This window comes from Pinus tabuliformis, chromosome 4_2 (genome assembly GCF_031772625.1).
Source record: "Pinus tabuliformis cultivar Carrire ecotype Pingquan chromosome 4_2, CPIR1, whole genome shotgun sequence".
NCBI lineage: Eukaryota > Viridiplantae > Streptophyta > Pinopsida > Pinales > Pinaceae > Pinus > Pinus tabuliformis.
Window position 1 is genome coordinate 1,069,405,466 of NC_142304.1, and position 72,089 is coordinate 1,069,477,554.

Below are 72,089 nucleotides of genomic sequence, written 5' to 3' on the forward strand. Positions count from 1 at the left end.
ATCATCCTGTAAATTATGTACATACAGCTTTGGAGTTGTTTGTTTTGTTTGTTGATAGTTTTAATGAGATAGATAGTCAATTAGTTCAGGCAGAGGATATACCAGAAATCACCGAGAATTTTAGAGAGGTTCTGCAGAAAGAAAGAAGTGAAAGGCAGGCTATTATGGAGCAAATAGCTGAAGATAATGGGCAGCAAGCAAGAAAAGCAGAGCTAACACAATTTCAGCACTTGGAGGAGGATGAAGATGGTCTTTGGACCATGGATTTTGATGGCGCAGTAGGTAGTGATGGTGCTGGGATTGGTGTCTGGATTCGCAGTCCATTTTCTGCTCAAGATAAGCTTCCAAGCAAGGTGAGAGTATGTTCCTACAAACTAGCATTTGATTGTTCTAATAATGAAGCGGAATATGAGGCTCTCATTGCTGGCCTTAAGATTCTTCGAAAGCTGAAGGCAAAAAGAATTGCAGTATATGGTGATTCAGAGTTGGTGATAAAGCAGGTGAAAGGTGAGTTTCAAGCCAAGCATCCTCGCATGAGAGCATATCGAAATGCAGTTTTAGATATTTTGAAACTCTTTTCTGATCATACTTTGACATGTGTGCCTCGCATACAAAATGGTGTTGCTGATGGGTTGGCTAAGGCAGCAAGTAATTTAAAAATTCCAATGAATTCCAGCAACAAATTCGAGATTCATGTGAAACACCGCCCCACCGTTCCAGATAATCAGCGATGTTGGCAAGTCTTTCAGGATGATGAAGAGATTAATGATTTTCTATAGAATAAGGGTAAGTTTAAAGATACCTCCATAGATACGAAACATGATGATGGTAATGTTGATATACAAGTAAATCAAATGGATGTGCTGCAACTTAAAGATAACATTATTCCTAAGGGATTGATTCCTTTGGAGGAGCTGTTTGACCAAGACAATGTGGCCCGCAAACCGACATTGAGACCGACTGAAAAAGGTGTTGAAGAGGTAAACATTGGGATAGCTGAAAATCCGAAGATGGTAAACTTATCAAAGTCGTTATCACCAGAGGTAAAGGAAGAGTATGTCAGATTGTTGTCTTCATTTTCTAATGCTTTTGCTTGGGATTACTCAGATCTGAAAACATATGACACTAATATCATCCAGCATGCTATCCCTATAAAACCAAATCAGAATCCTTTTCATCAAAAGTTGAGGAGAATCAATCCTAAGCTGCTGCCATCAATAGAAAAAGAAGTGAACAGGTTGTATAAGTCAGGGATCATTGTGCCTATCAGATTTTCCGATTGGATATCAAATTTGGTACCCGTAAGAAAGAAAACCGGTGAGATCCGTTTATGTATTGACTTCAGAAATTTGAATAAGGTGTCCTTAAAAGACAATTATCCACTGCCCAAAATGGACCATATATTGCAACGAGTAGTTGGAGCATCAAGGATGTCACTACTCGATGGCTATTCGGGATACAATCAGATTTTAGTGCATGAAGATGATCGTGAAAAAACTGCGTTCACCACTCCATGGGGAACATTTCATTATGCAAAGATGTCGTTTGGTTTGAAAAATGCAGGTGCCACTTTTCAGCGTGCAATGGATATGGCTTTCGCCAATGAGAACGATGTATTTTTAGTTGTTTACCTCGATGATTTAACCATGTTTTCAAATTCTAATGAGGAACATTTATATCATTTGAAAATTGTTTTCCAAAACTGCAGCAAATATGGCATTTCGCTGAATCCAAAAAAGAGCCTTTTCGCCATGGATGAAGGTAAGCTCCTTGGCCACATCATATTAAAAGGCGGCATTTGTGTGGACCCGGCATGTGTTGAGGCCATCCAGCAGATTGAACAACCCCGAAACAAGAAAGAAATACAGTCATTTAATGGAAAACTGAATTTTCTGCGTCGTTTCATTCCAAATCTAGCTGAGCATCTTAGAGAAATCACGAACATGCTGAAAAAGGATAGTCATTTAAAGTGGACAGAAGAGGCGGTGAAATCATTTAATTTGGTAAAGTTAGCTCTTTCTTCAGCCCCTACTTTAATTAGCCCGGACTACACACAGGACTTCATTTTGTTTTCATTGGCTTCTGAGCACACTTTGGCAGCTGTACTAATGCAAAAAAGGGATGGAGTTGAGAAGCCCATTTCCTTTTTCAGTCGTATTATAAGGGACGGAGCATTGAAATATAACATTATTGAAAAACAAGCACTTGCACTTGTAAAGGCCTTGAAATATTTCCGTGTGTATATATTGCATTCCCACATTATAGCATATGTTCCTAACGCAGCTGTAAAGGATGTTTTGGTACAGGCAGATCCAGAAGGAAGGCGGGGTAAGTGGATTGCGGTGTTATTAGAGTATGATGTGGAGATTAAACCAACCAAGCTGATCAAAGGTCAAGGACTCGCCAAATTAATGGCTGAAACAAATCTGCATGTTCTAGATATAAATTTGATTGCTTCCATGTCCGATGAAGATGAGGAGAGTCAGGTAAATCAGGTATCTGATATTTTTGTTTCTTCTCCTTACTATGCTGACATTATACACGTACTTAAAAATTTGTCTTCACCTCCCGGGATGCCTAAAAATAAGAGTAGAACATTGAAATTGAAAGCTGCCAAATTTTGCATCCTTAATTCTGCATTATATTGGAAAGACCCTGGTGGAATGTTGCTGAATTGTTTGGTAGAGGAGGAAGCCAAACGAGTTGTGGAGGATTTTCATAGAGGTGACTGCGGGGGCCATCTATTTTGGAAAACCACATCGAATAAGATTCTAAGGGCAGGTTTTATTGGCCTTCGTTATTTTCAGATGTGTATAAGGCTGTTAAGAATTGTCACGAATGCCAAAATTTTCAAGGAAAACAGAAACTACAGCCATTGCCTCTCAAACCAATTGAATTTAGCGCACCATTTTAGCAGTGGGGCTTGGATTTCATAGGGGAAATTCATCTGGCATCATCAGGACATCATAGATGGATATTGACAGCTACAGACTACTTCACCAAATGGATTGAAGAAATTTCCACCCGACAGGCCACAGATGCGGTAATTATTTCTTTTCTTGATAATAATATACTGTCACGTTTTGGGTGTCTGTTGTGGTCACCAAAAACCCCCCTCTTTGTTTGATATTAGTAATAAAATCAAGCAAAGGGGGACCCTTAACCAAAAATCCAAAAAATATTTTTTTAAAAAATCTTTTGTATTAACTCCCTAAGAGCTATATCCCGTCGCAAAGGTAGAAAGAAGCGTTTTCCCAAAGCGCATAAATACACTGAAAAGGAGCGACGCGAGAACCCATCGCATCGCATGCATTAAAAGCGCTCAAAAAGGGAAAACCTAAGGAATCGCCGACGGCCGATATGCGACGTCGCACGTCGCAATGTCGCATAAGCAGCACAGAGTGATAAAGCGAAAACCTTGCGATCTGCGATCTGCGATCTACGGTTTGCGACGAATGAGACTATCAATTGCTGCGATGGCACTTATTTACATCGCAATCTTTGATGCTGCGATGCAGATCGCAGAAACCATTCAACGCAAGCATTCCTCGGCATGATCTATAAGCCCAAAATTAGGCGCGCACCTTACGGGAAATTAATGATTGTACGCCTGTGTATCCAAAGATGATTATGTTGCGTTTTTCGAAGAGTCAAGTCATAATGGGTGACATGATTATGCATTAATTAAAATTAATGCTTTCATGTCAATCTTTTCTTCGTGTCTCTTTTCGTTTGCGTGAACTATAAGGCAGCAACTAATATAAATCTATATGCAGGAAACATCTAAGGAAAAGCGCCAGAGCTAGAAGAACAGAGAGGAGATGACTTCGCAAATGGATACCGCATACAGCAGGACCGCGGATTCCAGAGTATCACTCAACAAATACTGATGGAAATAGACTATCCAGGACTCAGAGTCAAAGGCGCACAAAAGCAAAGCATTTACGAAAGACCCTGAAGCCCAAATTGGGTAAAGCAAAAATAAAAACGCTTAAGGGGAAAGACGTCTCAGAAAAGCCTGGAACAAAGAACGGAAACAAGTTTCAATTCAGAAAATTGTTAAGGCAACAAAGTCCCCAACTCATTGAGTCATTCGCACGGCCAGAAACCGAAATAGCAACAACACAATCAGTTTGAAAGAAATCTGAGTTGTACTAAGTATACACGCCGTGAAGACACTCGTCCAGAAGAACACTTTCAAAAATATCTTCTAGTTTGTCAGAAAGTGGTGCCAGCTCTTGTTATTTCTAATTTTCAAGCTCAAACAAAAGGAAAGGACAACCAGCCGACTCTTTCAGGGCGAACAGCGCATCGCTTACAGCACTAAGGAGCAGATACAAAAATGGTTAGAAATTAGATTCAGTTTTTAGAAATAAATTTGTTTTAGTAAAAGGGCGATCATTTGAAGCCGTTCCCTAAATTTGTGTAAATAAAATTAGTCGGTTAGTAGTATTTAACCCTTCTCATTTCATTGATGAAGGGTCCGGAAATGTGTCAAAAAACGTTTCCTCAGAACATGCACTTTTGCACCCTCGGAGGGGGTTTTCGATGAATGGACGGATCGAGATTTATTTATGTTTGCATTTTAATACCTGCTACTGATGTTGCACTTCTGTACTCTTAGTAGGCATTAGAAGTAAGTAGAAATAGATCGTTATTGCTTAAGGTTTGTGAGTATAAAATTAGTCATAAATGGTACTTTTATCTCTTGACGAATTTCTGCTTGCATTCTTAGAGTAATATACAGTTGATGTTGTTTATATGTTAATGTATGAATGTGTGGACTACCATTTGGCACTTTTGTACGGTGGAGTCATTGATTTGTGCTTAACACATGAATAACTGATTATGCGATATGCTGTTCACAACTGTTTTGCTTAACTTTTTATGCAGGATGGTTCATCTTAATTGATTTATATTCTTATAATAGCTGAATAATATTTATTACCAGTTATTATATGAAATCTTTCTAGATCGCATAATGGAAAAAGTTCTACCCCGGGTTAGCGTAGATTAGATGTGTTGTTTTTTGTTAGATTAAAGTAGTATAAAATTAGTTCAGAGTTTAGAATTAAATTAGCTTAGAAATAATTCTAGATTTTCCATTATCAGATTCTACACACACACACATCACCAAACTCTACACACACACACCCCTTAGATTGGGAAGCTGGTCCCATTATCCCCAGTCGGACCCGCTACACCAAACGGGCATGGAGCCACCAACCAGGTTCCCGACCGGGTGGGTATCCCCCTTGTTGTTGACCCGATTTTAGGGCCCTCAACATATTTGGTGCTAGAAGGAGGGCATGAACTATGAATGGCACCTAAAGCAATATCTAAATACCATTCTGAGAGTAATACACCCTCATCAACTCCCTCAACTTCTCCAACACGGTTAAACCCGGAATTTGAAGTCACTCGAGTATCCACCACTGCTACATATTTGAATATATCAGACAAATCTATCATTGAACCCCCTGACATTGAAACTTTGATTCGTAAACTCCAGGGATTCTCTATTTTTAACCAGAAGTCTGATAAATCTAAAAGCAGCGTGACTTCGCAGTACAGCCCTGCTCATCCCCTTACCAAATTAAAGAGTGAAAAATTTGGCATACAACCAAGTGAACTCCCTCTTCCCACCAGGAAAAGAGCAAGGAAAACACCACCAGATTCTGACAGTAAGACTCTTTCATCCACTTCGTCCATATCAACCCCCTCACCGCGAAGTCAACCACCCACTTTTTCATTCCAACTCACTCACCCATCTTCCACAACCCTTCCTCTTCAAACATCAAAGATCTTAATATCTTCATCTTCTCAGCATCAGGGATCATCTTCTGCACTTCCATTGACTAGCAGCTCAACGATGGCCCAGTCTCCATGGAACAATCCTGGGGCGGTTTTAATGCCTCCACCCCTGAGCCCTATACCGGCCCATCCTGAGAAATGGCTGCCTAAATTCAATCCAGAAGTAGGCATGCTAGCCGAAGAACATATCAATAATTTCATGCTTTCTGTTAATCTCAACGGAGTTTCTAACGAAGACGTTGTTGTCCGGCTTTTCCCTTATACAATGCAAGGAACAGTCGGGTCGTGGTACTTTTCGTTACCTTCCAGATCCATCACAAGCTGGGACATTTTTCAAAGTCAGTTCCTCACCAAGTTTGGTGATGACAGATCCACGACGACATTGATCAATGACCTATCTAATCTTAAGGCTGAGGCTAGAGAACCCATTAAAGATTTTAACTTACGGTTCAATAAGATCCTCAACAAAATCCCCGCTGCTTCACAACCCAACGAGGAAGTAATATGTGAATGGTACATCACGGCTTTACCTCCAAACTTGGCTATCTTCGTAGATAGGGCAAACAAGACCACCTTAGTTGACAACTTGACAGAGGCGTTAGCAATGGAAAAACGCGTGGTAGCCCTAGAAAAGAGATATGCTATAGAATAATGCAAATCTAAGAAGATCCCTTTCAAAGAAGACACCAAGAAGAAACAAACCAAAGATCCTTTCGATTTGGAAGGATTACAAAAAGTGTTGAAAGCCATGTCTAATTAGATGATTGATATTAAGAAGCAAGTAGCAGAGACTTCTTCGAAAAAGCCCTATAGGACTTTTAAAAGAAATCCTCCCATGGAGGTAAAACCACCCAGTGTTGTCTCAAACGTTGAATCTGAAGAAGACGAAGAAGAAGAGAATACCACTGAAGGGCAGACCGACGATGAAGAAGTTGTAGAACTACAAGGAATGTGGGACTTCATCCTCCCACAAGAAGAAGATCAAGAAGCATTTCCTGTTAGCACAAGAAGCAAAAATCAACTTGATCCTCCCCAAACTACCCCAAAACAAAAGGGCGCAAGCCCTGCAACAAAAGATAAGGTCGCAACAAAAAAGACAATTGCTAAAGCGACCCAGCTTAGCCCAGTCCAATCTGATCAAGCACCTCCATCAAGAACACTAATAGTGTCGGATGAAATGGAGTATAACATCATTGATGACATGAAGAAGACTAGGGCTAACATCACTCTTTATGAATTGAGTAAATTGAAACACCAGCAGAAAATAATGATGAAAGAATTACATGTTGTGCCTACTACATCTTTACCTACAGCTGTAGCTTCCCACAATCTGGGAAGGCCTCCAACCAACGCGATCAATAAAATTGATCCAAATGACATCGCCTTGATTGGAGGAAGATCAAGATCTCATACTCCTCCTTTTCTTCTCACATATGAAATCTTCAATAAAAACGTGCACAATTGCTTGGTCGATTCTGGTGCTTCAACGAATATTTTACCCAGGTCAATATGTGCCAAATTGAATGTGCAACCTCAAAAATCCGTAGTACATATAGTTCAACTTGATCGATCCCAAGTCGAAGTGATTGGTGAACTTAATCAGGTGACCATAAGATTGTCGTCTAACCCAAAAGTGTGTCAAGTTATCGACATTCTAGTAGCTGATATCCCTGAGTTCTATGGTTTGATTCTTAGCAGGGATTGGTCGGAGAAACTCCACGGATATTTCTCAACCGACTGGTCGCACATGTGGTTACCATACAATGGTAAAGCAAATCAGATAAAGGTTGAACGAGAGTTGCACCAAAAATACATAGTGACAGAACTGGAAGGAGAAAATGAAGCCATAACATACAATAGCAGCATTGTAGGCAATTACGCAGTAGATTCTTTCCTAGGCAATTTCAATGCTCATATTTCACCATACTTAGAGAATTAAGTTTTATCCCAAGTTGAAAATTTCTCCCAAACTGATGACTCAAAATGTTTTAGTTTTTTAGATAATTCTGTAAATACATCTTTATTTTGGAAATTATATTTTGACGGGTCTAAATCCAATGAGGGAGCAGGAGCAGGATGCGTTCTGATTAGCCCAGAAGGGAACAAGATTATGCTCACATGCAGACTTGAGTTTGATTGCACCAACAACACAGCGGAGTACGAAGCCTTGGTTCAAGGCCTATACAAAGCAATCAAATTGAATGTTAAGTATCTTCAAGTCTTTGGAGATTTTGAGATCGTCATAAAACAGGTACGTAACACCATACATTGCCTGTCAAGTCATTTAAAGCACTATCAATCGTTAGTTCAAGATCTCACTGCACATTTCATAGCATTCAACATCTCGTCAATTCCAAGAATTCAAAATGCGAGCGCATACCTGTTAGCTAACGTAGCCTCTAGACTTACTCCTTCCGAAGATTTTAGTCCTGATAGGTTTTCAATAGAATTAATCTTTAGACCATCCATCCCTGACAACATCACCAATTGGAGAGTATTCAATGACGATCCTGACATCGTAAATTTCCTTACTTCTGAAGGATCCTACTCAAATCAGATAATTGACGAAGACCATCATGATCACCAAATACAACAAAACGGCACTGACAATGCCATACCGAATTCAGTGGTCAAGTTAGAAGATTTATATGATTTGAAAAGTCGGTTTAAAAGGTCCGCCAATGCTAAACTTTACAGTTCTACCCTGAACTACGAATTAGTAAACCTAGGGACCGATCAGAAGCCACAAAACGTTAACCTAGGCCACGGCCTAGCCCCTGAAGAGAAATCAGCATATATCCGTCTTCTGAGACAATACAAAAACGTTTTTGCCTGGAATTACGATGAGCTAAAGACATACAACAATTCTATCATTCAACATGTTATCCCTATGATTGATAATGAAAAACCTGTCCAGCAGAAGCTCAGAAAAATACATCCTAACTTAGAAAATCAGATAAAAACTGAGCTTAATATGTTGTTGAGAGCCAGAATAATTTTCCCCGTCAGGCATTCCAAATGGGTATCCAATATGGTGCCCGTTAGGAAGAAAAATGGAGACATTAGAATCTGTATCGATTTCCGAAATCTCAACAAAGCCTGTCAGAAAGATAACTTTCCCCTCCCACCTATGGATCAAATATTACAGGCAGTAGCAGGCTCAAAATTAATGTCTTTCCTGTATGGATTTTCAGGATACAATCAAGTACTAGTGCATCCCAATGATCAGTTAAAGACTACGTTTCGAACCAAACGGGGCACTTATGCATACCGGAAGATGCCATTTGGTCTGATCAATGCCGGAGCTACCTTTCAGAGAGCCATGGACATCGCATTTAAAGGGTTAGTCAATAAATCAGTAGTGATTTACCTAGATGATATAACAGTGTACTCCAAAAAACGAAGCGACCATCTCAAAGATTTGAAGCAAATCTTTCAAAGATGTTTGAGGTATGGGATTTCGCTCAACCCAAAGAAATCTTTCTTTGCATTAAGCGAAGGGAAATTGCTCGGATTCATAGTGTCGAAATCTGGTATTCACATAGAACCCGATAGAATCAAGGAAATTTCCGAAATATCCATACCCCATAACAAGAAAGCCATGCAATCCTTCCTTGGACAGATCAATTTTGTCAAAAGATTTGTCCTCGATTTTTCACGTATTATTTCTCCCTTACAAAATATGATAAAAAAGAATTCAAATTTCAAATGGGGTCTAGATGAGCACGACGCATTCAACTTAATCAAACAAGCTATCACCAATGCTCCATCTTTGGCCACCCCAAATTTTTCAGAATCTTTTATCTTATACACTTTTGCCTCAGAGAAATCTTATGCCGCGATTTTGACCCAAGCAAATCAAGAAAAAGCGGAAGCTCCAATCGCATTCTTTAGCTCGAACTTACAAGTTGCTGAACTTAATTACTCAGACATAGAGAAACATGCATATGCCGTTTTCAAAGAGATCAAATATTTCAGACCTTTCTTGCTTAAAGCCCACACTAAAGTCGTAGTACCGTTTCCAGCGGCAAGAAACCTTTTGGTACAGAAGGACGTGGGCAAAAAGAGAGCTAATTGGATTACCGCTTTACAAGAATATGATCTTGAGATCAAACCAGCAAACATCGTAAGAGGTCAAGGCTTCTGCAAGATGTTAGCCGGAGCATCGCAAATTCCTGAGAACTCATCTGAAGAGTTACAAATGTATGAGGTAAGCCTAAACGACGCAGAATCATCATATGCTGACACCATTTATTTTATTAAGAACGGGTATGCTCCATCACGTCTGGATCATACCAAGAAAAGAGCTCTCAGATTAAAAGCTAAACAATACCAGCTCATAAATGATGTCCTGTTTAAAAGGAATTACGATTCTGTACTTCTTAGGTGTCTTGAGAAAACTGAAGCCGAAAAGGTTTTGCAGGAACTCCACGATGGACCAGCAGGTGGACACTATGTCGGAGATGCGACTGCACATAAAATCTTGCGTGCAGGATATTATTGGCCCATGCTGTTCAAAGACTCATACAATCACGTAAGGAAATGCCAAGTCTGCCAGATTGCTGCATGAAAACAAAGGAAACCGTCCATGACGCTACAACCGGTCAACATCGAGCAAGCATTCAGCCAATGGGGTTTGGACATAATAGGTGAGATCGTTCCTCACTCTTCTAAGTAGCATAAGTATATCCTTACGGCAACCGATTATTTTACTAAATGGGTAGAAGCAGTTCCTCTCAAGACAGTTCATTCTGAAAACATTATTGAATTCATAGATCAATTTATCATTACTAGGTTTGGATTGCCAATGGCCTTAATGTTTGATAATGCTTCATATTTTTCTGGAAATGCTATGACTGAGTTTGCGCTTAAAAGAGGGTTCAAACTGAAATATTCTGCCAACTACTATCCGCAAGGTAATGGGTTGGCTGAATCAACAAACAAGAACTAATCAGGATTATCAAAAGAACAGTCGACCAAAACCAAAAGAATTGGCACAAAGCGCTGGTAAATGCTTTATGGGCTGATAGAATCACAAAGAAAGCTTCAATCGGCACTTCTCCCTTTAATTTAGTTTATGGGAGAGAAGTGGTTCTTCCGACTCACCTAGTCATTCCCTCTTTGTCTTTAGTGCAATATATCGATGAAGTATCTACTTCCTCTTTACAATTAAGACAAATGGAAATAATCAAACTAGAAGAGCAAAGAGAACAAGCTAGGAAAACCCATGCTCATCACCAAGCGCTAATAAAATCTTCTTTTGACTCAAGCATCATAACCAGAAAAAAATTTCAGATGGGTGATTTAGTTTTGAAATGGGATAAGGCTCATGAAGAAAAGGGCAAACACACGAAATTTCAAAAGATGTGGCTTGGCCCTTTTCAAATTGTAGAAGTCGTAGGCCCGTCTACATTCGTGTTGCAGGATTTGGCAGGTAGAAGAGATTCTTTACCTGTCAATGGACTGATTCTTAAATTATATTTTCCATAGAAGAGAATTCTTCTAATTTTTGTAGGATAGATTTAGTTTTTAGTTTTTATTTTGTTTTGTTTTTCTCTTTTTATGAATAAAACCCGTTGTAAATGATCATTTAAAAAGGATTCATGAAAGAGCACGCCAATTCTCTATCAGATTTTGATTTCGCTTGTACAAATAACAAATTTTTTGAAAATCTGAATTTTATTATTGACAAATAGAGTTAACTTCACCTTGATTACGATGCTAGTTTCAACCTCTAAAAACTTTGACAAAAGCAACCTTTGGTAAAGAATTGTTTTGTATCAGCACAATGAAAGGTATCATCAATAATAAAATAAATATTCTCTGCAAAACTGTTGTTTTCAAAAACTCTATTATTGTCGTCCAGAGCTTTCTTAAGGAAAAACAATGACTTCTTCCCTGCTAAAATGAAATCGCAGCATTCAGAGAAACAATCCAAGGAAAACACTATATCTCAAAGAATAAGAGGTCTCATCACGAGCCGGCTTATCATGATCACAGATATTATAACTTGCTGACTTTGCCAATACTGTCTATCAAAACAGGGCAACGACTTAAGATTGTTTCAATCAAAAGACAAGAGGTCTCATCATGAGCCAGCTTGTTCAGCAAAAGTGTAAATCAAGTGAATGACTGTGTCATAATTTGGCCACCAAACCAAGACATTGTTCTTTAGAGAATTAAAAAAGGAAAAGTGTGTCAAAAAGGATTTTTCTCTGGAATGTTGCGAGTAACCTCAAGTAGGAAAAAGGATCATTGCTGGATAACATGGTCACCCTGTCAAGGCTATGGACGCTTGCGGGTAGCAGAGGCTCTACCTACGATAAATGAGCATACTTTTAAGCCAATACGCAGAGAAGACCTTATTTTATCTTTAATCAAGGCCAAGTAATGTCTAGTGCGAATGCAAGAAAAAGCCTGAGGAAGCAAGCAATTGGAATATAAAAAGGGTTGAGACAAAATATCGTTGACAAGGTGAGGGGTAATCTACTCTATCTGTCCATAACAAAATTTAGACATATAAAAATTTTGTTGTTTTGGAAGTGAACGGTCAATAGAAAAGCAGAGATAACTGGTTCTTCACAGTGAATCGCCATTGTTGTGGTCACCAACAACCCCCCCTCTTTGTTTGATATTAGTAATAACATCAAGCAAAGGGGGACCCTTAACCAAAAATCCAAAAAATATTTTGTTTAAAAATCTTTTGTATTAACTCCCTAAGAGCTATATCGCGTCGCAAAGGTAGAAAGAAGCGTTTTCCCAAAGCGCATAAATACACTGAAAAGGAGCGACGCGAGAACCCATCGCATCGCGTGCATTAAAAGCGCTCAAAAAGGGAAAGCCTCAGGAATCGCCGACGGCCGATATGCGACGTCGCATGTCGCAATGTCGCATAAGCAGCACAGAGTGATAAAGCGAAAACCTTGCGATCTTGCGATCTGCGATCATACAAAACTGCGATCTGTGATCTACGGTTTGCGATGAATGAGACTATCAATTGCTGCGATGGCACTTATTTACATCACAATCTTCGACGCTGCGATGTAGATCGCAGAAACCATTCAACGCAAGCATTCCTCGGCATGATCTGTAAGCCCAAAATTAGGCGCGCACCTTACGGGAAATTAATGATTGTACGCCTGTGTATCCAAAGATGATTGTGTTGCGTTTTTCGAAGAGTCAAGTCATAATGGGTGACATGATTATGCATTCATTAAAACTTAATGCTTTCATGTCAATATTTTCTTCGTGTCTCTTTTCATTTGCGTGAACTATAAGGCAGCAACTAATATAAATCTATATGCAGGAAACATCTAAGGAAAAGCGCCAGAGCTAGAAGAACAGAGAGGAGATGACTTCGGAAATGGATACCGCATACAACAGGACTGCGGATTCCAGAGTATCACTCAACAAATACTGATGGAAATAGACTATCCAGGACTCAGAGTCAAAGGCGCACAAAAGAAAAGCGTTTACGAAAGATCCTGAAGCCCAAATTGGGTAAAGCAAAAAGAAAAACGCTTAAGGGGAAAGACGTCTCAGAAAAGCCTGGAACAAAGAACAGAAACAAGTTTCAATTCAGAAAATCGTTCAGGCAACAAAGTCCCCAACTCATTGATTCATTCGCACGGCCGGAAACCGAAATAGCAACAACACAATCAGTTTGAAAGAAATATGAGTTGTATTAAGTATACACGCCGTGAAGACACTCCTCCAGAAGAACACTTTCAAAAATATCTTCTAGTTTGTCAGAAAGAGGTGCCAGCTCTTGTTATTTCTAATTTTCAAGCTCGAACAAAAGGAAAGGACAACCAGCCGACTCTTTCAGGGTGAACAGCGCATCGCTTACAACACTAAGGAGCAGATACAGAAATGGTTAGAAATTAGATTCAGTTTTTAGAAATAAATTTGTTTTAGTAAAAGGGCGGTCATTTGAAGCCGTTCCCTAAATTTGTGTAATTAAAATTAGTCGGTTAGTAGTATTTAACCCTTCTCATTGCATTGGAGAAGGGTCCGGAAATTTGACAAAAAACTTGTCCTCAGAACATGCACTTTTGCACCCTCGGAGGGGGTTTTTGATGAATGGACGGATCAAGATTTATTTATGTTTGCATTTTAATACCTGCTACTGATGTTGCACTTATGTACTCTTAGTAGGCATTAGAAGTAAGTAGAAATAGATCGTTATTGCTTAAGGTTTGTGAGTATAAAATCAGTCATAAATTGTACTTTTTATCTCTTGATGAGTTTCTGCTTGCATTCTTAGAGTAATATGCAGCTGATGTTGTTTATATGTTAATGTATGAATGTGTGGACTACCATTTGGAACTTTTGTACGGTGGAGTCATTGATTTGTGCTTAACACATGAATAACTGATTATGTGATATGTTGCTCACAACTGTTTTGCTTAACTTTTTATGCAGGATGGTTCATCTTAATTGATTTATATTCTTATAATAGTTGAATAATCTCTATTACTAGTTATTATATGAAATCTTTCTAGATCGCATAATGGAAAAAGTTCTACCCCGGGTTAGCGTAGATTAGATGTGTTGTTTTTTGTTAGATTAAAGTAGTATAAAATTAGTTCAGAGTTTAGAATTAAATTAGCTTAGAAATAATTCCAGATTTTCCATTATCAGATTCTACACACACACACATCACCAAACTCTACACACACACACCCCTTAGATTGGGAAGCTGGTCCCATTATCCCCAGTCGAACCCGCTACACCAAACGGGCACGGAGCCGCCAACCAGGTTCCCGACCGGGTGGGTATCCCCCTTGTTGTTGACCCGATTTTAGGGCCCTCAACAGTGTCCTAGTAAGCTAATCACAGATAATGCAGCGGCATTCAAGTCAAAGAGAATGGTTGAATTTAGTTATAAGTACAATATCAGCTTGGGGCATTCGACCGCCTACCATCCGCAAGGCAATGGGTTGGCGGAATCTTCAAATAAGTCCTTGGTAAATATCGTTAAAAAGTTGCTAGAAATCAATAAAAAGGGCTGGCACAAGAAATTAGTGAATGCACTGTGAGCTGATAGGGTAAGTCAGAAAAATTCTATTGGCATGTCTCCTTTCAAGTTGGTGTATGGGACGGACATGGTTTTTCCTACTTCGCTTGCTATTCAGGTAGTCAAATTGCTTCAAGAAGCTGGTAGTGAGGAAGATCCCTTGCAGAGACGGATTAATCAGATGATTCATTTACAGCAGACATGGGAGGAAGTATTTCAAAATACTTTCAAGTTGCAGGAGTGCATAAAGAAGATTTATGATAGGAAGGCAAAAACAGATAAGTTTCAGCTGGATGAAGTGGTTTTCAAATAGGATGCCCGAAATGAAGATAAAGGAAAGCACGACAAATTTGAAAATTTATGGAAGGGTCCTTATAAGATTGCAGCATATCGTGGTCAAAACGCTTTTCTTCTCAAGGAAATGAATGGAGATGATTGTCCTGGAGGGCCGATCAATGGTCAGTTGCTAAAGCGATACCATTTCTGAGTGTTTTCTGCTCATTTCATCATCATTGTATATATTGTTTTACTTCTATTCTATTGCATGTGTGTACTGACCTCTCATCTTCAGTCTGGGGCCCTCAGCGAAGGCTATAATTCTAGAGATGAAGGTTAGCTGGTTTGAGGTTTGTCGAGTCATTTTTATCAGTCCTTTCAGTTTTAAAAATCGAGTCAGTTTAGGTTAGAGTTGTATTCATTTTTTAGTCAAATCTGCAGTCAATAAATGTGTCAAAGTTTTGAGTTAAATGTTGAAATAATGACTCCATCGCCCAATGGATGAAAAACACTGGTCTTCTCTCCCATAGATCTGCCATTCTTGGCGTCTCCAAGGAGCCACCATCCCCATTGGAGCCAATGTGATTCTTCATCATAGTTAATTCATGAGCAGTCCCTGATTTGAAACTATGTTAAACATCAGTTGCAAGCTTTAATTCCATAAAAGGAATGTGTATTCCTGTATGAGTGATTGGATTGCAATTTAGCATTGATGCAACCTTATTCTTACGTGAACCAGTAATTAATTCATTTAGACTTGGGATTCATATATGATGTTTAACCTCTATTTCGTCATGCTCCTGCAAGATAGATTAGGATAGCTAGAACTAGATTAGAGTAGTTAGAAGTAATGTAGATAGGATTTAATACATAGAGGTTAGCTATTTTATTTTGTTGATTTAATTGAAGTCTTCCTCCCCGAAGAAATCTATCAACGCATTTAACAGTTAATAAGGAATTTAGACTTCTGTGATTCCATAACATTGTTTAGATAATCTTCGGCAAAATCACATAACCAATCTTTTGTCGATGCGTTTTGAACCAACCAGTGTGGTTCATCGTCAGGACAAGTTGAAGAACAGATCCAGCTTAGCCTGTTTAAATAGCTAGAGCAGAGACACCAACGGTTACCTGGCCAAAGGTTGACTTAAGGAGCAAGGTCAAATTTAGTTATAATAGGTAAGAAATAAATAAATATATCAATGATAAAATTATAATATAATAATAAATAAATCAAAAATAAATAAATATATATAAATTTAGTTAAATTAGGTGTGAGATAATTAAACAAATATATAAATATATAAATAAAGAAATAATCAATTATTTATTTATTAAATAAATATATAAATATATAAAAAAAATATAATAATTTATATTTATTTATTTAAATAAATAAAAATATAAATAATAATAATTTATATTTATTTATTTATTAAATAAAAATAAATCTAAAAATATAAATTAATAAGTATAATAGCAAAGGTAAATTATTTACTTAATTTATAAATATAAAATCATATATAAATATATAAGTTTAGTTATATTAGGTGTGAGATAACTAAATATATAGATATATAAATAAAATAATAAATTATTTATTTATTAAATAAATATATAAATAATAAATCAAAAATGAATAAATATATATAAATTTAGTTAAATTAGGTGTGAGATAACTAAATATAGATATATAAATAAAATAATAAATTATTTATTTATTAATATATAAATAATAAAGATATATTTGTTTATTTATTAAATAAATAAATAAATATAAAATTATAGCAAAAGTAAATTATTTACTTAATTTATATAAATGGTATTATTAGTGAGGTAAATAAATATAAATTCAAATATAACTATATAAATTTAGTTATATTAGGTGTAAGATAATTAAGCAAAAGATAGTTATATTAGATAAATAATCAGTGTTTATTCAATATTCCAATAAAATTATTAAAGTTAATTCTGTCATTAGGTAATAAACACTTGCGCTAATTTTATGTATGACAATAATAACTTGGAGGAAGTGTATTCTTACAAGTACCTAGGAATTGATATCCATCACAAGCTCAACTGGAACCATAGCATTGAGAAAAGGATCAATGGGGGATGGAAAGCTTATTTTGGTCTTGAAAATAATTGTAAAACTGCAAACCTCGTAATGTGGAATAAAAAGAAGTTCCTCTTTGAAACTTTAGTCATTCCTGTTATCTTATATGGCTGTGAAGTTTGGGGCTGCAACATCTCCAGAGAATCATGGAGAAAGATTGAGCAAATCCAGAAGCGCTTTATAATTTATAACCTGAAAATTAAAAGTAATACACCCTATCCTATTCTCCTTATAGAAGCAGGTCTTTCTCCTATTGAGAGCCTGGCTATGCTCAGGTTTCTGGTGTACAAGCACAAGCTGAATAACATAGACAATCATAGACTTCCTAAGCTAGCTTTAAATTCCAGCCAAAACCACCTAAGACTTAACCGAGGATGGCATAAGGACACAAGAGCCTGGTTAAACTATTGGGAGATCAATGACAATGATGCTCTGCAAAACATAAATAACATTAAAGATATTGTTACTTCTAAGTTCAAAGAAAAATTGTGGTGTGAGAAAGATTTAGCGTCTAAAAGAAAATTAAGTTATTATAAGAGGGTCATCAACCCCACCCTTGAAGATCAAAAGTATCTCTCTATTTTAACTAGCTCAAAGAAGAAAATTAATATAGCAAAGATTAGAACGAATTCTCATGAGCTCCATAGTGAAACTGGCCGTTGGGTAGTCCCTAAAACGCCATGGATAGAAAGGATCTGCCATATTTGTGAGAATAGGAGCATCGAGGATGAAAACCACTTCCTCTTAGAGTGCCCTGCATACAACCACATTAGATCTCAATTTCACAACCTTTGTCACAATACTGACCTTCCTAGCCTTTTACAATGCCAAAACTATAGTGAACTCGGGAGGCTTCTTTCCAAGCTTTTTGAGCATAGGAATAAAATCTTAAATCAAAATAAATAATTTGTCTTTTTAGGTCCGATAGATCATTATTTGGTCTGAGTGGACATTAACCATCATCATCATCATCATTAATAAATAAATAATTTATTATTTTATTTATATATCTATATATTTAGTTATCTCACACCTAATATAACTAAACTTATATATTTATATATGATTTTATATTTATAAATTAAGTAAATAATTTACCTTTGCTATTATACTTATTAATTTATATTTTTAGATTTATTTTTATTTAATAAATAAATAAATATAAATATAAATTATTTTTATTTTTATTTATTTAAATAAATAAATATAAATTATTATATTTTTTTTATATATTTATATATTTATTTAATAAATAAATAATTTATTATTTATTTATTTATATATTTATATATTTATTTAATTATCTCACACCTAATTTAACTAAATTTATATATATTTATTTATTTTTGATTTATTTATTATTATATTATAATTTTATCATTGATATATTTATTTATTTCTTACCTATTATAACTAAATTTGACCTTGCTCCTTAAGTCAACCTTTGGCCAGGTAACCGTTGGTGTTTCTGCTCTAGCTATTTAAACAGGCTAAGCTGGATCTGTTCTTCAACTTGTCTTGACGATGAACCACACTGGTTGGTTCGAAACGCGTCGACAAAAGATTGGTTATGTGATTTTGCCGAAGATTATCTAAACAGCATTTAACAGTTTACGGGGTCACTTAAAACCTGTCGTAACTAGCCATTCCAAATGAAAGCAGGTCTAATTGGGGCTTGCAATCAGGTTAGTTCCCCATGTTGGCATAGCAGAAATTCACCATGTCAACAGGCTGTCGTCCAGGCTGTTCAACGCTTTCGGCACTACATTCTCTTACGCATGACTACTATGATTTCTGAATGTAACCCCATGACCTACATCCTTACTCATCAATTGTTGGGGGGCAAGTATTCTAAATGGGTTGTCATCCTGCAAGAATTCGATTTCGTATTCATTACTGCCAAATCTAAGAAGTCACTAGTTTTCGCCGAGTTGATTTGTACCCTTCCTTCTAAATCTCTCCCTACTTGTGCAGATGAACAACTTCCAAATGAGACACTTTTCCTAATCAGTACCCTCGATCCATGGTATGGCGATATCATCGTGTATCTCCAGAGATCCACATTCCGGTCTACATTGACTAAGGATGATTGCCGACAGATTCGTCATCATTCCCAACCCTATTGTATTATTGGCGATACTTTATACCGTGTCGGTGTCAATTTAGTTCTTCATCAATGCCTTACTCTCGAGGAGGCTGAAAGAGTTCTCAATGACTGCCACTCTGGGGCATGTGGTGTTCATATGTTTGGCTATGGTACTGCTCAAAAAATACTTTGCACTGGTTATTTCTGGCTATCCTTTTTTAAGGAGTGCATCCTTACTGTTCGCAAGTGCCACAAGTGCCAAATTTACCAATGCAAGATGCACACTCCACCCACTCACCTACACCTTTTCATTACCATTGGTCCTTTTTCAAAATGGGGCATCGATTCTATGAAATATAACCCTCGTTCGGCTGGGGGGCATGGCTATATTATTGTTGTTGTGGATTATTTCACCAAATGGACCGAAGCGATGCCTACATACTCTACAAAAAGTAAAAAGACAACTCAATTCCTTTTCAATCATGTTATTTCTAGGTTCAGCGTAGCTCAAGCCATTATCAGAGATAATGGCTCCCATTTCAGAGATTACATGATGGCTAAGCTGACATCCGCATTGGGTTTGCAGCACAATGGCTCAACCCCGTATTACCCTCAAGCCAATGGTCAATTTGAAGCTGTGAACAAGGTTTTGGTTACAATGCTTCAACATACTATTGGGATGCACAATTCAAATTGGCATCTCATGCTCTTTTCAGCTTTGTGGGCTTACCAAACTTTGACCAAAGACGCAATTGTTTTCACACCATTCCAGCTAGTCTATGGTCTGGAAGCAACATTTTCAATTGAATGCAAGATTCCTTCACTCAAGCTAGTTTTCGAACTTCTCCCGGAAACATCACCTTAGGAAAAACACCTCTTATATTTAGAATGACTGGATGAGACTCATCGTCTTGCTGCTTTGGTTATCGAAGCACAAAAGAAACAATTCAAGTCCCATTTCAATCAGTCAGTCTCCCCTTGTGCATTCTATGAGGGTGATTTGGTTTTACTATATGACCAAGCTAATGATAAGCTGGGGACAGGCAAGTTCAAGCCCATGTGGCATGGGCCCTACATTGCGAAACTTGTTTTGCAAAAGGGGGCCTATGAACTTATTGATTACGAAGGAAATTCTCTGGATAAGCCTCGGAACGGGCTTTACCTCAAGAATTACTATGCTTAGGTCATCTTGCATGGTTACTTATGTACATTAGTGTGTCATTCATTTTTGTGCAGTGTGGTTTGGTGTGTTAGTTTTCAAATAGCTTTCCTGTTTACTATGATTTCCTTGCTTTGCATATTTTTGTGACTCCCCACATCGGTTTTACTGATGGTGCTTGTTGTGGTACCCGGACCCTATCATCCATGGCATGGGCTATTAATAACCCTAACGGTGAGCTGATTGACCTTCAAGGTATCTGTTTAGGTCGCACAACTAACAACATTGTTGAATTCAATGCGGTCATTGAACTGTTGTCAGAAGCCATTGCTCTTGACATTCGAGAGTTGGTTTTCAACCTAGATTCACAGCTTGTCGTCCTTCAACTCAACGGGCAATATTCCATCAGAAACCCTAAAATATTGAGAATGTATCTCCATATTCGTCTACTGTAAAGGCATTTTGATTACATTACATTTCATCATATTCCTAGATGCATGAATACATTGACAAATGCATTAGCTAATTATGTGTTGGAAAGACATTTACGAAACATGTGAAAAGATAAAACAAATCATTTGTACCATAGTCAACAAGAAATACAACATATATATATATATGGTGATAATGTTTGATATATCAAAACCCAAAATAACATCAACGGCTCGCAGGCCTCATATATCTGTGGCACATAGGCCTCAAAAAATGTAACTGCTGAACCTAGGAACTAATCAACATGGTGATCGTGGTAGCATGACATGGCTCGTGCAACACGAGTCAGCAATCGGTGTATCGATACGATACTCCCACCGTGTGCCTCTAGTACTAGCAAGGAATGTCTCCCACCCGATCATACTCTAGGATACCACGAGTCAACCCCTCAAGGTTCCTCACTATCTCTCCTCATTGTCACTCCCCTCCTGATAAGGAGCGACAACATCAATCGGGTGGGTGATGCACTTAGCTATTGGAGACATCCTAGCAGGACGCTCTGGTCCAACGACTGCATTCACAAAGCGAAATGTTATAAACACATATATATCAAAAACAATTAAAAATTTGAAAAATTGAAAAATTGATTTTTTACCTTCATCATCAAAATCCTCTCCATCTAGTAGCGGCATGTCCAGATCTCCACGGAAGTCGATTCCACTGTATGGCCAATCCTCCACGACAATCTTCTATCGTTGTAGCCATGAAAATAATGCAGGTCTATACGACATGTGCTGACCCCCAGTGATCCTGGGCATCAAACGACTCCAGTGGGCCATCCACAAGTCGCGTGGCATGGGAGGATCTACCTCAGACAACTGGTACTGGAACAGTGGCACCCATTCCAAGAAAAAGGTCACTTATACGGATCCAAAGCAAAATTGCTTGAGATTCCCTGCCTTAGCTTTGGTCAGCTGGCATTTTATGTTGATCTTAATGGCCTCTGCCTAGTTGAAGATCGTTGGTGCTATGCAGTCAATGACATAAAGGAATTTTGACTCTGTGTTGATAGTCAACAGTAGCACTCTCATTGTCAGATTCTAAATGGTGGAAATCTCAATCTTGCCACTCTTGTATTTGAGAGCTTTAGGGCAATATTCATCCAAAAACATGGATATGCTTGCCCCAATTAGTCATGACCCATATAAGTTGACTGGTTCCCCTCTTTGGGACATTCCTCTGATGAAATATATGTCTGAAGTTTCTAACTCCATCTCCTGGTCACCATTGACGAATATCTCCCAATTTATGTCCCAGAGACTAATCAGGTACTGAAGCAACTCAGGTTGGGCCCGCAACCTTGGTGTGAGAAATAATTTGAGCCCACATGCCCTCAAAGCTTCCAGGAAACTTGGATCATTCAGTCCCTAGGTGTCCACATCCTCATGCTCTTGTTCTTTCTAGTCTACCATTTTTGGTGATTCTTTCCTGCAAAAGCCGTAGATTTAAGTCAATAATCATTTTTGACCCATTAATTTCAAATTTCAACGGTGCTTTTAAAGGGAAATAGGTTTGTTCCCTATTCACGGCACTAGCGTGCTTGTTTTAAAAACAATTGCACCAACGATGCGATAGGCTGTGTTAATTACCCTCGTCCAACACGATTCCATGACCAAAAGTATCGTCGATCAAGGGCGAAAAACTTTTAATAAATCCTCCCTCAAAAATCCCAAAAATGGTTAAAAACATGAATAAATGGTATGAAAATGAAGCTTAAGGATTTGGCTCTTACCTGTAACTGGTGTCTCAACGAAAACCTCCTGGATCTCCCACAATATGTCTAAGGACTCTGGACACCACATATCTCCACAATGGTATGATATTGTCGACTTTGGGCCTAAGCCCTCATGGATTTGTTTTTGGGCCTTACCCCAAAAGGCCTCATACCAATGAAGATATTTGTCCATCCTTATATACCCATGATCCTCCCCACTTCTAGTCAATGTGGGACTTTGGTCGTATACCCAACAATCCTCCCCTCGAACAAAGGGCCATTGAGCCTCCCCTCGAACGATTATCCATCCGTCCACTCTCTACCAACCAGGATTCTCCGATCCAATGCGTTGGAAGCACATGCCTTATATGGAACACCACCTGCCTCGAGAGCTTGCTATATCCCAGGTCAACTGTGAAGGTCTCACAGCCTTAAGGATCGGTTTACCCTTTGCCGTATGCAATGACGAGAGGTGGGGTCGAAACAAATAGGGATCCATAACTAATTATTCCCGCCCTAGGCCTTGTAGGTTCTCTTCACTGTGTTGGGACCAAAACACGTCCATGAAGAATCCAGAGCACACCACCTGTCTAACCGAGCTCATCCACGGATCCCATCGTGATATTACTGGGGCCCACCACCTTTGTTCGGCATTCTGAGGATTTATCCACTTGGCTAACTTTGAAACTTTGCTCTGATACCACTTGTAAGGACTCTGGACACCACATATCTCCACAATGGTATGATATTGTCCACTTTGGGCCTAAGCCCTCATGGATTTGTTTTTGGGCCTTACCCCAAAAGGCCTCATACTAATGAAGATATTTGTCCATCCTTATATACCCATGATCCTCCCCACTTCTAGTCAATGTGGGACTTTGGTCGTATACCCAACAATATGCTCCAGAACAATTAGGGCAAAAGTGAGTAAAAAGTCTTTCACAACAAGGTAAAATAGTAAATGGTAAAAAATATTTACCTTTCCTCCTTTTTGTTCAGTTTTTCATGAAATATTAGGTTTTTGTAAATATTTTGACCTATTTTGCGTCAAGAATTGGATAATTCACTTTATCTCTTTTGCGTAGCGACAAGTGATGGATGTTCGACAATGATGTCGAGTCACGTTTCAGGTATTTTATCAACTTGTTAAACTCATATGAAAATATTGTCAAGTCATGTTTCAGGTCTTTTCTCGACTCGTTAAACTCATATGAAAATATTGCCAAGTATTTTTCCCTTTTGACTTGAAAAAGAGAATAAAATGGAGGGTCCGCTTTCAAGCTCTTTTCCGACGCTTTAAAAGAAAAAGGATAACTGAGCCCTTGTTGTTTCGAACTTGTTAATGGATGCAAAACATCGTGCACCCAATATAAGTTTACCGCTTTCTCGGTCTGGGATCAACAATTTACGAAAAAGGTACTCCTTGACTGAAATGGTCAAGCAGTTCTCTCAAGTATCGTTTTGTACCTTTTCGAGCTCGAGAGACACAAATGTACAAAAAGGGACCATGTGGAGTTTTCTTTTCCGTGTCCTTTTCAAACTCTCTAAACATGAAAAAGATAATGAGTTACACATTTGTCGGACTCGTTAAAATATTAAACGACATTGGATTTGTCACCATGATGAACATGAGCTTCTCCTTCCTAGGGCTCGTTAAACTTACTAGGTCAAATTCGTCTGAAGGATGAACTTACGGTGCAAGCATATGTTATCCCCTTCAAGCTTTTGATTAAAAAATAATTGGGGTACCTGCCAAAAATGGTGGGGGGGAAATTTGGAAATCTAATCAATTGTGTTGGCAGCTCACTCTTGGACATGACACTTTCTACTTCGTGTCAGGTTGGGCCATTCATTTTTGCCTTCCATTTGATCTTTTCCACGTCATCATGACCATCGATCCTATGGATCCAAAAGCTGCCAAACTTCCAGTTGTGACGCCGATATGTTCAACAGTTGTCCTTCTGAAGTTACACTTACCTCTGATTCTCTGTATCATCCAAAATCATTTTGCATCCCTTTGTCTCATGTCGATGATGTGGGATACATTATGGCTCTCCTTCGACGCGGTTGCTTCCTGTCGACTTCAACTCATTATTTGAGAAGTTGACCGAGAGAATCCCTTCCAATACCTTAGAGCTTGCATGCCCTAATAGAAAGTTCTTCACACTTGACAACAAGTTCACATCATTGGCTTTCGATTGAGTGATTTCACAGGTGTTCGACTTTAGTTCCTATATTCACATTCCGTGGATTGGGATGATAGTTCCTTGAGGACCATTGTCATTATTGGTGTTTTTTCTCACGCTTGTTAACATTTTACATCATTGACTGGTAATTAAGCGACGTTCTAGCATGTTCGATGTCAACACATCTATTCACATGTTAGAATTTGTACTTTGATCGGGTCGTGTTGGAGCACAAGACCCTGGGCTCAGATTACAAAAGTCCAGGTTGCGAAGCGGTGTGACATGATTATGTTGATATGCATGTCTCTTTTCAGATGGATGGCTACAACCATACCATGAGTTATCATATGTGATCCTTCTCATTATTGGATGGATGTGACCATACCTTGGTTTCATTATGATCCTCTTTAACGGATGGCTACGCCCATGCCTGGGTCCGTTTACATGATCATTCTCTGGATGGCTACGTCCATACCACGATTCATGTATCATTTGATAGAGTTTTCAATTATGTATATGTATCTGTACTTGCTTGCAAGTTTCCCAACGATAGACTACGGTTCTCCGCACTGATTCACAAAGCATTTCATCCGTCGCTCTAGTTCGGCCTTCATGCTTTAGGGGGCATCTGTTACACAAAATTTTGTCACTATCCCTGTACTTCCCATTCCTTGATCTTAGAGGACCTCTACAATGAACCCTACATGCTTTCCCTTCATAAAGTAACTCCCTCTTCATGAGCAGAAGAATTCCCTTTTGCACCATGTCCTCAAAATCTTTGTTTTTTCCCAGTTTACAATACCGGCACTAATGGCCCTTGTTCTCCTCACACCAATATGCAGGGATTAACACTCTCCCTAACGCTGACTGGAGTGACTGAGCTTTGTTCTAGTCGTGCCAGTCCTCTTATGGAAAGTTTTTAAATAAAGAGTCGAAGCTTCCAGCTCTAGAAGCTTCATAACGAAAGTCTGGTAAATGGTTTGGCCAGATGGGGTTGAGGATGTCAGTTTGGGCTCCTTTACCCTATAATGATGGAACTAACTCAAGAGATAATACCTTCTCCTATTAGAAGAGGACCCATCTCCCATCCATTCATGCTATATAAACCTCAAATTTTCCCAAGCACATGCTAGTGTTAGTGTTGAAGTGTTAATGTTGGTGTGCTGGTGCTAATTAAGTGTGGAAGTTGTAGCTCTGTATTTGTGTGAGGGAGAAGTGTGAATTTTGTTTAGTGTGAATCCTTAAGGGAAGAACCTTAAAACTATCATTGTTCAGGCCATCATGGAATGCTAGCAGAAGTGTGTGGGAACCTGGTTTTGCCGGAGGAGAACAACAACGTCAAGACAATGGTTGTAATCTCTTCTTGACTCAATATATATGAAACTATCGATTGATTTCCTACATGATGTGTCATCTTACATGTTCATGGTTTAATGTTTCTTGACTTTTTAAATAGTTTGAATTGCAATTTGTCTATTATCATGGTTGTTGTTTGTTGTTGCTTACTTGTTTCAGGTGTTTGGAGAAGGAAACGAGAGATAGATGGAGTGAGAAAGTAAGGACACCATCAAATGGGATAAGCGTACTAAGAGGTAGGCCCTCTTAATTGGTTCTAACCTAAGGAAATATTCCATAGAATGTATCAGTTGTGGCTAGACAAATTATCAGGCTAGAGGAATTTTTTGTGTTCGCACTCATAATTTTACTTCACCGCACCTTCCGACCCCGAAGGTATGGCTTTCATTATGTAGTTGGCCATTTTTTTTCTTATCACAAACACTTGGGCATGTATTAGTGGGAGGATTTGGTGAAAGGAATGGGCATGGTCTATATTGTTGTCCCCTTATTGAACTTGGTGGTTAACCTTGTATCCTAGCCCCGTGGGATTTCCTTTATTGGCTACTAGCTTTAGGAGTGGCACTACAAGGGAAACCTCGATTTTGGGTGCATGTTCCTGCTTCCTGACATCACATACATCACTCCCCTTCAATCATTATAACCCATTTTAACATATTTCCCATATGGGTCCACATTTTTCCATTAGTTCCACAAGGAGTTATCGTCCCCCTCCCATTGTCCACACTTTGCGTCGAGCCTAGAACAATGCCTCGGAGGTTGATGCAACTAAAAAAAAGTTTAAAACATAATTTGGCCACTTACAACAGGAAATGTACCATAAAATCCAAAACATGGTCGAGACATAAAAATTTAATGCATTGGAAAAAGTCAAACATGAGCTCTACCCTTATCATGGCCATCACTATGGTTCCTTGAGCCCCTATATGAGCCCCACTACATCATTAAGGAACCCATGGTTGTCTTAACCCGTAGTGGGTGATGAACTACCCAAACTTAAGGGGGTGTTGACCACTACGTGTCAACGACCCATAGAAGTACACCCCCTCTTTTTTGCAAAACAGATAGAGCTTGATCGACATGTCCATGATGTTCAACTATCATCATCAGCCTGATCATGATGTTATATTGCAAACCCTTTCTGCATGTGTAAATTGTAAATAATCTCAGAAGATCCGTGTCGTGTATGTAATTGCCTAGCTAAACCTAATTTTATGGTGACAATCTACATTCTGAGAGGTTTTTTGTCTTACCAATCCATTCTCGGAGGGTCGGCAGAGTTTTCCTTCACCCTTATCCCAAAGCCAGAGTGGATTTTGTCATTGGGATCTTAGGGGAGTCCTAGTGTTCTAGATCAAGTCTATGTAAAAGTGATTGTTGGAATCATGGTACAGGTGTTGTCCTTGAGGGCAACTCACTCAGATGAAAAATCACTATACAACAGGTTGACAACACAAAGTTACAAATGAGACTACACAGAGTGAAGAAAGAGAGGTATACACAAGTTCACCATTGACCAAGCCATGTATACATGCAGGTTCGCTGTATACAAGTCGCTTATACATACACACGCATGTTCACAAAAGGAAAAGCGCGTATACCTTGGAAAACTAAGTTTTTGGTCCAAAGTATTTGGTCCATGGTATTTTGATCCATGGTATTGGTCCAAGCTATCTGGTTCGAGGTATTGACCCTAGGTATTTGGTCCAAGGTATTGGTTCTAAGTGGTTTTGGTCCATGGTATTGATAAAGGCCTACAAATTATAAAAGGAGGAGAAGATCATTAGGCCAAGGTGTGCAAGTATCGAATATCTGATGAAGTGTGAGATCTAGTATGCAGGTTATTGGGTTATGGTGCATAGCTGGATCTGAACCAAGGATGAACCTTAGCGTTTGATGAAGGATAAGATCTAATGATGTATCGAGATCTTTGTTGGCATTATGATTCAAGTGTTGTCCTTGATGGCAAATCTCATTCAGGTGATAAATCAAGAAGGACGCAGGAAATATGTTCAGCAAGTGCGTCCCCGCAGGTAGACCATGCAGAACTCGCGTCCAGGGACGCAGGCCAGCCGTTCAGGAGGTGCGTCCGCCCAGTGCACACATTTCAAGGCAGAGAAAAGCACGTGGGGGTTTCTTGTGTGGTATCTAGCCGACGGTTTTGTGTTTCTATGGTGTCGGCTCGTGGTATTGTTCCATTTGGGGAGAAGCTTGCCTATATAAAGCAAAGGAGTTCATTTGGATTTAGCATCATCTTGGTTGAATATCTCTTGGTGAGATCTAGTCCAGATCTATAAAGGCGAATCTTCTAATGGACTATGATCTATATGGCGCATGATCAGATCTGTAGATCTGAGTGTTTGGGTTGAATATGAAGTCCTCTTATCTTCTATATCTGAAGGGACGCAGGTTCAGTGAAGAGAAAGTGCGCCGGGACGCAGGACAGTAAAGGCTCAGGTGCGTCTCTGAGGCAAAGGACGCGGCGCGACTGTGTTATTGGGTGCGTCTCTGAAGCGAAAGACGCGGCGCGTCAGTGGTTCTGGGTGCGTCGGTCGCAGAAAAGAAAAGAAGAACAGTGCGTCTGCACGCAAAACAGCAGAAGGTACACTGCGTCCAGTCGCAGGCCACAGAAAGAAAATATGCGTCCCTGTCTTAAGATGATCTGTTGACTGTATATTTTTGTTCATAAGGTGTTCTGGGTTGTTTCTGTAATTACTGATCTGATATCTGTAGTAAACTGTATCTGTTGTATACTTGTTGATCATTTGATTCTTCATGAAAAGAAGTAGGGGGTTGTAGCTCCCTTCCAGGAGAGACTGGAAAACGAGAGAGAGTTGTAGCTCTCTGCAGGTTGCAGCCTGCGTGCTGGTAAAGGACTGCACCAGTACAAAATCATTGTAAAAAGAATTTCTTGAAAGAAGATAGAGACATATTGCAGCAGGTGGTTTTCTCCCGCATTGGGTTTCCACCTTACATCTTGTGTTCTTTGGTGTGACTGTCTATTTTCTTTATTCATGCTCATTGTTTTATGATACTGATATGCAAGAATAATTCAAAAGATCAAATAAGGAAAGATTTGGTAAATTGCTAGATAATACTGATTCACCCCCCCTCTCAGTATTATTTCCAACAATTGGTATCAGAGCCAGGTCCTTCAGAAAAGCTTGATCGCTTGAAGGTAGATCGTTCATCATGAGCAACTACGAGAGAGAAGCATCAATCAGGCCACCCGTCTTCGATGGGACAAACTTCAATTATTGGAAGGTAAGAGTTACTGCATATCTTCAATCTCTTGGTACAGAAGTTTGGAACATTGTAGAATCAGGCTATGCCTTTCCTTCAGTTACTCCTACAGATCCAGCTGAGAAAAAGCAGTATGAAACAAATGCAAAAGCAGTGAGTACTCTATTAGGAAGTATATCCCAAACAGAGTTCATGAAGGTCATGCACTTCAAATCAGCAAAAGAGATATGGGACAAAATGATCACTAGCTATGAAGGAGATGAACAGGTAAAAGAAGCTAAACTTCAAACTCTCAGGATTCAATATGAGACTCTCAAGATGTATAATGATGAAAGTGTGGCTAATTATTTTCTTCGGGTAGATGAGATTGTTAATTGTATGAAAAATTTGGGTGAAGAAATAAAAGAGACTATAGTAGTTCAAAAGATTCTAAGATCTTTATCCCCCAAGTTTGAATCTAAAGTATCTGCAGTAGAAGAAAAGGAAAATCTCCGTGTTCTCACTATGTCTCAGCTGCATGGAATTCTAACTGCTTATGAAATGAGAAAGGGAGGTCCATCAGACAGAAGGGAAGCTGCTTTTAAAGCATCAGGCAAAGAAGATCACTATGAAGCAAGTCATGTTCCAGAAGAAGAGGAAGAAGAATCAAATTTCGTCAGAAATCTTCAAAGGGGTTCTGGAAGGTTCAGAGGTAAGCTACCTTTCAAATGCTTTTCTTGTGGAAGAGTAGGTCATTATGCTACAAAATGCTCTTATAAGGATAAAGGAAAGGAACCAGTTAGATGGAACAAGAAACAGAGTGCAAATAAGAAAAGCTACTACACCCATGAAGATAGTGATGGCTTATCAAACAGTGATGAAGATGAACAAGGTAACAAATATAGATTGTTAATGGCTTTTGAAGATGATGATTATGAGGATGCTGTAGATGTGGATAACCTTTATGATGAAATTACTAGACTCAAGAGATGTATAGAAGAAAAGAACATGATTATTGATACTCTACAATTTCAAATTGATGAAAAGGAAAAACATCTTGAAAAATTAGAAGGTGAAATTGTTGGTCTCAGAAAAGAAATTGAGAAAACAAAAACTATTAATCTCAAGTTTGTCAAAGGATCTGAAACTTTGAATGAGATTATTAGTGTGCAGCGGTCTCCTCTAAATAAGACAGGTCTGGGCTATAATGGAGAAACTTCTCAAGCATCCACTTCAAAAAGTTATCTTGATGCAGCAAGAAGAAATGAGCAAGAGCACAAGGAAGATCATCAGGTAAAGCAGGGACAAACGGCAAACAGAAACTATCAGGGGCAATCCAGCTTAAGGGTGAACAAAAGCCACAACCAGCCACAGGTAAAATCTTCCCAATTTGGTTCAAGAATAGATGAAAATAGAAATTACAATCAGTTGGCTGGTAGATTCAATAATCGCAGAAGCTTCTTCAATGGACAATGCTTTTCTTGCCATAACTTTGGTCACAAAGCAGCTCAATGTGTTGCGTATAAAACAATCATGACAAGGGAAGCTCAAAAACAAAGAAGTATGACAGGGATTACTAAAAGGACCTATAACAACTTTTCAGCTCTTGAAAATGAAGTTGAATGTTCTATTTGCAATAATTTTGGACATGAAGACTTTGAATGCAGAAGCAGGTTTCCAGAAAGAAAGGTACAAGAACAGAAAAAGGAACAAGCCTCAGGCACCAAAACATGGAAAATAAAGGAACCTCAAACAGAAAGATGTGGGATAGCATTCTATGCAGAAGGACAAGAAAATCTATGGTACATTGACAGTGGATGTTCGAAGCATATGACAGGTGATAAAGAAAAACTTGAATCTTATTCTAATTTAGAAAAGGGAAAGAAAGTCTCTTTTGGAAATGATACCCCTGCAACTATAAAAGGAAAAGGTATTGCTCCTTTAAAAGAAGATGTTAAGGCTGGAAATGTTTTGTTTGTTGATGGACTAAAGCATAATCTACTAAGTGTAAGCCAGATGTGTGATCAAAGAACCGAGGTTATATTCAGATCAAATGGATGTGTTGTTCGTGATCTTGATACAGGTAAAACAGTTCTCAAAGGAAAAAGAACTCCAAATAATCTATACATATTTGATGAAGGACAACAACAATGCTATCTAAGCAAGGATGAAGAGCACTGGTTATGGCATCGAAGGTTGGGACATCTAAGCTTCTCTCAAATAAGGAAAGCTTGCAAATACCAGGCAGTTCGCGATCTTCCAGATATCAAAATTCCTGACAACACCATATGCAGATCATGTCAGTTTGGAAAACAAACCAGAACTAACTTTCCAGAGAAAGAAGGATCAGCCAGCATGCCTCTTGAGCTAGTACATACAGATGTATGTGGACCATTCAGAAAAAGAACACCTAGAGGAGAGGAATACTTGATATTATTTATTGACGATTTCTCCAGGTTTGTTTGGTTAGGACTTATGAAGCACAAAGATGAAGCTTTCGAAAAATTCAAATCCTTCAAAGCTTTGGCTGAAAATGAATCAGGTCACAAAATTAAGTGCCTCAGATCCGACAGAGGTGGGGAATTTACTTCAAATGAATTTTTCGATTTCTGTGATGAACATGGGATAAGGAGAGAATTTTCTACAGCCAGAACTCCTCAGCAAAATGGAGTAGTTGAAAGAATGAACAGAACAATCCAGCAAATGGCTCGTGCTATGCTTGATGAATCAGGAACTCCTGCAACCTTCTGGGGTGAAGCTGCACATGCGGCAGTTATTATTCTCAACAAGACAAATGTCCGAGTGAACAGCACTCAAACTCCTCATGAGCTCTGGAGTGGTAAAACTCCTTCGGTAAAGCACTTCAAAATCTTTGGGAGCAAATGCTATATCAAGAATACTGAGGAGCAGCTTGGCAAACTTGATCCTAGAGCAGATGAAGGAATTCTTCTTGGCTACTCTCCACATAGCAAAGCATACAAATGCTACAATAAAAGACTTGGCAGAATTGTTGACAGCATTGATGTAGTGGTTGATGAGAAGGGATACATTCCTAGGCAAATACATCGTGAAGACATTGAAGAAGATGAAAGCTACCCTCGAAGACAGGATGATGAAGAAGAAGAACCGCAAGAACAATATCAAGAAGGACCTCACGAAGAAGCAGAAGAAAGAACAAGAATAGAAGACAAGACTCCATCCAGATATGTTCAAAAGAACCATCCAGAATCTCAGATCATGGGACAAAAAGAAGCAGGTATACAAACTAGAAGAACAATTGCAGAAGCTTCAAGTTATTTGGCATTACTCTCCTCTACTGAACCACAAAATGTGAAAGAGGCATGCAAAGATGAATTTTGGGTGAAAGCAATGGATGAAGAACTTGAGCAAATCGAAAAGAACAACACTTGGGAGCTGGTTCCTAGACCAAAGGATAAGAATGTTATCGGAACAAAATGGGTCTTCAAAAATAAATTGAATGAAAATGGAGAAGTAATTAGAAATAAAGCCAGACTTGTTTGTAAAGGGTATGCGCAGCAAGAAGGAATAGACTTTGAAGAAACTTTTGCTCCTGTTGCAAGACTTGAGGCCATCCGAATGTTTCTTGCTCTCTCAAGTTGTCAGAACTTCAAAGTATTTCAAATGGATGTGAAATCAGCCTTTCTGAATGGAGATTTGGATGAAGAAGTGTACATTGAACAGCCAGATGGGTTCATTCTTGGAAATGATCCAAATCTTGTATGCCGATTGAAAAAGGCTCTCTATGGTCTCAAACAAGCTCCAAGGGCTTGGTACTACCGGTTGGACAAATATCTTCATCAACAAGGTTTTTCAAAAGGTTCAGCAGATAGCAATCTTTATATAAAAGTTGAAAATGACAAATTACTAATACTTGTTGTGTATGTAGATGACATTATTTTTGGCAGCAATGAAGAAGCTATGAGTCAAAGCTTTGCCTCGGTCATGCAGAAAGAATTTGAGATGTCCTTGCTAGGAGAACTGACATACTTCCTTGGTTTGCAAATCCAACAAAAGAAAGGAGGAATCCTTTTATCTCAAACCAAGTATCTCAAGCAGATTTTGAAGAAATATGGCATGGAAGATGCAAAACCAGTATGTACACCCATGGTCACAGGATGTAGTCTCAGTGCAAATGATGAATCTGCAGCAGTACATCAACCAACCTACAGATCTATGATTGGAAGTTTACTATATTTGACAGGTACCCGACCAGACATCATGCATGCAGTTGGAATAGTTGGAAGATTTCAGGCAAATCCAAAGGAGACTCATCTCCAAGCAGTGAAGAGAATTTTCAAATATCTTCAAGGGACTCAAAATTATGGCTTATGGTATCCTAGAGATACAGATCTCACTCTTCATGCTTATACAGATGCAGATTGGGCCGGAAGCGTGGATGACAGGAAAAGCACAAGTGGTGGTGCGTTCTTTATGGGTCCTAGACTGGTATCTTGGTTCAGCAAGAAACAGAGTTCAATTGCCTTGTCTACAGCTGAAGCGGAATATGTTGCTGCTGCATCTTGTTGCACTCAACTTCTTTGGATGATGCAGACTTTGCAGGATTATCAGATCACTTGTACTCCTCCTATTCCTATCTTATGTGACAACACAAGTGCAATCAGCATCTCAAAAAATCCAGTTATGCATTCAAAAACCAAGCACATACCAATCAAGTACCATTTTCTCCGGGAACAAGTACTTGAACAGAAGGTCAAGTTGGAGTATGTTCCTTCTAAGGAACAAGTTGCTGATATTTTCACCAAACCATTGCCTAGGGACACTTTTGAATACCTCAGGCAAAAGCTGGGGGTTGTTGATGCATCATCTTACTGTTGATCATCTTCCTATTGATGGTATAGGCTCAGGGGGAGCACATAATGCATTGTTGGCATTATGGAAAAGGAGATCTTGGAAAAAGCTGCAATATGTCTCTATCTCCTTCATGATGGATTTCTGGTAACAGATCTGGAGAAGCATGAGCATAGGGGGAGCATACCCTTTGCCCTTGATGTCAAAGGGGGAGAATGAATGATGAAGCTGAAGATTAGGTGGTTGCCATCAAGTCCAAAGGGGGAGATTGTTGGCATTATGATTCAAGTGTTGTCCTTGATGGCAAATCTCATTCAGGTGATAAATCAAGAAGGACGCAGGAAATATGTTCAGCAAGTGCGTCCCCGCAGGTAGACCATGCAGAACTCGCGTCCAGGGACGCAGGCCAGCCGTTCAGGAGGTGCGTCCGCCCAGTGCACACATTTCAAGGCAGAGAAAAGCACGTGGGGGTTTCTTGTGTGGTATCTAGCCGACGGTTTTGTGTTTCTATGGTGTCGGCTCGTGGTATTGTTCCATGTTTTGGGGAGAAGCTTGCCTATATAAAGCAAAGGAGTTCATTTGGATTTAGCATCATCTTGGTTGAATATCTCTTGGTGAGATCTAGTCCAGATCTATAAAGGCGAATCTTCTAATGGACTATGATCTATATGGCGCATGATCAGATCTGTAGATCTGAGTGTTTGGGTTGAATCTGAAGTCCTCTTATCTTCTATATCTGAAGGGACGCAGGTTCAGTGAAGAGAAAGTGCGCCGGGACGCAGGACAGTAAAGGCTCAGGTGCGTCTCTGAGGCAAAGGACGCGGCGCGACTGTGTTATTGGGTGCGTCTCTGAAGCGAAAGACGCGGCGCGTCAGTGGTTCTGGGTGCGTCGGTCGCAGAAAAGAAAAGAAGAACAGTGCGTCTGCACGCAGAACAGCAGAAGGTACACTGCGTCCAGTCGCAGGCCACAGAAAGAAAATATGCGTCCCTGTCTTAAGATGATCTGTTGACTGTATATTTTTGTTCATAAGGTGTTCTGGGTTGTTTCTGTAATTACTGATCTGATATCTGTAGTAAACTGTATCTGTTGTATACTTGTTGATCATTTGATTCTTCATGAAAAGAAGTAGGGGGTTGTAGCTCCCTTCCAGGAGAGACTGGAAAACGAGAGAGAGTTGTAGCTCTCTGTAGGTTGCAGCCTGCGTGCTGGTAAAGGACTGCACCAGTACAAAATCATTGTAAAAAGAATTTCTTGAAAGAAGATAGAGACATATTGCTGCAAGTGGTTTTCTCCCGCATTGGGTTTCCACCTTACATCTTGTGTTCTTTGGTGTGACTGTCTATTTTCTTTATTCATGCTCATTGTTTTATGATACTGATATGCAAGAATAATTCAAAAGATCAAATAAGGAAAGATTTGGTAAATTGCTAGATAATACTGATTCACCCCCCCTCTCAGTATTATTTCCAACAATCTTAAGGCTTGAAATGAATTATCTCTATGTGGTTTGATCATATATCTGAATAACTGACGCATGTTGTAATCTGTAAATATGATGATCTGGGTATGACTGAAGTCTGGAATAGTTGTAATGTTCAATTCATCATTTACAGATCTGTACGCAGGTTCACTTTAGAAAATGAGCATATACACACTGGTTCTGCATATCAAAGCAGTGTATACATTATAAATTTGATTTGCAGATCTGTACACTAGTTCACTTTGGTAAAAGCGTGTACACACACAGGTTCGACACATGGAAGTAGCATATACCTTATAAAGTATGTTTCAGTTGTTTCTATTTGTTGTTGTAGAGTTCTGGGTTCTGGTTTGGGTTCTGGCAACTGGTGATAGTATTCTAAATGATCAGATTGATGGGTTGTCAAAATGATTGATTGATTCGGTTGTGGATGGTTCAAAAGGTGATTGGTTATTTGAAAATTGAATTACATTTATGATGTTGTTGATGGATCCAGTCTGAAAATTTATGAAACATGGTCCCTAGAGGAAGAAAGAATGTCGTAGCCTTCTATAGGTCGACACCTACGTACTAGTAAACATATCAACTAGTACAAGAGCTAGGGGGTTGTAGCTCCCTTCCAATAGTAGCTGGAAAATGAGAGAAGGTTGCAGCCTTTTGTAGATAGAAGCCAGCGTACTGGTATAACTCTGCACCAGTGCAAAATTGTAAACACAATTTTCTTATTATTAAAAAAAGACAGAGACGACAACAACAGGTGGTATTCATTCACATTAGGTTTCCACCTTATATCTTGGTGTTCATGTCTGCTGCTTATGTGTGATGCTTTATTTTTCTTTTACTACACTGTCTAATGAATTCCTAACATACTGGTTAAAGTTCAATGCATGATAATTTGGGTAAATAAAAATATCTTTGCATATACGTTGGTTGCCTTAAGTATAGTTGCGTATACATGCTAGTTCACTTAGTTGAAGTAGTGTATACAAATCAGATTTTTAAAATTGAATTATTGATCTGATAATACTGATTGACCACTCCCCCCCAGCCCCCCTCTCAGTATTATTTCCAACAATTGGTATCGGAGCAGGTCCTTCTGAAGAAGCTTGATCTCTTGAAAGAAGATCCTTCATCATGAGTAATCATGAAAGTGGGGGATCCATCAGACTGCCAATTTTTGATGGGAGAAACTTTGTTTATTGGAAGATAAGAACCACTGCCTACCTTCAATCTCTTGGAACAGATGTCTGGGAAATCGTGGAAGGAGGATATACATTTCCATCAGCAATTCCTATAGACACGGCAGAAAAAAAGAAATATGAAACCAATGCCAAGGCTGTCAATACATTATTGGGAAATCTGTCACAATCAAAGTTTGTCAAAGTTATGCAACTCAAATAAGCCAAAGAAATATGGGACAAAATTGTTCTAAGCTACGAAGGAGACTCTCAGGTAAAACGTGCTAAACTGCAAACTCTCAGAATTCAATGTGAAACTCTTAAGATGCAAAATGATGAAAATATTGTCAGTTACTTCTTACGTATAGATGAGGTTGTTAATTGCATGAAAAATCTGGGTGAAGAGATAAAGGAGGTTACCTTAGTTGAGAAATTTTTAAGATCCTTGTCTGCTAAATTTGAATCAAAAGTATCTGCCATAGAAGAAAAACAGGATCTACAGACTATTACTATGACACAGCTTCACGAAATCTTAACTGCCTTTGAGATGAGAAAAGGAGGCCCATCATATATGAGAGAAGCCACATTTAAGGCTTCAACAAAACGAAAATAAGAAATCAATGAATCAGGACATATTTCAGAAGAATAAGATGAAGTAAAATCTGTCAAGAAGCTTCAACGGGGTTCCGGAAGATTTAGAGGTAAACTACCTTTCAAATGTTTTGTCTGTGGTAGATTCAGTCATTATTTTACCAAATGTCCTCATAAAGATAAATATGATAAAGGGAAGGAATCTGCAAAATGGAATAGAAAACAAAGTGTAAGTAAAAATAGCTACTATACTCATGAAGATAGTGATGGATTATCAAATAGTGATGAAGATGAAAATAGTAATGACTATAGACTTCTAATGGCTTATGAAGATGATAAATTTTTGGATGCTTTAGAAGAAGATGAACTTCATGAAGAAATTTCTAAACTCAGAATCTGTTTAGAATAAAAGAATATGATTATAGATATCTTAACATATCAACTTGCTAAAAGAGAAAAACACAATGAAAAACTAGAATGTGAAATTGTGGGTATAAGAAAGGATCTTGAGAAAACAAAATCTGTCAATCTTAGATTTGATAAAGGATCAGAAACCTTAGATGAAATTATCAAAGTGCAGCAGTCTCCTCTAATAATGACAGGTCTTGGATATACTAAAGAAGCACCTCAATCACAGAAGCCATCAACCTCCACTAAAAGCTATCTTGATGCAACAAAGAACAATGAACAATATGAAAATCGTCAACAAAGGCATAAAGCAGATCACCAGGTAAATCAGGCTCAGTTTGCTCCAAGAATAAATAGAAGTCACAACCAACCTCAGGTAAATCATACTCAATTTGTTTCAAAGATGAATAGAAACTACAATCACCAGATCAATAGATTTGATAATCGCAGGAACTTCGTCAATGGTCAATGTTTCTCATGTCATAATTTTGGACATAAAGCTGCGCAATGTGTTGCTTACAAAACCATCATGACTAGAGAAGCACGAAATCCAAGGAATGTGATAGGGCTCAAGAAAAGTTCCTATAATAGCTTTTCTCCTCTTGAAAATGAAATAAAATTCTCAATCTGTAACAACTTTGGCCATGAAGAATCTGAATGTAGGAGTAAACTTTGGCAAATATCTCAAAAGGAGCAAACTTCGTTAAATACCAAAATATGGAGAAGGAAAGAACCACAAACAAAAATATGTGGTATAACTTTGTATGCAGAAGGACAAGAAAACTAGTGGTACATCGACAATGGATGCTCAAAACACATGACAGGTGACAAAGAAAAAATTCACTCATATAATTCCTTAGAAAAGGAAAAGAATGTCTCATTTGGAAACAACACTCCTGCTGTCATAAAATGAAAAGGCTCTGTTTTCTTGAAAGAAAAAGTTAAAGTTGGGAATATTATGTATGTTGATGGTCTAAAGCATAACCTATTGAGTGTCAGTCAAATGTGTGATCAAGGAAATGAAGTGGTTTTTTGTTCAAATAGATGTGTTGTTCGTGAGCTTGATACAGGAGAAACCATGATCAAAGGTACAAGAAATCCAAACAACTTATACATACTCAAGGGAGGACAACAACAATGCTATCTAAGCAAAAATGATGAACACTGGCTATGGCACAGAAGATTGGGGAATCTAAGCTTTTTCAAATAAGAAAAGCATGCAGATTTCAGGCTATTCGTGATCTTCCTGATATCAACATTCTTGAAAGTACAATATGCAAATCATGTCAATTCGATAAGCAAATCAGATTGGACTTCATTGAAAAGGAAGGGTCAGTTAGTAAGCCTCTTGAACTTGTTCATACTGATTTATGTGGACCAGCAAGGAAAAATTCACGTCATGGAGAAGAATACTTTATATTGTTCATTGATGATTTTTCCAGAATGTGTTGGATAGGTATTCTAAAGCATAAAGATGAAGCATTTAAAAAATTCAAAGCCCTCAAAGCTTTGGTTGAAAATGAATCAGATCGCAAAATCATATGCCTCAATCTGATTGAGGAGGGGAATTTACCTCAGATGAGTTCTTAGACTTTTGCGAAGAACATGGAATAAAAAGACAGCTCTCCACCACAAGGACTCCTCAACAAAATGGAGTGGTAGAAAGAATGAACAGAACAATTCAAAAAATGGCTCGAGCTATGCTAGATGAATCTGGAACTCCTGCAACCTTCTGGGGTCCGTCGTCGCTATTCTCAACCAAGCAAATGTTCAGGTAAACAACACTCAAACTCCACATGAACTTTGGTATGGTAAGACTTCTACTGTAAAATACTTCAAAGTTTTTGGAAGCAAATGTTACATCAAAAAGACTGATGAAAAACTTGGTAAGTTTGAACCCAAAGCAGATGAAGGTATTCTTCTTGGTTATTCTTCCCAAAGTAAAGGATATAAATGTTATAATAAAAGACTTGGGAAAATTATTGAAAGTATTGATGTTGTGGTTGATGAAGCATGCAAAAATCCAAAACAGATAAAAACCAAAGATTACGAAGAAGATGAGGATTATTTTCCCACATAAAATCACACTGAATCTGAAGAAGAAACCAATGAAGCACCAGAAGGAGAGATAACAGTGGAAGAAATGACTTCACCCAGGTATGTTCAGAAAAACCATCCAGAAACTCAAATTTTAGGGGAAAAAGATGCAAGTGTGCAAACAAGAAGAACTATTGCAGAAGCCTCAAGCTATCTAGCATTACTATCCTCCACCGAACCTCAAAATGTAAATGAAGCATGCAAAGATGAATGTTGGGTCAAGGCCATGAATGAAGAACTTGAGCAAATTGAAAAGAATAATACTTGGGAATTAGTTCCTAGACCTCATGATAAGAATATCATAGGAACTAAATGGATATTCAAAAACAAGGTGAACAAAAATGAAGAAATTATTAGAAACAAGGCTAGACTTGTTTGTAAAGGATATGCTCAACAAGAAGGTATAGATTTTGAAGAAACTTTTGCACCGGTTGCTAGACTTGAAGCCATAAAGGATGTTTCTTGCTCTTTCTAGTTTTCAAAAATTCAAAGTATACCAAATAGATGTAAAATCTGCCTTTCTTAATGGAGACTTAGAAGAAGAAGTCTGTATTGAGCAACCAGAACGATTAATTCTTGGAAATGATGCAAAACTTGTATGCAGACTTAGAAAGGCTCTCTATGGTCTAAAACAAGCTCCAAGGGCCTGGTATTACTGTCTTGACAAATATCTCCACCAACAGGGTTTTTCAAAGGGATCAGTAGATAGTAATCTATATACAAAGACTGCCAATAATAAATTGCTAATAATTGTTTTTTATGTTGATTATATCATTTTTGGTAGCAATGAAGAATCCTTGAGTTGGAATTTTGCTTCAGTAATGCAACAAGAATTTGAAATGTCATTGCTTGGTGAGCTTACCTATTTTCTTGGTCTACAAGTTCAACAAAATAAAGATGGTATTTTTCTCTCACAAACCAAATATCTCAAACAGATCTTGAAAAAGTACGGCATGGAAGACTCTAAACCAGTATGTACCCCAATGGTAATAGGATGCAGTCTCAGCTCAAATGATGAATCAGCAGTAGTACATCAACCAACTTACAGATCCATGATTGGCAGTGTGCTTTATCTAACAGGTACTCGACCTGACATCATGCATTTAGTAGGAATAGTTGGAAGATTTCAAGCAAATCTAAAGGAATCACACCTTAGGCAGTCAAAAGAATTTTCAAATATCTTCAAGGAACGCAGAACTTTGGTTTATGGTATCCAAGAGATACAGATCTTACACTTAATGCATATACAGATGCAGATTGGGCAGGAAGAGTTGATGATAGAAAAATAACTAGTGGTGGTGCATTCTATATGGATTCCAGGTTAGTGTCTTGGTTCAACAAGAAACAAAGTTCAATTGCATTATCTACCGCTGAAGCAGAATACGTGGCCGTTGCATCTTGCTGCACACAACTACTTTGGATGATGCAAACCTTGCAAGACATTCAGATCACATGTACTCCACCCATCTCCATTCTATGTGATAATACAAGTGTCATTAGTATTTCAAATAATCCAGTCATGCATTCCAAGACCAAGCACATACCCATCAAATATCATTTTATACGTGAAAAAGTGCTTGAACAAAAGGTCAAATTGCAGTATGTTCCCTCCAAAGAACAGGTCACTGATATATTCACTAAGCCACTACCCAGAGAGACATTTGAATATCTCAGACAAAAGCTGGGAGTATTTGTTGCATCATCCTGTTGTTAAATCCTATTTTTCAGAGAAAGGTGGTTATACACGAGTTTCATGAAGCGTAGTCATGTGCATACGTGAGTTTCTGTGGTCACAATTGCGTTTATGTTGGTTTGAATAAAAGCAGTGGGCCAGACTCAGAAAAAGGGGTCTGAATGGTTTTGTCATTTATCTTCTCTTTTTGATGATGGTTACAATCTGTTGATAACATATGGAAATATCTTGATAACCTGATGTATATCTGATTAATGATGATGCTTTGATATCTCTTACTGACATATGCAATGATCAGATCTAACAGTGAATAGGTGGAACAGGTTCAAGGGGAGAACATGGTTGATACTCACATATGTTGATGATATAATGAAGGTTGCTGGTCTGGATGTTGATTGACAGATGTTGCTGATGATAGTTGCTGATGACTATCATGGTCTTCTTTAAGATATTTTGTCTCTGTTATATATGTAAAGGTCATGAAAAGACCTAATTTGTAACCCCACTATGCATGGGATGGATGATGTAATGTTTCTTGTTTTTGTCATGTATAAATAATTGGTATATCCCCACTTGGTTGGGAGATAGATGTATGTATGAGTCATTGGTGATAGGAAGGTCATTGGTGATGTATGTATAGAGTCATGTTATTCTTTTAGAACATCTTTTTTCAGACCTTGCTTGAGCTTAGAGGGAGCATGGACTCGATCATGGGAGCTCAATCATCACACTTCAGCATATCAGAGAATTCGGCATGTACTCAAGGGGAGCATGACCCTTTTCCCTTGATGTCAAAGGGGGAGAGTGACTTGGTGTTGCCATCAAGTCCAAAGGGGGAGATGGTTGGCATTATGATACAAGTGTTGTCCTTGACGGCAACTCACTCAGATGATAGATCACTGTACAATAGGTTAACAACACAGAGTTACAGATAAGACTACACAGAATGAAGAAAGAGAGGTATACGCAGGTTCACCATTGACCAAGCCGCGTATACACACAGGTTCACTATATACAAGTCGCATATATGTACACACCCACATTCACATCTTAGTGTTCATGTGTGTTGCTTATATGTGATGCTTTATTCTTCTTTTACTGCACTGTCTAATGAATTCCTAACATACTGGTTAAAGTTCAATGCATGATAATTTGGGTAAATCAAAAGATCTCTACATATACGTTGGTTGCCTTAAGTATAGTTGTGTATACACGCTAGTTCACTTCGCTGAAGTAGCATATACAAATCAGATTTTGAAAATTGAATTATTGATCTGATAATACTGATTCACCCCCCCCCCCCCCCCCTCTCAGTATTATTTCCAACGGTGATTTGGGAATAATCCTAACTATTTGGTTAGGTTATTTTATTAGAAATTGCTTGGTCTGCTGGATTATATTGTGTCACAGAATTGGATAGTCTGTGAGGGTCTTTTGCAAATGAGTTTTCCCCCTTGAGATTTAAAAAATGTAAAAATCATGATGTAAAGTGCCTTGAGGGCTAGAAAAATAATTTATCCCCTCATAGGTTAATTAATTAAATTTTCTGGCCAAAATTAATTAAAATCCTAAGCCGGAAATTTAATTAACTATAAATCCTAGGTAAATTTAAATTTTCCAAAGGCAAAATTTGTGGGTCTTTTAAAAATTAAATTTTAAGAGGTCCAGGGACTAAAGTAAATTGATTATTTTGCTAAATTCTAAGCCTTTGGTCCCTGGGGTTAATTCAAAGTCAGAGGAAATTAATTCAAAATTTTAATTTTTGAATTAATTAAAATGCATTTAATTGAAAATTTTGAAATTTCCTAAATAATTAAAATTTCGATGGATGAGATTAAAAGAAATTTTGATCCTCATCAATGGTCAATATTACTTTGACAAGGATCACTCGAACTAGCAGTTGGAAGATTTATCTTTAAATAGGAGGTCAGTTGTCAGTTGAGAGGATCCAATCTTTTGATCGTGTACTAAGCGAAAAGCTCTCTTGTAATCTTTTTATGAGCGATAAAGAAATACTTTGGGGTTAACTTCTGTTGGTGTTACTCTTCGTGGAAATACTGTAAGATGTGTCATTTTCATGTGTAATTTTCTTTCTAGCCATTGATGATAGCTTTCTGAAGAGCGATTTGAGTACAGGTATCTTGCTCAGTCGCTGGGTTTGAATGATAATTTAAGTTTTGAATATAATATCAGGTATCATTTTCTCGCTCTATGTTGACGGTTAAATTGAGTTTTGTAGGAAATCCTTCATTATTAGGTCATCAAGCATTCAGGGAAGTTCTCGGCTGAACCAGCCAACTCACGATCTGTGTTTTCTGAAGAGCCCAACTTAAATTCAATCTCGGGCTTATCATAAGATTTTTTTTTTTATGGGTGATGCATGAAGGGTTTTGAGCTCAGTACCTCCTCTAAAATTCAAAAAAAATAATTTTTTTAGTGCTAAATGGATAGATCAGGGTATTGAGAGCCTTAGATCATCATATTTGGGAGCAGAGTTGGACTCACACTCCCTAGATCTGATAGATCTGCCATTCATGTACATAGATTTGTAATTAATTTTCAGTTTTCTGACTTGGGTTTTCTGGGTTTTAGTTTTTTGGGTTATTGTATATATCGTTTGGGTGTTCCATGTTGTCTTGCAGCTACAGATCTAAAGGAGAAAACTGTGTAGAGTCCAGATCTAGGCCTTGGAGGATAAGATCTAGATCTCTGGGGTTCATCAACATCATTTTGCAAGATATTTTTTGCAGTCCAAGGTTCAAATTTAAATTCAAATCTGAAAATTTTTAAGGGTTTTACCAATAATCTGAATCTGGTAAATTTATCTTTAGTTCTTGGGCTACATTTTCTCTGCTGCCTGGGGTTTCCTAAATAGAAAATTTTGAATTCATTTTCACTGTCATTTTCTGGAAAATTTCGAAATTATTTTTCTTGTCTGTGTTTGGGTTTAAAAAAAAAACCTTTATCTGGAAAAAATTTGGGTCTCGTTACCCCTGTCTACTTTCTCTCTTGGTTGTTCGCTGCCCTTCTTCTAAATTTCTAATAGTCCCATTTCATCGATCTATATTCCATCCAACCCTTTTGCTGCTTGTTTGCCTTCATTCCTTCATGTGGCTTCCTCTACTAACTCCTCAGCACTACCCACACCAAACACTGCCATTCGTAACCTCTTCATCTCCATTGCAGTTGTCACATCTCTTCCATACTCACGTAGTCCCTCAACTCACATCCTTCTGCCTGCACGCTGCCATATCTTGCCCTCTATGTCTTCATTGCAATTCCAACCTGAAAACATACATCAAATCCTCTGTCCATTGACACTTGTTGCTCCGCTCCTCCTTATCACCTAAACCCGTGCTTCACCTATCTGTAGCCTTTCCTATCCCTCTCCTGCGTGTTGCCTTGCAGCTATTCGAAACCTACACAAGTTTGCTGCTCAAATGCTACCCCTTCCTTCGACCTCCTGCCCAGCTCCTTTCCGCTGCATCTTCAGCTGATCTGCACCCTCCAAACCCTCGTTGCTCCGAAACCCCTCCTCACTGCTAGCCTGTGCATCCATCATCCCTGCTCCTTGCTCCCTTCCGTCTCATCCATCCCTTGAGCTTCAAACCTGCAAACACACAACAACTGCAAAACAATAAAAAAATAAAAAAAAAAAAAAAAAAATTATTTTATTTCATGTATGTGTACATTAGTTTAGGTTTTAGGTTTTATTTTCATTAGTTTATTGTTCATTTAGTTTAGGTTTGTATATAGTAGGGATTATAACGTTTTTTTTTTGGTTTCATTTGAAATAAGTTTCGATTTAATCTTTTTATTTTTTTATTTGATTTTTTTTTCATTTTTGTCTAGTTTCGATTTCAGGTTTCCCTTTTTATTTATTTTTGATTTTGATTTTGATTAAGAAATATAAAATTTCAAAAATTAAAAATTTGAAAACTTTTAAAAAATCAACCATTTTGATATTTGATTTTTTTTTAAATCAATAAAAAATTCATAAAAAATTAATAAAAAATTAAAATTCTCAAAATTAAAAGTTCTGAACATTTAAAAAAAAAAATCTTAAAAACATTAAAACATTTTAAAATTTCAAAAGTCTAAAAAAGCTTTGGTGACTAAGGAGTTTAAAATAAATTGAAGGGGTTTTCGCTTAAACATTAAAATTTTTAATGTGGCCTATGGCCCATTAAAAATTTCGATTTTTTAACCTCTTGATTTGTTTTACTCCTTTAGTTATTGCGTAAGGAATAATTAAGATTTGAATTTGAAGTTCCTTAGTGTTATTAAATACATGTTTTTCTATGGTCGAGGTGCAATAATTATTTTAAATCATACTGACTGTTTGAAAAGGTTAATTAAATCTAGATATCGGCAGTTAATGAAAATCATCTTAAATCTAGGATCGAGACTGGTTAGCATTTAAATTTCGTGGTTGTTTAAAGTATTTGGATCCCTTGAAATTTGATTGCTAGAACATTGTTTGAATATCTTGCATCTATTAAAATCGATCGTCATTGCTTGAATTATTTAATGCTAATTACATTTGGAAAATATTTTCAAGCATTTGTTAAAGAATTTTGTCTTGGAATTACAATAGATTGTGCATCTTTGTCTCCTAAGCTAAGCACATTTTTGAGCATTTGTTAATATTGATATTAATTGCAAAGAAGTTTTGTTCTCTTTGAGTTATAACTGTATTAGGAAGATTTTAATTGTAATATCTTCAAGAGTTTATCTTTTAAGCCTTCATCCATAAAGTGAGCTTCTCATTTGGGTAATTCAGGGCTTTTTGTGACATAAGTGTTTTCCCATCCTCGAGTCTAACTTCATTTCATCTTCCAGTGCATTTGCATATGTTAACTTTGCATAGATAAAATTTACTTCCAAGCATAAGCTTGGTCGATAGACAGATAGATCTCCATTCGTCTTTTCTTGAGAAGCATGTTTTAATAGTACTTAAAACGGTGATCTTGCAGTCGCCAGAGCCACAGTTCTTTGTAGCACCGGAGGCACCGGGTATGTTAGAATTTCAGAAGAGGTATTGTTAATCACACCTTAGTGTGCTTCTCCTTATCTTCTCTCTTTCAATTACTATGAAATCAGGCTCAACACAAAAAGGATTGAAGGGTTCATATTTAAATAGGCATTTAAACTAAAATTAACCAAGATTCTTGCATCTCAGATTAGTTTTAGGATTTGCATTTCATACAAGATAGTCATTCATCTAAGCAGCAGTTGCTAATCGATTACTTGATCTTAATTTCCCTAGAAAAATCGTTAACGCCATAAGGCACTGGTATCAATTGTTTAAAATCTAATCAAATCCTAAGTCTTGCTAAACCTTAATCAAGTACTTGATCGCCTCGTTGTGTCTCTAGAATTGGTTGGTTCCCAACTAGTTCTTCTTCATTCCATTTTTCCATAGGGTCTACCCCCCTTAGCCTATTGTAGGGAGACAACTTAAATGGAGAGATTAGGGATCAGGGTGACAACCCCCGATTTGAGCGTTATCATGGTGCCTAGACATTCTATGCGACAATAGGGGGTATTCACTACTATATCGTTCACATCATGCTCTCATTCACTGGAGCCCCAAGCATTTATAAAAATAAAAATCAATAAAAGGCAGAAGGCATATGATGAAGGGTGGAAAATTAAAGGTTAGGGTAACTCATGTACCACGATTGCTCCCTCCTACATATACACACCCATATGTGGGCTTCTCTAATTATATCTACCCTTGTACCATGGCACATGGCTTGGAGCCTTCCCCCGCAATCCCACTCTTCTCCACCATTCACATGACACCTATCATTTAACAAATGTACCATGGACCTGTCACTCCCTTAGAGGTCTAAACCATCTAATAGGGTCCTTGATTGACCTCCTTCTTAAGCATGGAGACACCTATACATTAGCCCATTATGGAAGGGCATGCCACTATGAACCATGGCCTTTCTAACTACTTTTTTATCAGTTCGGCCCTCTTGAGAGGCTAATTATTCTTGTTTTGAAGCTATTTTTTGGGATTGTCACCAAAGTAGGGTTATTTTGCACATTATTTTATTATTAGGGGAATTATTAGGCCAAGTTAAACCATTTGAATCCCTTAGAGGATAATATATAGGATCATTTGATCTCTCATTATCACTTGGACTTGGACTTGTCTCTAAAAGAGAACTCAAATTTGCAGTTTCGACGAATCTTGGAGCTTTCAAATGAATTTTGATGCTTGGATTAAATTCGCACTTCTTCTTGGAGCTTCTATTTTCATGTTGGATGGATGGATATACTCTTTCTTTGCCTTGTAAGTGTTTTATAATGCTTTTCTATGTCATAATGAATGTCTAATGCGTGGAAAATTTCTCTTATTGTGATTGGATATGCCCTAATTAGTATGAAGTTGCTTGGAGCATTGAAAATTGATTGGGATTTTGCATGTGTTACTCATTTGAAAAAGATAAAGTGAATGTTCCTAAGGGAATAATTGTATAATTAATTCATTGAAACTCCATCTAGACATTGTATTGGAAGTATAAAATTCTTGAGGGTTTTTGTTAGCCATCTTCTATTAGGATAGGAAGGTCCCTCAAGGTCTCCTTGAAGCATCGGAGTTGCCTTATTCAAGATCATTTGACTCCATTTCTCCCAAAAGGCAAGGCACTAATCCATAATCCTTTGGTGATCACCCTAAATATTTAATTTTTCTTCCTTTCAACCATTTGTTTCCCTAACCCTAGATGGCCTAGCTAGGGCGTCTAGCGAATTCCATTTGAGTGATCATCTTGAAAAATGAGTTGGTCAGGAACTGCGCTAGGGTGATTTCTCACAACCCTCCATATTTGAAGTTGCTTCATGGTTGATTTGTGAGAAACAAAAATCCCTAGCCCCAAAATTGTTTTGGTATAGGTCTCCCCAAGTAAGTGGCAATTTAAGAGGTCTATTGCGCTTGAAAATTCAAAGGAAGTTCATCTATTATTGATCCCTCCACTCACCCTTACTTGACCTAAGCATTTGGTTGAAGATTACCCTAAAACCCTAGACCTTGTTTGGTTGTCCCTAGTCTCTATGTGGTCCTGTTTTATTGTATGACAAATCATCTTCCAAAGGCTATAGTAGATATCATTCTCCTACCCTTGGGAAGCCTTTATCTAGGCATAGCCATAATATTGATCCACCTTTACCTAGGTTTGGACATTACCCAACTGATCTAGGTTATCTTTTGTTTTATAGATGCATCAAAAGAATTACATAAACAGTTTGTAGCTTAACCGAAGAGAAACTTAAATGTGCACATGTGAGAAGAAGAAGAAGAAACACATAAGCATGACAAGAAGACAAGAAGTTTGATAACGGAGTTCATCCCTCTTGGACTACATCTCTAGGCCCTGCTCGATTAATGGGGAGGCACTCATTCATTAAAAAAATGGAATCAAAAGAAGTTACATTCATCAATTTACAAAATGGAGCATTATACCTCTATGCTGAAAAGTGTTCGAAAAGTGGAGAGCTTTGTTGTAGAAACTAACACTGCCAACGTATTCTCGTCGCCGAGAAGTGCAACATCCATATAAAACTTGCCCAATTCTGAGTCTGGATCAAAATCGCCCTCCTGCGAAAATTCTGCTCAGGCAAAGTTCCACCAGTGTTTCCAAGTGCTCAAGGTTCCACCACCTTGTCTCGAAATTCGTGTCACTGATCTCCTCCCTTAGCAAATGGTAAAAAATCAATTTATATAAAGTTTTAAGGAAAATTAATTCATAATATTGTTATGGGTTATTTTTATCAAACCCATATTTTACAAATCATTTACCAACCCAACTAAACCTTACCCAACATATAACATATATTATTTTTTTATTGTTGTTGGGGGGCGGGCCCGTACCTCATGGGACCACACCCATCCCTTCCCAATGATCCGCATTAAATTGGGTGGCAGTTCTGGTTTTTTAGGCCGATAGGCCTTCCTTTGAAAGAGACTTTCGTCGTCTTTTTGTTTCTAACGTTGACACTTGGCGTCCACATTCAGCGGGAAATTGTTCATATGTGTCGTGCAATTTTTGTATTCTCAGAAATTTCGGAGAACAAGCGCCACCCTTCTGCTTTCCATTGACTTCTGTGCGCATTTTCAAGATATTCATCATGGTCTCCTTCAATTACTTGTCATGGTTTTCATGCACCTGTCTGCACAAACTCCTCCCTCTACATTCGACACTACCCTCGCTCCCTTCATTGCTTTTCCAACCTCCCAAACCCTCCTCATTGGCGGTCCAGGAAAATGGGAAGCACTGACGCCAATAAGCCTCTCAAGATCATTGTAGGAGCTGATGACTTCAGCTGCACACTCAAAGATTCCCTTATCGAACACCTCCAATCAAAGGGTATCGAGGCCCAGGATCTCGGCACTGATAAGTATTACAATGTCAGCTAGACTATAACAATGCCCTGTATAGTACTTTTTATTTGAGAAGTTTTATCTCCTGAATTTCAGACCTTAGACCATAAAAATGCCCTGTATTGTACTTTTTCTGTTCGATTTTTTCAGGAAGTTGTTGGGTGTTCTCAACTGTGGCAGCCATTGAAGGAATCAATCAAATCGTGACCAACGATTTGATTTCACTGTCCGAGAAAGAACTGGTGGACTGTGATACTTCTTACAAACAAGGATGCAACGGTGGCCTCATGGATTACGCTTTCGAGTTTATCATAAACAATGGTGGACTTGACAGCGAGGAGGATTACCCCTACACGGCCTACGATGGATCATGTGACGCTTACAGGGTAATTCTCATGGTCTTTTGTTTAAGCGGGATTCGATCCCGCTACCTGCTGATTTTTCTAGTTTATCATCACTGATAAATTTGCATGCATATCTGTAGAAACATGCCCATGTGGTGACAATCGATGACTACGAAGATGTTCCTGAAAACGATGAGAAATCGTCGAAGAAGGCTGCGGCTAATCAGCTAATTATCATTGCCATCGAAGCTAGCAGGAGGGAGTTCCAGTTTTACGACTCTGTGAGCACTTGATTTTGTGAAGAATGATCATTTAACCGTTTCAAATATTAATCATCATTTTAGGATAAGTCGTCTTCATTAATCTACATGTGATAACCCCTAAAATTTTCTTTGCCAGTCAGTTTCGCTTGATGCCATTAATTTTTTTCCATGTGACTTTAACAATTAATTAGTTCCCATGGAATTTACCACCTGAAATGTTGTAAATTCTATTGGCTAAGCTTATCTTTCCGCGATTAATGCTTTTGCCATGCGATTTTACCAATTGATTAATTTTAGATGGAATCTACCTCCAGGGTGTGTTCACTAGCACCTGCGGAACCCAGCTAGACCGCGGCATGACTCTGGTGGGCTATGGGTCAGAGTCGAGCACAAACTACTAGATTGTTAAGAATTCTTGGGGAAAGAGCTGGGGAGAGGAGGGATTCATCAGACTGCAGAGGAACCTTGAAGAAGCTTCAACAGGTATTTGTGGTATAGCAATGGAGGCATCTTACCCTGTAAAGAATGGTGCCAACCCTCCAAACCCTGGGCCTTCTCCCCCAAACCCAATAAAGCCTCCCACTATGTGTGACAACTATTATTCCTGCCCTCAGAGCAACACCTGTTGCTGCATGTATGACTTCAAAGGCTACTGCTATCCATGGGGCTGCTGCCCTCTTGATTCGGCCACCTGCTGTGATGATCACTACAGCTGCTGACCTAGCAAGTACCCAATCTGTGATCTTGATGGTGGGACCTGCCTCAAGGTAGTACCAATATTCCTAACCAGTCATTTCAAGTTTGCAACTTCTCTAGATTCGATCTCAAATTTCTGATATTGTGTATTTTTTGGGGATAAATTGTTGTTGTCAAAGAGTAGTAAGGATCCATTTGGAGTGAAGATGTTGAAGCGTACCCCAGCCAAACCCTACTGGGCTGTTGCTGCTGCTGCTACTTGAATAGTCGCTGATGTTTTTTTGCAAACTTGATCGTCCAAGGAGAAATTGATACATAAAAAAAGGGTTTTTGTACAAAATAGTTCTGCTATGTTGCCGTGTCTGGCTTGGCTTCTCCAGATGGATTCGAAACTGCTCCTGTCCTGTCATCAATTCTATCCCTTTCCATTTATACATGTACAGCGCTTGGCTATGTTAGCCATTGTTATTGTTTGTTCTGAGGCTTATAGTCTATGAACAAAACAACTTTATGATTACAGAAGCTATTATAGATATTAACTCTAGGAGTTAAAGGTAATGTTCCATATTTTTCAATTGTTATTGTTATTTCAAGTCAGTAAGATTATTCCCAACCTGGGTGCAAAAGGTTTAGGTGTAATCCCCCATTGTTCTGTGTACTATTTGGAAATTAATATCTATTACTCTTCATGTATAGAATTTGTTCATTTATATTTGCTCTGTCTTCTTGTTAATCTATGAACAAAACTTGCTTGCATATATTAGTTTGAGATTGTTGTTGGCAACAGGTCACACACTTGTGCCCAAACTAGTTACCAATATAACTACGTCAGGCTGATAAATAAGTTAGACGAATATCTCACGCGAAATCTCTTATACAATTTATAGGCCTGCTAAAATTTTCGGCCATGGAACAAAGATTGGGATGCTAAAATTATAGTTTGCTAAAGTAATAGAATTTGTGTGGAGACAAAAAGTGGGTGTCATATTTAAAATTCCAAAACGAAGCACAAACCTAGGCTTGGGAAGGTTCTCTATATCAGAGCATAAGCAGTCGAAGCTAATGAATTTAAAAGCGAATGAATTTACCGAAAAGAAGGATAATGACCCTGGTTTATTTCATGGGAATTTTTTATCTATTCTTCAGTATGCCTCAATTTGGTGCTCGTTTGAGTGTTTTTGGGGATATTTTGTTTCTTTTCTTGCTTGGGAATAACGTCTCCTAATTTGCAGTAGTTGAAATATTTAATCTGCTGTAAATATCATAGAGATTAGCTTTGTCCTTCTATTATTAATGCTGCCCCAAGACCCACAAAACTTCACCAAATAAAATTGCCATTGCCCGTCAATTTCTTTGGGCATTCTTATTTATCATTACTGCCAATTTTCCGTGCACATTATTTAAACGTCTGTAAATTTTTCACCCTAGAAGTTGAATATTGGAGCATGCGTTTCATCACTCCCTATGCCACATGCGTGCTCAAGTGAAGCCGAGTCAAATTGTGAGCCAATGGGATTATAATTGACACCTTTATGGACTTAGATTGTTCATTTTATTTTTCCTTGTAGTATTTTTTCTTGTAAATAATGTTGTGTTTTCTGTTTTCCATGTGATACGAAGAAGTTCTTTTATTATTCTTGCTACATGTAATGTTAGCAATGATTTGGTATTTTTTTTATTTTTGATTTTGCCTTCCGGCCTCCTAATTTGGCATTGACCATGGTTTTTTAATGGCTCTATAGACATGGTCTTTGGAATCACTGTGGTCATTTAATTTCCAACTTCTAAATTCTCCCTTTGACATTTAAGGTTTGTAATGTCATATTTAGCATGGTTTCGAATATTATATTTTGACTTTCTAATCGCACTATACAATTATGGTTTTCAATGTAGTATTATTCTATATATGTATATCATTCTTTATAAAATATAATAATAAGATCATGGTTTCTAATGGAATTAACTTTTTAATAGCAATATATCAACATGTTTTCTAATATTATGTTTTGACTTTCTAAATGCAATATACAATTATGGTTTTCAATGAAATATATTTGTAGGGGATAGTCATGGTGGTTATTGCTTTGGTCACTAGCAAGCTTCGTATATGCTTGGCCATATATAGAGGTTTCTTGATTTTGTGTAATTAACTTACTATAAAATGAAATAAAACATTCAATGTGTTACTTGTAATATAGATATAAACAAACATTTAAAGAAAAGTAATTGCACAATGATGCAGTCCAAGAAAACAAGGTTTTCCACAAACCGATTAAGTATTTCAACCTTTTTGGCTTATTTTCTTATCTCAAACATTTGTGCAGGGTTTCAACCAATTAACATTTCATTGAGTATGTATTTACAAATCAATGATTTTGGGATCAAATCCCATAAAGCAATTCTATACCTGCTCTTGTAATTCCTCTACTCTAGATTCCTCTGCTCTAGATTCTCATATAATTGCAGCCACCTTTTACCTTGATGAAATTTATTTTCAAAAGAAAATTACATGTTCATGGTTGGGAAAAACAAAGACCATAGACCTTTTCTTGGAGGTCGCAATTTATTCTGAAAAACCCCGAAATCTCAGGAATTGCACTTAAAGAAGCTACTCAGGTTTGTTTTCATTAGGTTTGTTATCAGTTAGTTATTAGTGATAATACAAAGGTCAATGAGTCAACTAAGTCTTAGATTAACCAAATTTAACCAGAAATGAGTCAGGATCATGTTGTTTGTTGAGAATTTCGTCGGGTAAAATGAGCATTCATTGAAAGATTAATTTCTATTTCTCATTATCGTGGAATTCGTCATCGAGATGGATTCCTTGTAATGGTAAACGTACTTATTTTGCTATGACCGTGGTTAAGGCATCATTTTTTACATAAAATTAGCTGCATTACTAGCCCTTCTCTAGCAAATTTTGAATTTGTGAAAAATCATCTTTATTTTTTTGAAAATCTGTGTTCACTGTCTTGCCTCTGAATATAGAAGTTGACCCAAAGTCACCATACCCTATAATTCATTTCTAACACTGTTTTTCAAATAATCTAGCTATATATCATATGTGAAATCTAGGCTTCCACTGAAGTTCTTTGTTTGTTGCTAAATGATACACAGAGGTGATTTCTATTTTATTTTGTCAATGAGGTTTTACAATGATGAAATGACATCTAATTTCATTTTATCACTGACGTTTTACAATGATGAAATGACATCTAAATGTAACAATATTTCATATTGCATTGTAGAGCCTTGTTACAAAAGGAGAGAGATTTACCAGAGTTAATGGTACTTCTGCAGAGTAAAGGTGAACTTTACACGCTAAGATCAGAAGCAGACACAAATAGATTCCTTGACACATCTTAACATTTTGTGGGCTATTTTGGTGATATAATTATTTTATGTTGTAGATTTTCTTTGTAGATGTGAAGGGATCATTGTTGAGGCAGCAAAAAATCTTTTGCATTCTCACCTTTAGCATATTTGACCCTTAAAATACTTGTGAGAGAATATAGTTACTTTGTAGGAAATTTTGGACTGGGCTTCAAGAACAGAACATAATATATTAAAGTTAGTGATGTACTTTTCCAAGGCTTAGACAGAATGGAGTTGTATGTTTCATGTTGATGTTCCTAAAGGAACACATTTATAAATATGCAATAGTTGTATTCCTAAACGAATACAGCTCCTACAAAGTGGTTCTTAGTTGATTAACAATTATCTTGCAATGGACATAGTTTTACATCTACAAACAGATCATATAATGTGGAATGGATTGGAAATCCTGTTGACAACATTTGATTAGTAATTTTAACCTAAATTGGATGTTAAGGAAAAAGTTATAGGCTTATAGCCACTCATTCTATGAAGTTATTCAAACGGAGTGATGGCTTCCTCAACATGGATGGAGATAGTTGCATTTCTAATAGTGTGGTATTCATTCTCTATTTGTATTTTATTGTTCTCAGAATATATTTCTTTGTTACTGCTAATAAATAATTCTAATAACAATTCAATGACACCTAAAATCAAAAGTTTCGATAACAACTAAAATAAGAAGTTACAGCTAAAAATAATGCTTACATTCAAGGTCTAAATATAAATGATCTGAAAATGAACAAATAAAAAAGAATGCAGAGAATAACACATGGCCTTTTGTCAAGAAAATTTTCTAGTGGTATAAAAACTCCACCATACATGATACTCTGTTTTACCATACGAAAATAAGTATGGCAGAGTGCTCTGTTTCATATTAACGGTGCATTAGGCTACACTGATTGCATATGGAGGATCTCGAGTCCCTTACAGCAATGTCGTGAACTCCCTTTTCACATTTTTCTGTTTTATCTGGATGGAAACTCAATCCTTTGTTGCTCGAAGAAGAAAAATCATTATTCCGGTTGTCTTCTATTTCCAATATTAAATAGATCTACAACCCACCAAATACACTTCATTTAGTTTCCCACATACTGAAATCTTCAATCTCCAACTGTAATTATAGTTATTTTCCCCACCTGCAAACTTCACCCTTTAGTTTTCAATCTCAAATCTTGATGTAGTATTCTGGCTGGACATTTTACTCTTAATAAGACAATTTAGAATTTAAATCTTCTACGGTATATATCTCAATAGGAAAATTTCTAGAATTTATGTAACGTCGTTGTCGAATAATCTGGAATTAAAACTTGAAACTTGCAAGAAATAATTTACGCAGTAAAACCTTGTCATAAACGAAGTTATTTCAGAAATTTCATAAAAAATTTATGCCCAATATTCCATAATACCATTCATTGAAAATAATTTACTGTGATAAACCCTAGATACCAAATAAAAATATTCCAGATATAATAAATTATTCAAAACATAGCATCGATTCTGAATGGGGATTTTACTGGACATTTAATAATTATTTCCAAACCATGTCTTCCCAATACGAAATAATACAATGAAGCTCCTCGCTGCAATGGCCTGCACCACTCCTGCACAACTATTACTGATAATGAAGCTTACTTGTGGACCTTGGCTGAACCCACCTAAAACACTGGTAGTATTGCGTTTTCGTTGACCAGCGATCACAATGTCAAATTCTTAACAAAATATACTATATAAATAACTAGATCTAAATATCTGGCTCTTCCTCATTTTGAATCTTTTGAAAGGCGAGGTGGGAGTATTTTTATTTTATTATTATTATTATTTCCAAATTTATTTTTATATATTTTATTTGTGATTTTTTTAATTTAAATTATTCTTAAGAATATTTTTCCTCTCTAATTGCCAGAACTATGAGAATTGCCAGGAACTGCGGGAATTGCCGGGAATTGTTGGAATTGTCGAAACTGTCGGGAATAGCCAGAACTGCCGGGAACAGCCGGAATTGCCAGGAAAGCTGACGTAGAGGGTAGAAGTTGGAACTGCTGAGAAAAGTTGTAACCACTAGAACTGCCGGGAATAGTCGGAATTGCCAGAACTACTGGAACTGTCGGGAACAGCCGAAATTGCTGAAACTACATTTAATAATTATTTCCAAACCATGTCTTCCCAATACGAAATAATACAATGAAGCTCCTCGCTGCAATGGCCTGCACAGCTCTTGCACAACTATTACTGATAATGAAGCTTACTTGTGGACCTTGGCTGGACCCACATAAAACACTGGTAGTATTGGGTTTTCGTTGTCTAGCGATCACAATGTCAAATTCTTAAAAAAATATACTATATAAATAACAAATTCAGGAGGATCTAAATATCTAGCTCTTCCTCATTTTGAATCTTTTGAAAGGCGGGATGGGTGTATTATTATTATTATTATTTCCAAATTTATTTTTATATATTTTATTTATGTGATTTTTTTAATTTAAATTATTCTTAAGACTATTTTTCCTCTCTATTAACTAGAAATTGTCCCAAAAACTAGCAATTGTCCCAAAAGGTACAAAGAGAGGCCCATAGGATTATTAAATTAGAATTGTTGAATTTCTCTAGAAGAGATGTTGGTTCAAGCCTAACGGATGAGCAATTTGAGCTGGCTAAAGGCCTTCTAATTGTTTTTTATATCCCTAGCTACCTCTCGTCTCTAGCTACGGAGGTGAGTTCAGTACCATGTTGGTTCATGGCTACCAACCCGTAGCAGCTACAAGGCCGGCTCTAGCTACCAACCCTATCGGGTAAAACTAGAGGCGAGCTCAGGTCAGGTGGTTGGCCTCCTCCCCTCGCCATACCCTGGATGGAAGGCTCGTTGCCTTACCATAGGTTTTAACAACCCTGGGTTTAAACCCATCCCCCCTCTAACAAGGGTTAAGTGTTTATAACAACAATGCAGAGAGGGCCCAGCTATTGGTATAATCATTTCCGGGGTGCGACCATCCCATCTCCCTATTTATTATTCAGTTAGTCATTACTAACCGTGGAGAAGACAAGCTTTAGGGGTTTTACGGGAGTAAGGTCTTTGGTTGAGCCCACGACCATACCTCACCCTAATGTGAGGTGACCTCAGAGGATGCGCGTTAGTATTACATGATGTGTCCAGTGGGATTCCTAAACGGAGTCCACACGAAACTATCCATCAATTTTTCTTTCTTGCTATGATAATACCCTGCATCAATTTTGCTTGTTGTATAGTGTTTGTATAAGAGGGACATCAGGACTCTTACAGGATGCCTACGGTGTTCTGGCTAAGATCCACCTCTGAGTTTCTCACTATTGGGATTTCTATATCCCAGATCAGCAAGAATACACTTCATTGTTATTGTTGTATATGAGGCTCATAACCATTATAAATTAAGACAAGACAAGTGTGTTACTTTTAACACAACATATATTATTAAACACCAACATATAACTATGTGTCTATCAATGAACTTATGACCAAAATGAGATCAAAGCATTGTAGGAGAAAATTGCAATATGATCCACATGAAGGAAGAACGAGGAAAAACTTGTTTAAAAGTAATTTGATTTTAGGTTGATAACCTTTCATATATAATGCAAATTTCATTATATATTTTCAAACAAAATATTATATTATGTCAAATTGTAAGAGGCATATGTTTTTAAATAAAAAATCACATTAACATGAACAAAACAACCATGATAACTAACAATCTTACACATGCAGGACATTTATACAATGAACAAAACAACCATGATAATTAACAATCTTACACATGTAGGATATCTATACAACTAGTGTTCACCAATTCTCGTAAGTGATGATACTTACGATGATATTACACCAAGTAAATGATCCCATAAATGTCCAAATGATCATTACCAATTGTAATATGGTGTATTGCAAATCATTAAATAATCATTGTCAGTTGTATTATGGTATATTGCAACTCATTTTAATTTATGAGTAAAGTGCTCAATCCTTATTACAAAATGGGACTAGATTTATGTCATTAAACTTAGAAATCCCTCTCATCTATATTTTAGTAATTCACAAAACTAAAAAATTCCTTCTCATCTATATTTAAGTAATTCATAAAACCAAAAAATCCATCCACACCATGCATTATTGGGTCATCAAGTTGTTCAATGAGAAAAGCATTATTGGGTCATAAGTTGTTCAATGAGAAAAGTGTAATATCCTAATTCTTTGTGATGTCCCTCTATATAGCACTTCATTGTTTGATTATTAGCTTAACATTTTTATTTAACGCATAGGAAAAAGTCCATGATCATAAATTTGGAATGCTTTATATCATAATGCACAAATTCCAATGTCCCACCATGTTATATTTGCTATCATGCTAAACTGTAAAATTGTAAACCTTCAATGAGGAGAGCTTAATATTTATTGATATATTGTGCCTACCTCTCCTTGATATCTCCTATGCTATTTGATAGCATAGAGAAGGTATCCTAGGCAAAATTGTTGTTTGATATGGTGGGGTAGAATTTTAGACCAAATCCCTAGGCAAAATTGTTGTTCAGTATGGTGGGGGTAGAATTTTAGACCAATTTTTTCTCGACAAAAGTTGTGAGTTCAATCACATATTGTGGTAATAGTGTAGGATGTATCGTCATTAAATTTGATTCTTTTCACATCAAATCTTTAGACAATAGTTTTATACAATAATACAATACATACATGGTGATTGATTAATTTTATATATGTTTTCTCTCCACCCTAAGTAAATATAATCTTTTCATAACTCAAACAACTAAGCTAACTTAAAAATTAATTTATTTGTCTTAAATCTAAATTTAAAAATATACAATCTAAACATTTACCTACACTGTTGATAATAAACATGTAAAAAATTAAGTTGTATTTAAAGAAATATGGTGTCGACAAAGCATAGAACTCAAAATATCAAATCTCTTTGCTCCTTGTATTATCTACAATTTGTTGGAAATAATTTTTCAAAAAAAAACATAATAACAAATATTTATTTATTATCTATTATTGATTATAAATAGAAATAAATTGCTTCAAAAATACATAACTATAAATATTGATTTAATTTAACTAATATATCGATATATATCTATATATATATATATATATATTTTAACAAATTACTAATTAAAATCAATAATAGTAAAGCCCCAAGGGTTAACTCAATTAGTTGAGTTCCCATCACTTTTAACAAATTACTAATTAAAATCAATAATAGTAAGCCCCAAGGGTTAACTCAATTAGTTGAGTTCCCATCACTAAAGCACCTTGCTAATGAGAGGCCACGGGGTCAATTCTCCTGGACACCCTTGTAGTTAGGCCTGCTAATAAGCTGATAGTATGGATCTACCTGGATATTTCTTCGGAAAAATAAATAAATAAAATCAATAATAGTAATTTAACAACAATATAAGTAGAGTGAAAAATAATTTTCTTTCACCACCCTTTCTTGGATTATTTATCGTCAATCAAGTAAATTGAAGACTGTACTTTAAAAAATAACAAAATAACATCATGGGAAAAAACCTAGATTGGTATAGCAATAATTTAAATGGTGAAAAAATATCAGTTCATTTACTCCTTGCTTTAATTTGCGGCATTGTGCTCATGATATTATAATAAAATTTTCAATTGTGTTAATATTCAATTTCCCATGGTAAGGCGGAATATTAAACCAACAACTTAACACTTAGGAGTGCCTTAACAATACAAATCATGTCTACAAATGCATTCCACTTAAACAAATGAGTATTTATATTTTTATTAATTTTTCATCAAGATTTCTTAATTTTTAATGTTTATTTCTTTACATAAAGCCATTTTTCATTACATGAGACAAGAAACGTGAGATTTATTTCTTCATTATTGAAATACATTTCAGTTTCTTTGTCTTTACATATAAATTGTTGGAAATAATACTGAGAGGGGGGAGTGAATCAGTATTATCAGATCAATAAAACTTTTCATTTCCACACTTAGATACATATACGCTACTTCATTCAAGGGAACCCACGTGTATACGCAACTGTGTCTAAAGAAACTAGCGTATATCCAAAATACTTATGATTCAGTTTAATCCATTAAATGTTGATCTTTAGTTAGTGCATCAGAACTTCATTAACCATATGAACAGTAAGCAGGTGCAGTAAAACAGAACAGATCAACACACACAAGAAGCACACATGAACACCATGATATAAGGTGGAAACCCAATGTGGGTGAAAACCACCTGCTGCAAGTCGTCTCTATCTTCTTTCAATAAGATACTTCATTTTACAATATTTTGTACTGGTGCAGTCCTTTACCAGTACGCAGGCTTCTACCTGCAGAGGGCTACAACCCTCTCTCGTTTTCCAGACTCTCCTGGATGAGAGCTACAACCCCCTTAGCTCTTGTACTAGCTGATCCATTTACTAGTACGTAGGTGCCTGCCTACTGAATGCTCAAATCTTCACTCGTTCTCCAGCTGCTACTAGAAGGGAGCTACTACCCCCTTTGCTCTTGTACTAGTTGATGTACTAATACATAGGCGCCGACCTACAATCTCCTTTCACCCTCCAGGGACCACATTTCATACATTTTCAAACTGGATACCCCTGAAGCAAAACACTATAATCTGAAGGCCACGTTTCATCAAATTTTCATATTGGACCCATAAATATCATTGAAGCACAAAACAATCAATCAATTTCTGAATCACTGAAACACTCAAACCCTGTTAATAACATAGTCACCAGAACACAGAGCAGACATAGAACTCTTCAATAACAATCAGACCCAACTGCAACTTCAAATATCATACTTTACGATGTATACACTACTACGATGAATCAAACCCACGTACATACGCGCTTTTTCAAAGGCCAACCCGCGTACAGATCTAAAAATATTTCTTATAACTTTGTAGTTGTACCAGACATCAGTCATACTCATAACATTTATAGAAAATTACTTGCGTCAGTATGCAGATCTAGAACAAGCATAATCAACCATATAAAGATAGTTCATTTCAAACCATTTGATCCCGATCTCTCCTTAGATCTTGTTCTCCATCAACTGGTGAGATCCCTCCTTAGCTCAGATCAAGCAATGCATCATCAACCCATAACCTGCATACTGGATCTCATCCTTCCTCAAATATTCAAGACTTTTCGGATGCCTTGGCCTAATGATATTCCTCTCCTTTTATAGTCTTAGGCCTTTCTCAATACCACGGTCCAAAACCATAATAAAACAATACCATCGACCCAATACTTGGGATCAACACTTATGGGTGCAATACCACGGACCAAAACCATAGGTCTAAATACCACGGACCCAAAAATAATCTTTCCGACATGTACGCGCCTTTCCGTGCATGAAAGTGCGTGTATACCCTACTTGGTATATAGCGAACCTGCGTATACGCGACTTGGTATATAGTGAACCTGCGTATACATGTGTGTATACCCTACTTGGTATATAGCGAACCTGCGTATACGCAACTTGGTATATATTGAACCTGCATATACCTGTGTGTATACCCTACTTGGTATATAGTGAACCTGCGTATATACTCTTCTTTCTTCATTCTTTGTAGTCTAATCATCAATTCTTTGCTACTGACCTGCTGCACTATAATCTGTCATCTTGCCATCAAGGACAACACTTGTATCATAATGCCAACAATCTCCCCCTTTGGACTTGATGGCAAAGCTAACTTGTCATACTGAGAACTGTCATCTGATTCCTTTGAGTTGTCCTGCATCCCATGTATTTTGTCACATCTGATATCTCTTCTGTAGATTCATCTAGTTGTATATAAGTGAGTTGTTCTTCTACGAGTGGGTTGCCATCAAGTACAACATATGCATCATAATGCCAACAATCTCCCCCTTTGGACTTGATGGCAACAACACCAAATCACTCTACCCCTTTGACATCAAGGGCAAAGGGCGGACCAAGATATTTTCTTTCCTTAATAAACATTCCGCTATCCATACTCCCCCTAAAATCTCTGAATGAGCTCCCCCTTTGTATATGCCAGGGTGTACCAATCTGTCCATGCTCCCCCTGAGTACATGCTGAATCTCTACTCTGCTGAAGTGTGCTAATCATGCTCCCCCTGACTGTAGGCAAGATCTGCAAAAGATGTTCTTCAAGAAGAACCATGACTTAAGCATCAAAAAGGACCTTCCTATCACCAAAAGACTCAATACATACATCCATCACCCAACCAAGTGGGGATACATCAAAAATTTACATATGACAACCAAGATCATTACATGTTCATCCGAGGCATAATGGGGAAACCAGAATAGGCCGTTACATGACCTTGATAAAAAGAAGATATACACGACATAGAGACGAAATATCTAGAGCAAGACTATGAAAGTCATCAATAGACTAATATTAGCAGCATCTGTCAATCATCACCAATGATGTTCTCCTTCTGCAGCCAATCCACTTGTCTCTGTCAGACGCATATCAGACTCTTCTTACTGATTTCCCTCAAACCAACATATACGCGACTGTATCCACAGAAACAGGCGTATATACGCGGATGTTACTCATAGAACTCGCGTACAACCACTTCCAGATCAGCAACCTGTAAATGTTCTGTAGAGTATAATTCATCAACCTATAACAAAGTATGTCTGCATCAATTCATCCCTTTGAACATAATTCTGCATATACAGACTCATTCACATTCTGTCATATGTGAGAAAGACCATAGCCATCCAGATCTGCATGAACCAAGTATCATCAATAGGGAATATCTGCATCAATCAACATATGTACAACCTATCATCATATAGGTAAGAACTCATCATCATCATGTCTCCAATAATGCAACTTTGAATAATCATCCATGTATCCAGCCAACAATCCTCATCCATATATGTGCCAAGAACAATAGGAATCCTGCATCATAACTGTAATATATGATCTTTATGCATATGACGAAAACAACATATGAGTGACTCATCATCAAGTAAAGAAGATGTGAATTCAAGCTTTGTACTTCTCCTTATCCTTATGAAGATCACCATGTAAGCATCATATATGCACCATCTAAGAATCAATCCACAAATATGATCTGAACATCAACCATGTAACCACAAGAATCATATCATGGACAACTCATAACCACATCATAGCAAGATATATCTTTTAGCCATATAGGCATCATCACCAAGGATTATTAACCATAATGCCAACAATGAATTATTAAAGGCATATGCTCCCCCTCAACCTGTGACATCTGTTAGATGTGATCATGCATATATCAACAATAAGCATCAAGACATCATCATCATCAATTTAGGATCAAAACACTTCTAAACATCTTACAAGTATCAAAAACATTTTCACACATCCTCAGCAGACTGTGACTATTAACCTATAGAGCAAATAATGGACTGAATCATATCAGATCCTTTTTCTGAGCCTGTCCCCACTGCTTTTCCTCAGGCTGAGATATACGCAACTTTGCAGTGTCTAACTCGTGTATATACACGACTTCCCTTTATGAAACTTGCGTATGAGATTTAGGACACTGAAGTTTTATACTTTCAGCTCCCTCTGAGTCTATTATGTCTGTGCTGTGTTGTATCTGAGTACATTGTGTTGTGCCACATCTTTCTGATTGTACTTCCTTCTTCTTCCATATCTTCAAGTGTGATGTTTTCTCCTTTTGGTGTGATGTCCGTACTTTGTTCCTACATTCCTTTGCTATATGTCCAAGCTTGTTACATGCATAACATCTCACATGTTTCATATTCCTCTTGTAACAATCAGCAGTTTTGTGACCGAACATATTGCAAGAAAAACAATATCCATTGAAGTACCTGGAATGTGATGATCTTTCTGTGTGATGATCTTGAACCATCCTTCTTCTGCATCTACCTGCAACACGTCCAAGATTATGACATTCATAAAATTCAATATTATTCATCTGAGTAAATGGCAGACCATAGTTAGGGGTAAGATATTTTCTTTGAAGAATCTCTTTCCTTGATTGTTGATGAGGTTGACCTCTCATATCCTTGTTGATCATTTTGGATTTCTCTTTAGTGTTCCTTGCCTCACCTTGTGAACTAGATTCACCTTCAACAGATTCATGAAAACCAAGACCAGTCTTGATAGCAGGAGACCTTTGATTACTAAGAATATCATCCAAGGCTTTAGTACTATCTTGAAATTGTAACAGTTTATCCTTTTCTTCTAATTTACCTTTCAAGATATTTACCTCAACTTGAATTTGTTCTTCCTTTTCTAGACATTTCTTCTTCATGTCTTCTTCAGCTTTCCTTCCTTCTTCCAACTGATGCCTCAGTTTGAGAATCTCCTTTTCTTATTCTTCATTCAGATCCTGCTGCATTTGACGAATTCTGAAGGCACATTCCAGCTGAGATTTTAAGTTGATAACTTCGTTTTCCTGTTTTTCAATAGCTTGGAGTATATCTTTATTTTGCTTCTTTGATTCTTCAAGATCTTCCTTTAGCGAGCGGATTGTGGCTTCAAGACTTTCATAATAACTGGATCTATCTCTGAGTTTCTTGATGATTGTGTTTTTCTCATTGACTTCATTTCTTAATGATGTCACTTCATCCTGCAACTTTTGATATTTTTCCTTGAATAGCTTCCTTACCTTGTTAACTTCCTCACATTGAGCCTTTAGTCTGGTAACAACTTCTTTGATGGCACCATCCTTTATGTTCAGTAGATCTTCTTGATCTCTGATTTTGTCAGTCAAGATTTTAAATTCTTCCTCTATTTGATATCTTTCTTGCTCACCCATAAGAGCACATTCAGTTGTTTCGCTATCACTTTCATATTTTCCAAATGGATAGATAGCTGGAACATCAGAGGATAGCAAATTCATACCTGATAGTTCATCTTCATTCTGAAATGATTCTGAATCTGATTCTGAATCTGAAGAGCTTCTTACACCTAATCCCCAATCGATTCTCCCACTGTCATAGTTCTTCTGAGATGTCTTCTTCTCCTTATGTGCTTTCTTCTTAAGCTTCTTTCCCATTGTTCCACGGATCTCCTTTAAGCGATCAAGCCTCTACCAAAGGACCTGCTCTGATACCAATTGTTGGAAATAATACTGAGAGGGGGGAGTGAATCGGTATTATCAGATCAATAAAACTTTTCATTTCCACACTTAGATACATATACGCTACTTCATTCAACGGAACCCGCGTGTATACGCAACTGTGTCTAAAGCAACTAGCATATATCCAAAATACTTATGATTCAGTTTAATACATTAAATGTTGATCTTTAGTTAGTGCATCAGAACTTCATTAACCATATGAACAGTAAGCAGGTGCAGTAAAACAGAACAGATCATCACACACAAGAAGCACACATGAACACCATGATATAAGGTGGAAACCCAATGTGGGTGAAAACCACCTGCTGCAAGTCGTCTCTATCTTCTTTCAATAAGATCCTTCATTTTACAATATTTTGTACTGGTGCAGTCCTTTACCAGTACACAGGCTTCTACTTGCAGAGGGCTATAACCCTCTCTCGTTTTCCAGACTCTCCTGGATGGGAGCTACAACCCCCTTAGCTCTTGTACTAGCTGATCCATTTATTAGTACGTAGGTGCCTGCCTACTGAATACTCCAATCTTCACTCATTCTCCAGCTGCTACCGGAAGGGAGCTACTACCCCCTTTGCTCTTGTACTAGTTGATGTACTAATACGTAAGCGCCGGCCTACAATCTCCTTTCACCCTCCAGGGACCACATTTCATACATTTTCAGACCGGATACTCCTGAAGCACAACACTATAATCTGAAGGCCACGTTTCATCAAATTTTCATACTGGACCCATAAATATCATCGAAGCACAAAACAATCAATCAATTTCTGAATCACTGAAACACTTAAACCTTGTTAATAACACAGTCACCAGAACGCAGAGCAGACACAGAACTCTGCAATAACAATCAGTCCCAACTGCAACTTCAAATATCATACTTTACAATGTATATGCTACTACGATGAATCAAACCCGCGTACATACGTGCTTTTTCAAAGGCCAACCCGCGTACAGATCTAAAAATATTTTCTTATAACTTTGCAGCTGTACCAGACATCAGTCATACTCATAACATTTATAGAACATTACTTGCGTCAATATGCAGATCTAGAATAAGCATAATCAACCATATAAAGATAGTTCATTTCAAACCATTTGATCCTGATCTCTCCTTATATCTTGTTCACCATCAACCGGTGAGATCCCTCCTTAGCTCAGATCAAGCAATGCGTCATCAACCCATAACCTGCATACTGGATCTCATCCTTCTTCAGATATTCAAGACTTTTCGGATGCCTTTGCCTAATGATCTTCCTCTCCTTTTATAGTCTTAGGCCTTGCTCAATACCACGGTCCAAAACCATAATAAAAAAATACCATCGACCCAATACTTGAGATCAACACTTATGGGTTCAATACCACAAACCAAAACCATAGGTCTAAATACCATGGACGCAAAAATAAGCTTTCCGACATGTACGCGCATTTCTGTGCATGAAGGTGCGTGTATACCCTACTTGGTATATAGCGAACCTGCGTATATGCGACTTGGTATATAGTGAACCTGCGTATACATGTGTGTATACCCTACTTGGTATATAGCGAACCTGCGTATACGCGACTTGGTATATAGTGAACCTGCGTATACCTGTGTGTATACCCTACTTGGTAAATAGTGAACCTGCGTATATACTCTTCTTTCTTCATTCTTTGTAGTCTGATCATCAATTCTTTGCTGCTGACCTGCTGCACTATAATCTGTCATCTTGCCATCAAGGAAAACACTTGTATCATAATTCCAACAATCTCCCCCTTTGGACTTGATGGCAAAGCTAACTTGTCATACTGAGAACTATCATCTGATTCCTTTGAGCTATCCAGCATCCCATGTATTTTGTCACATCTGATATCTCTTCTATAGATTCATCTAGTTGTATATAAGTGAGTTGTTCTTCTACGAGTGGTTTTCCATCAAGTACAACATATGCATCATAATGACAACAATCTCCCCCTTTGGACTTGATGGCAACAACACCAAATCACTCTCCCCCTTTGACATCAAGGGCAAAGGGCGGACCAAGATATTTTATTTCCTTAATAAACATTCTGCTATCCATACTCCCCTTGAAATCTTTGAATGAGCTCCCCCTTTGTATATGCCAGGGTGTACCAATCTGTCCATGCTCCCCCTGAGTACATGCTAAATCTCTACTCTGCTAAAGTGCGCTAATCATGCTCCCCCTGACTGTAGGCAAGATCTGCAAAAGATGTTCTTCAAGAAGAACCATGACTTAAGCATCAAAAAGGACCTTCCTATCACCAAAAGACTCAATACATACATCCATCACCCAACCAAGTGGGGATACATCAAAAATTTACATATGACAACCAAGATCATTACATGTTCATCCGAGGCATAGTGGGGAAACCAGAATAGGGCATTACATGAACTTGATAAAAAGAAGATATACATGACATAGAGACGAAATATCTAGAGCAAGACTATGAAAGTCATCAATAGACTAATATCAGCAGCATCTGTCAATCATCAGCAATCATGTTCTCCTTCTGCAGCCAATCCACTTGTCTCTGTCAGACCCATATCAGACTCTTCTTACTGATTTCCTTCAAACCAACATATACGCGACTGTATCCACAGAAACAGGCGTATATACGCGGATATTACTCATAGAACTCGCGTACAACCACTTCCAGATCAGCAACCTGTAAATGTCCTGTAGAGTATAATTCATCAACCTATAACAAATTATGTTTGCATCAATTCATCCCTTTGAACATAATTTTGCATATACAGACTCATTCACATTCTGTCATATGTGAGAAACACCATAGCCATCCAGATCTGCATGAACCAAGTATCATCAATTGGGAATATTTGCATCAATCAACATATGTACAACATATCACCATATAGGTAAGAACTCATCATCATCATGTCTCCAATAATGAAACTCTGAATAATCATCCATGTGTCCAGCCAACAATCCTCATCCATATATGTGCCAAGAACAATAGGAATCCTGCATCATAACTGTAATATATGATCTTTATGCATATAATGACAACAGCATATGGGTGACTCATCATCAAGTAAAGAAGATGTGAATTCAAGCTTTGTACTTCTCCTTATCCTTATGAAGATCACCATGTAAGCATCATATATGCACCATCTAAGAATCAATCCACAAATATGATCTGAACATCAACCATGTAACCACAAGAATCATATCATGGACAACTCATAACCACATCATAGCAAGATATATCTTTTAACCATATAGGCATCATCACCAAGGACTATTAACCATAATGCCAACAATGAATTATTAAAGGCATATGCTCCCCCTCAACCTGTGACATCTGTTAGATGTGATCATGCATATATCAGCAATAAGCATCAAGACATCATCATCATCAATTTAGGATCAAAACACTTCTAAACATCTTACAAGTATCAAAAATATTCTCACACATCCTCAAAAGACTATGACTATTAACCTATAGAGCAAATAATGGACTGAATCATATCAGATCCGTTTTCTAAGCCTGTCCCCACTACTTTTCCTCAGGCTGAGATATACGTAACTTTGCAGTGTCTAACTCATGTATATACATGACTTCCCTTTATGAAACTTGCGTATGAGATTCAGGACACTGAAGTTTTATACTTTCAGCTCCCTCTGAGTCTGTTATGTCTGTGTTGTGTTGTATCTGAGTACATTGTGTTGTGCCACATCTTTCTGATTGTACTTCCTTCTTCTTCCATATCTTCAAGTGTGATGATGTTTTCTCCTTTTGGCGCGATGTCCGTACTTTGTTCCTACATTCCTTTGCTATATGTCCAAGCTTGTTACATGCATAACATCTCACATGTTTCATATTCCTCTTGTAACAATCAGCAGTTTTGTGACCAAACATATTGCAAGAAAAACAATATCCATTGAAGTACCTGGAATATGATGATCTTTCTGTGTGATGATCTTGAACCATCCTTCTTCTGCATCTACCTGCAACATGTCCAAGATTATGACATTCATAAAATTCAATATTATTCATCTGAGTAAATGGCAGACCATAGTTAGGGGTAAGATATTTTCTTTGAAGAATCTCTTTCCTTGATTGTTGATGAGGTTGACCTCTCATCTCCTTGTTGATCATTTTGGATTTCTCTTTAGAGTTCCTTGCCTCACCTTGTGAACTAGATTCACCTTCAACAGATTCATGAAAACCAAGACTAGTCTTGATAGCAGGAGACCTTTGATTACTAAGAATATCATCCAAGGCTTTAGTACTATCTTGATATTGTAACAGTTTATCCTTTTCTTCTAATTTACCTTTCAAGATATTTACCTCAACTTGAATTTGTTCTTCCTTTTCTAGACATTGCTTCTTCATGTCTTCTTTAGCTTTCCTTCCTTCTTCCAACTGATGCCTCAGTTTGAGAATCTCCTTTTCTTGTTCTTCATTCAGATCCTGCTGCATTTGACGAATTCTAAAGGCACATTCCAGCTGAGATTTTAAGTTGATAACTTCGTTTTCCTGTTTTTCAATAGATTGGAGTAGATCTTTATTTTTCTTCTTTGATTCTTCAAGATCTTCCTTTAGCGAGCGGATTGTGGCTTCAAGACTTTCATAATAACTGGATCTATCTCTGAGTTTCTTGATGATTGTGTCTTTCTCATTGACTTCATTTCTTAATGATGTCACTTCATCCTGCAACTTTTGATATTTTGCCTTGAATAGCTTCCTTACCTTGTTAACTTCCTCACGTTGAGCCTTTAGTCTGGTAACAACTTCTTTGATGGCACCATCCTTTATGTTCAGTAGATCTTCTTGATCTCTGATTTTGTCAGTCAAGATTTTAAATTCTTCCTCTATTTGATATCTTTCTTGCTCACCCATAAGAGCACATTCAGTTGTTTCGCTATCACTTTCATATTTTCCAAATGGATAGATAGCTGGAACATCAGAGGGTAGCAAATTCATACCTGATAGTTCATCTTCATTCTGAAATGATTCTGAATCTGATTCTGAATCTGAAGAGCTTCTTACACCTAATCCCTAATCGATTCTCCCACTGTCAGAGTTCTTCTGAGATGTCTTCTTCTCCTTATGTGCTTTCTTCTTAAGCTTCTTTCCCATTGTTCCACGGATCTCCTTTAAGCGATCAAGCCTCTACCAAAGGACCTGCTCTGATACCAATTGTTGGAAATAATACTGAGAGGGGGGAGTGAATCGGTATTATCAGATCAATAAAACTTTTCATTTCCACACTTAGATACATATACGCTACTTCATTCAACGGAACCCGCGTGTATACGCAACTGTGTCTAACGCAACTAGCATATATCCAAAATACTTATGATTCAGTTTAATACATTAAATGTTGATCTTTAGTTAGTGCATCAGAACTTCATTAACCATATGAACAGTAAGCAGGTGCAGTAAAACAGAACAGATCATCACACACAAGAAGCACACATGAACACCATGATATAAGGTGGAAACCCAATGTGGGTGAAAACCACCTGCTGCAAGTCGTCTCTATCTTCTTTCAATAAGATCCTTCATTTTACAATATTTTGTACTGGTGCAGTCCTTTACCAGTACACAGGCTTCTACTTGCAGAGGGCTATAACCCTCTCTCGTTTTCCAGACTCTCCTGGATGGGAGCTACAACCCCCTTAGCTCTTGTACTAGCTGATCCATTTATTAGTACGTAGGTGCCTGCCTACTGAATACTCCAATCTTCACTCATTCTCCAGCTGCTACCGGAAGAGAGCTACTACCCCCTTTGCTCTTGTACTAGTTGATGTACTAATACGTAGGCGCCGGCCTACAATCTCCTTTCACCCTCTAGGGAATACATTTCATACATTTTCAGACCGGATACTCTTGAAGCACAACACTATAATCTGAAGGCCACGTTTCATCAAATTTTCATACTGGACCCATAAATATCATCGAAGCCCAAAACAATCAATCAATTTCTGAATCACTGAAACACTTAAACCTTGTTAATAACACAGTCACCAGAACACAGAGCACACACAGAACTCTACAATAACAATCAGACCCAACTGCAACTTCAAATATCATACTTTACAATGTATATGCTACTACGATGAATCAAACCCGCGTACATACGTGCTTTTTCAAAGGCCAACCCGCGTACAGATCTAAAAATATTTTCTTATAACTT

General features: G+C 37.5%; 1 pseudogene; it reads left to right on the forward strand.

Annotated features, from left to right (window-relative positions):
• The first annotated feature begins 260 nt into the window (after nt 1–260).
• On the forward strand, nt 261–51,679 carry LOC149173334 (cysteine proteinase mucunain-like; annotated as a pseudogene).
• The last annotated feature ends 20,410 nt before the right edge of the window (nt 51,680–72,089 follow it).